The sequence below is a fragment of the Anopheles marshallii genome, chromosome 2 (assembly GCF_943734725.1).
Source record: "Anopheles marshallii chromosome 2, idAnoMarsDA_429_01, whole genome shotgun sequence".
NCBI lineage: Eukaryota > Metazoa > Arthropoda > Insecta > Diptera > Culicidae > Anopheles > Anopheles marshallii.
The window spans coordinates 64,555,146-64,627,234 of NC_071326.1; the positions used below are offsets into that span (position 1 = coordinate 64,555,146).

The following is a 72,089-nucleotide window of genomic DNA, read 5'->3' on the forward strand; positions in this document are numbered from 1 at the left end:
TGGTCCATACCAACAGCATTACCAAGGGATTGAACACCTCCATCGGTTGATGGTCAATGGTGCGCGAATGCGGGAGTGTCAGAAGACTGAGTGGCATTGAAGCGAACGCCAACAGAACAGTAGGAAAGCATCTTTGAACTTGGCGGATCATGGCCATGATGAAATATTATGATTAATGATGGATTATTTTCGCGCGCGCGCGTGCACGCGATTTAATATTAAGTGAAGCCACGACACTGTACCGACGTGTATCTCCGCACTAGACACGTTTTACCACAGGTTAAGGGGTAGGAAAGGTTCTAGTTAGAGAGCCTTCCATTCTTGGGAGGATGTTGAACTCTGGGACACTGATATGTTTCCATTTGAAAGTGCACTACTGAAAACAAATAATGCAAATTTCAATTAACAGAAATCTTATCTAAATCAATGTAAATCATTCTCGCTGCTTATAATTGTGTAGAGCCACAACCATTTGTCAATAAGGCACTTAATATACGGTTAATTAAACGGAGGCTGTACTTCGATACACTCCACTTAATTGAGAAACTTTTTTCAATAGAACAATGCTGCATAATTATATGGAATGCAAAAGACAAGAAAAAACAACATTCAACATCTCAGACTGCTCATCGCTAATCACCATGGATCATACAAGCGATCATGCATTAGTAATCACCGAATCGTACCACAATCGTACTAATTCCATTCATCTGCAATTCCATCTCTAATGAACCGTTTGTTCAAATTAAATCACACACCGGTATTAATAATGATGGACATTATTCTTAACCCGTCAGCCAAACGGGCAATTTTCGCCCCAAAACAGCATCGCTGCTCGGCCCTTTTCGTAAGGCACTGTGTCAAGGACACGCAGACGTGCATCATCGATAGCGCCGAAACGAAGCTAATCCATTCTTAGTCTCGTTTCGAGTATCTGGTGCACCCGGGCTCACTGATGCTGGAACCATCTCTCGCGCTGCCCCTTTTCCCTTAATGCCTCCTTCCCTCCTCGAACGCAGAGGGTTAGTTGCATTTCTAATGAACAATTTATTGTTACGACCCGACCCCCAATATTTCACAATTCTCGAGCTGCCCCCGGGGCATCCTCATCTCGGACTCCTTCAATCAGTGTCGAAGTTGGGGGTTTACCACGTGCGTCCACAGTTTGGGGATGCATGCTGTGAACGGCAGTTGGATGGCCTGGTGGTTGAGCAGCAGCAGCACAACAGCAGCTGCAGAACAAAAGTGAACGGTCGCTTTTGGTTGGGATGTCTTACAGAGCGTGTAGCACGTTGCCTGCCAAACACCACCCACTAATTTGTTATTGTGTGCTGCTCCTGCTCACATGGTTCGCGGGGGACAATTCATGGCGTAGTAACAATATATTTGCGTTCGTCTTGGTATTACCGTTTATCATTATTTCCAATAGGAGCAGCGTGTTTTGCATTTAATTGAGCTAACTTTCATCGCAATATCAATTACTGGTATAATTGATAATAACGCATAACGCATATCGACTCTTCAACTCCTTCAGAACTACTCAAAAATGCTATATTTTCCGAGGTTAAGGGTTACAAATATTTTTTAATCGCATCAATGTATAATTTTGCAACGAGGTTGTCAAAACAACATTCTCACTGGTTACCCTGTGATATATTACCATGCCGTACCAACGATGTTGGTATATTACCACGCCTAATTACAACGCGATTCTGTGCGACATCGGACACATCAACAACAATCCCATAACCCGATGGACCTAAGTTTAGTCTGTTTTTAGAACTAAACAAATCAACAACTCATTATTACAAAGTTCATTATTGAAAGTTTTATAAATTCAAAATTGGAAAACATGCAATAAAAGCATATCAAAACAGAAATTTTATATAACTTAAATATATTCACAGCCTGGCTACATAATTAAAAAGAATGTACTACACCAAAGCCACGACGGCTTTTGCAACTACAAATTATACAAAACTTTTCAGTGTCAGGAAAAATCTTAATGGTCTGAATCTGAATATTTAAAACGAACGAATGACTATGATTCTCCATCATGACGATTCTGGCAAGTTTGTTTTGGACATCTCTAAATCATGGACCATTTATGATACTCTGAATCTCTGAGAGAGTTTTTCTATGATTAATAAGACTCTTTTCCGAAGACTTACTTCGAAAGATCGTACATGATTTATTAACTAAAATGCTAATAAGTTTCTTACCAATTTGGTTTAGGATACAATTATCGTGTTTGTGCGTATTACAAGACTATTCTAGAGATAAGTTTTTGCATATCCCTTTAAATTCAGCTTGCCATATTATTTAATCGGAGAGAGTTATTTAAAAAATATCATTATTCCAAAAAAATTAATTATACATTATTATTTAAAATTATGATTCAAAAAAAATTAAAGCTGCGGTAATTAGCCTTTTTGAAGTAAACTTTCAATTCAACCACAACGTCTACTTTTGGTATGCATCTAGGCTGTTTTCCACAAGCCCAGTTTTATAAACAAAAACTCCAAAACTGTGAAATTATGTCGGGACTATTTTTTCTTGCATTTCCTGATATTAATTTTTTTTTTATTCCATCAGCTTTAACTTTACAAACAGTTTTCACAGAAAAAAACCCAAGTCGATCTGAAAAATGTGCCATTTATTTTAAAGAGTTTGTTTTTTCTTCTTTTCATATACTACATTGAAATTATCCTCAATCTAGCAAATTGAACCTCCTCATGATTATTTGTAGCACACGGTGGTCCGATGAGCTAAATAGATTTGATCCAGACCATCCACTTTCACGGTCACGGTCTTTGCGATGCAGTTTCGCAAGCCACAACCCAACCGTGATGGTTTGCTCCTTCCGCACGGCCAGGACCAGAGATGGACGGGCGCGTGCCTTCGTGAAAGGATCTTAAAGCGGACATGCCTCACACGTACCCCTGGAGACACCCCTGCTTCGATGATTTAACGTTTCAGTTCGGGATGAATCTTGCGCGGGTATAGTTGCGCTTAGGCAGTCCATCTTTTTTGCGTGGACGCACACTCGGTGACTAAGTAGAAACTCTTGTTATTCGATATCACTTGCTGCGGTTTCTCTGAACCGTAGTTGTGTGTTTTTTTTTTAATTCGAGCAGTTCCGGTTCGAGGGACCAAAACCGCGCAACTGTCGGCGCATGTCGGTTAGCGCTCGGGTCAGTTCACTCTGGGAAGCTGCTGCTACTGCTGCTGTATGAGATGCTTCTCTTTGATCAATCCGATATCGGAACGGTAGGTTTAAAATTATGATTCAAAAAAAATTAAAGCTGCGGTAATTAGCCTTTTTGAAGTAAACTTTCAATTCAACCACAACGTCTACTTTTGGTATGCATCTAGGCTGTTTTCCACAAGCCCAGTTTTATAAACAAAAACTCCAAAACTGTGAAATTATGTCGGGACTATTTTTTCTTGCATTTCCTGATATTAATTTTTTTTTTATTCCATCAGCTTTAACTTTACAAACAGTTTTCACAGAAAAAAACCCAAGTCGATCTGAAAAATGTGCCATTTATTTTAAAGAGTTTGTTTTTTCTTCTTTTCATATACTACATTGAAATTATCCTCAATCTAGCAAATTGAACCTCCTCATGATTATTTGTAGCACACGGTGGTCCGATGAGCTAAATAGATTTGATCCAGACCATCCACTTTCACGGTCACGGTCTTTGCGATGCAGTTTCGCAAGCCACAACCCAACCGCACCGAAAGTGCATCGCCTAATCGAGTGGAATAAATGTCAGCCACCGCAACGCAAACCACTCACAAAAAGCTCACCCTTCTTCATCTCTCTCACACACACCAGATACTTGCAGTTCCCCGCACCGCAAACCGCCCCCAACGCACGAACCCTGACGGCCGGGAATAATTAAGACAGCTTAATTAAAAGCAAAAATGTCGTTGACAATCATTGCAAATAAACATGAACAAAAAAATCTCCAACATTGTGAAACGTTCGCTGTCCGATCCCGGCGATCGTCGGAGCTACGTCGATCGGAATGTGGGCACAATGTTAAGCCATCGGAGCGGGAAGGAATCAATTAAGCCCTCGTATGACGTGCGGTTGTCAAAATTGAACAGTCACCACAACCCCAGGACCGGCGCCATTAGCTTAGGTCTCAGTGTCAAGGCTGCCGCCCGTCTGGTTTATGTCGTTCGACCACATCTTTTGTCCATCCGCACATCGCAGGTTATAAATCATAGCCAGCCAGTTCCAGGTCATACACTGTCAACCACGGCTTACTAAGTTGCGTCCCTTCTCCCAAACACGAGAGCGCGCGCGCACACACCCGCACACATGCACGAAGCTGGGGCGCACGAATTCAAAACGGGTATGAATTTCACTCGACATTCCCTGGGATTGTTAGCTATACGTGATGGTTTGCTCCTTCCGCACGGCCAGGACCAGAGATGGACGGGCGCGTGCCTTCGTGAAAGGATCTTAAAGCGGACATGCCTCACACGTACCCCTGGAGACACCCCTGCTTCGATGATTTAACGTTTCAGTTCGGGATGAATCTTGCGCGGGTATAGTTGCGCTTAGGCAGTCCATCTTTTTTGCGTGGACGCACACTCGGTGACTAAGTAGAAACTCTTGTTATTCGATATCACTTGCTGCGGTTTCTCTGAACCGTAGTTGTGTGTTTTTTTTTTAATTCGAGCAGTTCCGGTTCGAGGGACCAAAACCGCGCAACTGTCGGCGCATGTCGGTTAGCGCTCGGGTCAGTTCACTCTGGGAAGCTGCTGCTACTGCTGCTGTATGAGATGCTTCTCTTTGATCAATCCGATATCGGAACGGTAGGTTTATGTTTCCCCCTGCCCGATTCTGGAGGAAATTTATCATCACTCTCGTTCCCTCACGGATCCCGTTTGCTCCGTATGATATTCAGCTCCCGGGCCGAACGAGTTGATCTTTTCTGCTCAGTTTATAAGTTTGCACGATTTAATCAGCAACAGCAAAAAACGCATCGCGTCGAACATTCTAAGGAGATAAAGGGAAAAAACATCTAATCCTTTAGCTCTGTATAAATACACCACCCAGCGGTACAGCATTTACCACACGAAGAATCTGCTCCATCACCGCGGGGACAGATTCGATCTCGCATCGGATGGGCAACGGAAAGGCGATGGTGCGCATACTTGCTGCTTAACTGGACGCACAATTAACATTTTGCAGTGCACGTTTGCGTAATCAGCTGCCCGTTTCAACATACACGCGGTACGCCAACAGCGGGCCATTAATCCCGATCTTATGAATTCCTTTGGCTTATCGGCCATTCGGTCGCCAGCGGGGCATCTAGTGAAACGATCTTTATCTTTCATTAATGCCTGGAATGCTGATTCCGAACGATCTCGAGGTGCTATCATTGCTAAGCCAGAGAATGAATAACATTTCGGGTTTTAGACTAAAATCCCCTGATTAAATTTACCAGAAATTCTATTTGAGTTTTGAGATTTTTGTATCTTCTTTTCAGTACAAAAGACAATATTCTAACTCTTCTTTTGATTTTTATTGAAGTTTTACAGTTATGCATGACCCATTTTTCTAGCATCTTAAACAACATCTTCTTAAGGTCCTAAATTCGGATTAATGGTATTTGGAATAATTTCGATTATAACATGTCTCTGTACTCGTTCGATAGGAAAACTTCTTTTTTTACCGGCACAACAACCAGAGGTTTAGGCCTGCCATTTCTGACTATCTTTGACTTTATTTACTCATAGCAGGATAGTCAGTCCTATCGGAAGATTGGTTCCGCTACCAAATACACCAACAAATTAAATTAAATTCCAGAAATTAACCAAATACGCAAACTTTAAATTACCGGAATTACTGACAAGTCTCCCTAAGGTAGTATCTCTCAAAGATAGCAAGTTTGTCTAAGACGAACATTTTTGACGGTCCCTTCGTTTTCAATGCATTTTATGTCTCTCAAAGCTGCAAAATCTCCCTAACTACACAACCTCAAAGCTGCATGATGATGATGAAAAAACATGATGTTTGTACACCAATGTTTCTCTAAGGTAGTCTTGGAGGTTTACCAATGATCGTGATGGCTGCGTTTACAGAGTATGGTTTACCATATATAAATACAGAGTATTTTTAGCATATATAAATAGTTTACTCTCCCAGTTTCCCAGTTTGTTTCCCAAAGCTGCAATTATCTTTAAGATAGTGTTCCCTTCAGTTTACAGGTTAGAGAGACTTGGCTGGACTTGGAGAATTGTCGCGAAACAGAGACATCAGAGCGTAAGTTAAATAAATTTAACATGAAAATTATAAGCTGGAAAAATTTTAGTAACATTCTCAACGCTTCAAATTCTTGCCGGTATGTTATGAAGTGTTAACTGTACACAGTACTTGTCCTCATCACCAACATTTACCATTATTGTCTTGTTGAACCATTCGGCCCATCAACACACTGTTAACAAGTTTTCATTTATTGTTTCCAATGCAAATAACGTCTGCTGCGAATAGTAAAGTGGGTTCAGAATTTGCAACCACCATTGCAACTCCACGACGGAGTCCACGCTCCCATGCCACCGGACTATGCCACACGGTACACAGTCGGATTGAAATGGGTCATCAATTATGTAAGGACCATTACCGTCAGCGTTTGGTTCATGTCCTTACCGAGCCTGATGGGCGGTTAGAATGCACCTTCATACGTACATTTCCATGACAGCAATAACATGTGCCGGAATAAACAGGCACACATCGTACGCATTATGACGAGCGCACTACATGTCACCGTTTACCGTGAGCGCCCGACTACTGCTTAGACGTCTACAATCGACAATCGAAATTGCATTCCCTAGTCATCTCGGCGGACGGCGGAAGGTGTTTAACGTACCGATCAACTGCGCAACAGTAGCAAACGTGCATTCGGGCGGTCGAACTCCCGGAGAAAGAAACTCCTCCACAAAACGGTTGGGTGGGTAAGAACGTTTCCTGCAAACCCTCCATCACCCTTTTCCACCCGGCACGGAGAATTTTCATCGCCTCTACCGTTTAAACTGGCGGAATTTGCTTGACCCAGAACCTGAAGAGCCATTGGGATGATCGTCGATGCGGGTAGGCTTGGTTGGTCCAGGGAAGAAAATGATGCCATCTTTCACGTTGCGGAGAATCCCACCGATACACCGTTTATCGTCCATTATTATCGCATCATGCAGGATCGAATCAAAACACTAAACCTGCCACCCCGAACCTTCCCAACGCACACGCGGGTGAAGTACAAAGGTAAACATTTGCGATGCCAACTGGTGGCCGATCGATTGGCGAAGGTATGCACGCGTATCTAAGCAAGAGGTCACTTAGCGTGAGAAGTGAGAACTTCACCGGAGGAAACCACAGTGCGCTACGTATATATAAGCGAGTTCAACCTTAATATGGTATATAGAGATTTCGAGTTCTGTGGAGTAGCATTGTTCGATCAGTAATTCATCTAGAACTGGAATTTGTCCACATGAATAAAGAATTTTTCCCGATTTATGGAAATTTTGTAAGCGAAATATATTGTGCTCAACGCCTGTTCCAATCGTAAATTTACAAAACCATTAGTAGCGAGCCGCATAAACTTTAAATAGAATCATTATCGACATTAAAAAAAACTCCAGCAAGTGGAAAAGAATTTCGAATATACTTCAACACATTCCATTTCAACTTGAAACCCATCTTGAAATGGCTACCACAAAAACACATTCAATTTAATATAAAAATATATTCAATACTAGGTTAATACAAAAGCTTCGCCTTGTCATTTGTGTCTCAATTTTCGTCCCTTACATATACATAACATATTTATGCCTGTATTATTTCATCTTAAATCCATGGCTCATTTTAATTAGCCGAAAGTGTTAAGTTATGCTGATGGCTTTGGTAAACATTTCTAAAGTTGTTTATAATAAATTTTCCAGCGCTGTACAACGAGAGGAAACATACCTAAAACGGGCAACAGTTAAGAATGGTTCGATAGTAGATAGAAAGCTCGATCAGTCCCCTGACGGTGGAAGACGAGATTCGTGACGACTCCCGTGAATCGTGAGGTTAATAAGTTATACCGCAGCATCTCAACCGTTACTGCCGTGTGGCTCACCATCTGGCCGAGCTGCGCGATGGAATCATAAACAATGCATATTCGAGGAGCAAACTGGAAGCAGCATTTAAAAAAAAACAACACCACTCACAACCTTTGATCGAGTGGCCTAACCATCAGTGGTGTGCCGGTTGCTGCTAACGGGGCAGTCCTAACTAGTCGAGGTTGAGAAAAATCTGTAATTCGATGAAGCCCCAAGAAGACTTCACCACTAGATTTTATGAAGCGTACGAGCCGGAAGGGTAAAGAAGGGGATAAGGATAGGAGGACTGCACGCTTGCACGAGTGTATGTACATTTATGGTCATTCGAATTTGGCTTTGAATTTTTCCATCCTTAATTTGGCATGAAATTACTTTCCCAGTATGATTGTCGGCAGCTACCCCGACGGTTACCTGTAGGGCGCTCGAAAGCTACGCCGTCGGGAAGCGCAGAAACAAGGCATCCCCCTTTAAGGTTCATCCTTCTCGCACAAGCTCACACACACACCGTCAGCTCCATGCAGATTGAGTTGCACTTTTGGTGAAATTGTTTCGACTTTCTCGTGGGGCGAAATATATTCGACTGCGGTAAGTCCGCATCGCGACCGGCACTGGCACTGAGGGTTTTGGAAAGTGAAATGCGCACTTTATGAAGAAGCACCTACTGGGTGTGCAGAGTACCGGTCGATCCGCGGTCAGATTTCTGCCTGGGAACACCGGGCCCGACGATCCGTACCGCGGCATTGACTTATACACGCTTGGTGGCACGCAATGCTCTACTCCGGTGACCGCATTATAGGGATTTGCTGCGATGCATATCGCCACCGCACGAATGTGAATGCGGTAAAATCGTGAGATTCGGTGTGATTGCTGGGCAATTGTATATGGGCAGCAAATGCAGTAATGTGTACCGTGCCATCATTAAAGGACGGCTGGAATAAAAGTAGGCATCTGCATCGGGATGAGGGAGTTGTAAGATCAACATCATTTCTATTTATTTGAGCCAAATATCGTAAAACAATTTTTAAGGCACGGTTTTCGAAAGAAAAGTGAAGCATACGAAAACAAACTAAACATTGATCAAGTATAAATCGTATAACATTAAAAACAAAAAAAACACACAGCATCCTAAAAATATTTAAAAAAAACATAAAAACGTAACAAATATGCAAACCTGTGCAAACAAACGTAAGAAAATAGTTGCATATATGAATAAGCTTTTTAAAGTTAGTTTAAGCGAAGGTAAATAAAAGCAAAAACACACAAAACAAACTAAACAACAGTAATGAGTAACAAGATAAAAAAAGGAATAACAACACATGTTGTATAGCAACTATGATATGAAATTATAAAATGTAATATGAATTGAAGAATCCAACTAACAAGTAAATAAACCTTAAGAAAACCTATCCAGTTCAACCGTAATTTATGGTACAAATTTTAATTCCAACTACAGCAAGTCCTCGAGATAAGCTTCTAAATCGGACCGCTATAATCTCCTAAAGTTCCGTGTATATCGAATTTTTGCGTTTGTCCAGTCTTGGTTCAGTATCGTTTATGCTTAATAGTTTCAGAGTTGATTTTCTTCGCTGCTCTTTATATATTCAACATTTCAGGCGACTTTTGATAAAAATAAATTAACAAAAATTCAACATATTTTTTATATGAAAAATAAAAGTTATTTTGCTATTTTATCACCTACTTTCCTAATTTTATTCTCTATTCCCACTCAACTCAACTAAATTTTGTAAAAACCGCGTATCTCCGATTCCGCGTATTTCGGGAGTTGCCTGTATTTTATAACTTAAAATGATGTTGCTTTTCCCGGTTTAAAGAAAAATTTAAACCATACTACCAAAGATAATTATCTTTAACGTTGTAGTATCATTCGGTAAAATGTGAGATATTTCAAAATTTTTATTAAAATGCACATAACCATTAAGAGCTTCGCGGTCATTGCCGATCGTAAACATCAATCATGGAAAAATAAAATTTCTATTCCAGATCTTCTGGCATACAAGCAATGCGATTAGAATGTTTACCTGTGCGCATGAACGCAACGATCAGTTGAACCAATCTCGGATACGATAAAATTTATCGATCGTTATAAAAAAAACAAAAGCGATAGCGTGCGTACCTAGGCCGACAACAAACAGGAAGCTCAATCAGTGGTACTCCAGGATGTAACGTAGTGCCCTTACCTGCAAATAAATAAACAAAATGATTTGTAATCGCATTTCGTAACGGTTGAATTAGTAGCTGGAGATTGTAACAAGGACTAGCGAGAAAGACACTCCAAGTGCGTATTCCACAGGTTCGAACGCTTGAATTACTGTCGAGTGAAAGTGAAAGAAAAATCGAGCTTTTTCTGCTACAATATAAGCTACCCAAAAGGCGCACGAATTTTTGAAGCGTAAACAATTGTGCGAACAAATCGCAAAACAACAGCAAAAACAGAATGTTACCGTAGAGCGTGTTACTGGCGGAGACTGCCCCGCACATCATCTTATCGTACCCGGTCGGGTACACCAGCAACCACACGGCAATTAGCGATAAATTTATTTGGATTTTCACGCCCATAATTCATAATTTACGACATAATAACAGTGCTCTTAAGTGGGCAACTACTACGGGCACGGTCGGTGTCATTTGTGGTGCGCGCTCGCGAATTCAACTCCCACCTGGTGTAGCGCCGCCTTGACCTTTCGCTCGTTCCTTTTTTCTTGCAAGCAGGGAAAGAAAAAAAAACCGAGACCATCCAATGTCTTTCTATTGACAATGTGCCCTTCACCCGAAGGGAGACGGTTTTTCCGTAGGCTTTTCCAGCAGCATAACGACCAAATAAAAACCAATATCCCTGCCGACTGGCGCTAAATGGACTGCGACGAGGTTGGTACGGTGAGTTCTAGATGGGAACATGTGTCTCCCATAAATTGTCCACCACAGCGCGTTGCAAACGATCAACGGGCACGGCCTCAATTTCTCAATTCCCCAATCACTACATAAATCGCGACCTGCCAATTGGACACACTTTACGATTTTTATTCGCTTTTTTCTCCCAAGCGTGGCCAACTTCGCCATCGCCTTGTTCTAAAACAATTCTATCGCTACCATCGTGCTTGGTGACACTGTGCGCGTTCGGCACCGGGCAGCAACATTGTCGCATGTCCCGTGAGGATTAATTTTAAACACAATCTAGGTCCGCGTGCACATCGGCAAAAGGTATTTATACGTGTGTGTGTGTGTGTGTGTGTGGGTTTGTGCACGACGAGCTTTTAAGTGCAAAATAAAACCGTCCCTATTGCGAGCAGCGAAAACCTTCAATGTTCTGTGTGTATCGTGCGCTCGGACGGACGAACTCTCTATTGGTTCTGTGTACTCTGCCACGCCGTTAGCGTTTTCTAACGCAGCACCGAGCATTTTCCGCCATTGTGGAGGTGATGTTCTTTTCAAAGTCCGTTCTCCACCGGGTCAATAACAAACATGTCAGAGCTCACGCAGCGTATGATAAATCCCGTGCTGTATCTCCCGCGGACGGAAGAACAAATAATAGCGATCGGGCATCGGGATTGAAGCGCCACAAGCTTCGCAGTGCTCTGGCGCACGGCCAAAAATGGCTTATTGGAACTGATTTCGATTTGAACCGTTTAAAGTTGGATAAAAATGGTACACATCAAAAAAGAAGTATCATCAAGCAATCCTAGCTGGTGGACCGGTATTTATTCAACTACTTACCGTGACGATCTAAATGACCTGCTGTTCAAATGTCAAGTGTGATTTTTCAAGAACGAACCAGAAGGGTGGAATTTTCTTTGGAGTTTGTTAATAAATTGGATGCTCAAAACAACTTATGTTATATGCATGAATTAAGCGCCAAAAAACCTTGTTGTAAGTTAGCTAGTAGTAAATTTGGGATGAAATAGAATTAAAATAGTCGATTTGTACGATTGAAATTGTGATTTGTAACTTATATTATATCATATTACATTTAATTTAAATTTAAAAAAATAAATTTGAAATTTAAACTTATATAACTTATAATAAGGCTAAAAACGGAAGAGGATTGTGATTGCAACTTGTAGAACGGGTTTAAAAACACAAATAACAGGAAAGGGAGAAAATAAGATGAACAAACGGAAGATCAAAACAAATATTGATTTTACAGCACTTGTATTAACACTCCTTACAAAACCATGAAATAAATCAAATGAAATGAAAGGCGATTCAGAAAATGTTCGTCCTAGTTAGGATTTCACAATGGCCATGTTCTGGCCATATTGATATTCATGTTAGAAAATTTGGATTGTAATCGAGAATCGTGTTGTTAATTTTAATATTTTCGTACAATCATTTTCAGAGAACAAAATAATAAAAAAAACATTGAATATAGAAATAACAATAAAATAAACCATTCCAGTGCGAATGACCAACGGTCATCCTAAACAAAATCCAGAAGCCTATTCTAAACTGAATATAATCGAAGTTATGAATTAAACAAATATGTGGCATGATAATGATGATTAGCATTAGGCAATACAAAGTTGAGGTTAAAATAACATTTAAATATACTCACAAAAATTAAGCAAGGAAAAAAGAGATTCAATGAAATCAAACTAGTGTTCGTAATGAATTAATCCAAGCCAAACCCAAATGGTATTTGAAATCCAATGCATTGATCAATAACATGATACAACGGATGTACATTAAACATGTAATAATATCTGGTTCCATCGTATTGATCAAAAAGAAATGATTGACGAGAAAAGTCGAATAAAACGCCGATTTGAAACATATTCATAAACCTTATTAATCTGATTCATTCGTGTTCCAGATGAAACAAATTCAAAGGCCAATCGAACCATAGACACATTTTGTTTTACTTGTAACTTATTTAATAATTCACAATTCCATAATAACTACGTGAATATATCTGTTGTGATGTTGGGCCGATCGTCACAAACCAAAACCACACAATCGATATTAACTTCCTTTTCAATGTTTTCCTTTTTTGTTGTGTGTAAACCCTTGGCAAAAATTGATGAATAGGCTGCAAAATTCCACACCCTGCTCAAATGTAATGTTTAATCAATCGGAAATACCGAACTGAATTATTTCTATCGCCATGATGCTGTTAGTATGCGACAGCAGCCATGTATCATCAACATATTATTACCAAACATCGCACATAGTAAATTTGCCCTGGAGTTGAAAATGTTGCTCAGCTTTGTCCCATACACTAATGCCTAGCCACGTTGACCGGTACCGAGCGTTGATGATATCATTTAAATGGCACATTAGTTTCACATGACACCTGCGGCGGTCTGATAACAGTACGATGATGGATCGAACGCCGGTAGCACCCAACATACGTACATCCGCCCAGGGCTGGGCAGTGCAAAACATATCGGCCTGTCATAGCCTGTGACCGGTGCCACCAGCAATGCCTTTGCTGGAAATTACAGAAATTATTCCCATTTCCTGAACTGATGTGCACACTCATGCACTAGCCACACTGTCTGGTCATGTCGTGGGCCAAGCCAAGGTGCCAAAACTGTCATCATGATCGATTGGACCGATCTGTTAGGTGTAACTGCTGATGCCAAACAATAACTATGGGTGGGAGCGAGGAACGGGCAATGGAAACGATCAAAGTTCCTGGTGTAAATTATTAAACGCTAGTTGCATTGCATGAAATTGTTGAAATGAAAGAGAAGCAGTTATAGAATATGCTTTCCGAAGCGAAAATTTACTACTGGAGAATTAATATCATATTGCAGAGTTAAGCGAGTGCGGAAATTGGATTTGTTAAATTTTGTTTGCAGATTTCAAATTATTGCAAAAATACACTACATTTTATTTTATAAAAAATAAATAAAAAATGCCTTATCCCGAATGCCATCGGTCACAATTTTATCACATTATCATTATAAATTATATATCAACGCTTAATCCAGCAGAAAAAAACCCAATAGATGATGAGAGCGGCGCCGGTCTTCACACGACAGGAGTGGTCCAAAATCTCATCTGGAGCAATCCTCCGTAGCAAGGACTATCCGGCTATGTGTTAACATATCTAGTAAGCCAGAAACGGCAGGCATGACCTAGAAGGTTGATGCGCCTAGAAGAGAGGGAGAGCTTTCTTTGCATAACTGACCCACATTTTGTACAATGCATAATTTAATATCATAATATTATTACAATTATTTAACGAATAGTATTGATTGAAATAATATTTCTAAAGCTTAATTTAAAATAATGTTTATGGCTTTTGCTGGGTCACCCATTTCAAGTGAAAATTCAATATGCACAGAAAAGGGAAAGCAGGAAAATATTCATAAAAATTCATATTCATTCATAAATTCATTCAAAATTCATAAACTTCATTGATAAGGTATGTTTAATCACCCCGAAGGATCTATTCATTTTTGTTATTTTTTATCGCTTCAAACATCCAGTAAACAGTTATGAATTGAATTCCAACTTTACAGCTTACATTAGGTAATTTATTTTGTAATATCAATATTCATGTAATAGAAAATAATAGAAAATGAGTAATAAATGAGAGTAAATAATTAAAGTTATATAAAATAAGTGCAAATAGAGTGACCTTTCTTGTAGTAAATATCTTTAAATTAATTACAGACCACGCGATGCCTTATAATACTCTACAACAGCAAATACAGTTCACCTTAGCTTTTAAACCCATTTTTTTCTATTTACCATCTGTACCGTTGCGCTTCCCTCAGGCGCCATTCGCCACGAGCTGCAGCACTATTAATAATTTCAATTAAAAACGGATCTCATATAAATCATTTCGCTCGCGCTGTCTGATGCCGCTACAGTTCCACCGGTAAGGCCAAACACCCGCTTGATGAGCCTTCCGCGTATTAATGGCAAACGGTGACAAGCAACAAGCATAGCAAAAAGAGGAAGAGGAATAAATTCACACAAACACAGACATGCCGACCATTCCAATGCTTGAGGACAGAACAAATCTTACGCGGGTAAGAAATGCCTTCCTTAAATGCGTTCTTGAGTTTTATGCCTTCATCTCCCACGTTCAATCATTTAGCTGCTGTCTTATCTATCCGCTGCTATTTTATGTTCTGTTGCCTTTGCCTTAGCAACATTCTGCTCCAGCAATGGTACAGGCCTGGTGTATCTGGCATCAGAAACGCTAGCTTCGTTAAACAACTAGTAGAAATGGAAACACCCTCGAAGGAATATACTGCAAAACGGATGCCCTTAACAGGAAGCTAGCTGCCAAGGAACCGGACTGTTCACCGAAAATATTCTCACCGAGAAAACTATTGGCACATTAAGCTGACCGTTTGCTTGCACCATTTTTTTTTTATACCTCGCATATTGCCAGCTAACACATGCTCGTAATCTTGAGCTGTGATTTTCCTAAGGATGGTTCTCTCCGAGCTTGATTTGTATCTGCAAAACGATGCAATTAAAATGTAATAAAAGTGCATTTTTGCACACACTCACACGAGTGCGTTCCTGTTTCTCACCAACTTCGTTTGCAAGCGTGAAAGCGTCCCTGGGAAAACCACCTACCATTTCTATTGCCCACTCCCTTTGCCGGTACAGTGATGATTATGTGTTGAAATGGTCTACGCGCGCTTTAATTTTTTATTGCCCACGGATCTCTCGCTATTGCGCTGCCTGCAATCCTGCCCTCCATCCTTCCTGCATGATAGCAGTAATCGAACATCATGTTATCACATCGCACCACAAAAGCGGTGGCCATTCCCTGCCCTGTAAATTGATTCTTAATGCAATCGAGTGAAGCGTGATAAAATTGTTCTACACAATGTTTCGGCATCGCTTCGTCTGCAATTTTAACGACTGCCCGACGTACTCGGCGGGCCCGCAGCCGGATTGCTGTCAAATTAGTAGGAAAACAATTATCGCTCACCGGCGCAACTGGATTACGGCACGGATTTATCAGTTTATGAGAGTGTCATTCAATTTATTGAATTCTCGTTTAATTATTCAAATTAAATCTTCCCATCGCGCATACAGCGAGCAATGGATGTGATGCGATAGGATTGCAGTTAATGGACTAGCGAGCAATTAACTGCACAATGTCTACTGTCACAGGATGTCACAGGATCTACTGTTTTGAGCTCATAATTCATGCATTAGCTCGTATTTTGTAGCCGTAAACCTCAGCTAATCAAATTTCCTTCCTACGACATAGGATTTTGTCATACAAATGCTATGAATTACTGTTTCAATGTTTCATTCTCTTTCTTTCACTTGTTGTATCTTGAAGACTGTACACGCTGTACAGAATATTATTCAAGCTACTAGATGTTACGATTATTAGGGCGCGATGTTACATCTATAGATTATTGGGGGTATAAATTTATAGATTTAGATAGTAAATTAGACTTCTGTTCTCAATATCAATCAATTACCTACTTGAAAAATGTTAGGTTTCGTTAAACGTCACTCAACTATTATAACTGACCTTTATCTTTCGTTTGTCTGGTCTCTACTTTGGTAGTACTCCGTTGTCGTTGATGTTGGTGTGTGCTTACACTTTTATAAAAATCAGAAATTTAGAATTTGTCCAAAGGAAATACACACGCTTGATCCTAAAAACACGCTTTGGTGCGATCCGATCCCATGAACATTTGCGCATAAATATACTACCCATGACACTACGACATTATGCTCTGTACGTGCTAGACATAATTTGATAATACATGTATAGATAAGTTAAATAAAAGAAGCTTAAAAATACACAAAAGCTTAAGATTTCCTCTAAGCATGAAACCCAAACCGCTAAGAGATGCTCTGAGATGCACTCTCCACTGTGGGCCTGGTTCTTTCCGTAGATATGGACAATTATTGTCAGTAGACCATCGAAGTCCTCCAAATAGCGCTTGAGTGTGTTAAATGAAAAACATAAAATATTTTTATAATACTATAAAGTTTCGATGTGATCCTTTCTATGATGAAATGTTAATGTGTTTCATTGAAGTACATTGTTACATATAATATATATAAGAAATTCTAAGAAAAAAACGAATTCTCAACCGAACAATGCTAGAATTGGTGGGCAAAATATGATATTAGACAAACATTTAGTAGATTGATAAAACAGAATTACATTGATATACTTTACATTTACATACAATTTTATTAATATGCTAATTTAGTACAGTTTAGAATGTCTTTTCTCTTTCAAAGTTAAAATAATAGACATTATCGAAAATATGTCATTTTTTAAATGATCCTATGTATCCTACACGAAAACATAAAAGTACTTAATTAATTAATTTGTTACTTATTTCACATTTACTTAGTATTTCTTGAGTAATTAAAATATACGACTTATTGGTGACATTCAATCAATTTATCGATAGCAAATTTTATAATAATTATACAAACTGATGTTCTTCAATAAAAATGGTAAATATTCACAAAAACTGTTAGATGTAAGCAACAATCTCTTCTGCATAGAAGGAGCCACATTTTTCGTAGATATTTGAACAAAAATTCCTCCAAAAACCAACATTCAATAATGCTTAAGCTAAACATCTCGTTTGAACGTCGCACGAAAAAAAAAACATTACATTTTTTGTGACATTTTCAAAACCTGATTTTTCGCACACAAACTAGAGGAGAAACTATCCGCTGGTCTTTGCTTTTCCCGGTACCATACTTCGCGCGACACACGGCGACATTCCACACACTGGTCCATCTAGCACGCCCCGCTAAATGCTAGCCGGGGCATTGTCAAAATCCACAAAAATGCTCATAAATTCCCGCCAACTGCATAGACGTAAAATTTTTGCACCTCCGGACCGTGGCGGTTTTGGCTACCGAGCGAGACAAAAACCGTACCACAGGCTATGGAAAGGAAATCGGGTATCCAACCGTACCGAACGAATCGCTTCTATCGCCTACCGTCAAACATCCGCATGTGGTTGGAGGATATAACTTTGGTCGGAGTGGAATTTTTATATCGCTCATTAACCTTAATGAAGAACATGTATAGCGGACCCGGGAGGCTCTAAAAAGAACGTTTCGCTGGTGAAGTTCATTTTTCCTAGCTTTCATTGGGTCAGAGAGAACTAAGGCAAGGAAGACATCCATCGGTGTGGAGTTCAACGGAGTAGCAGCTGCTGCAGCATGGTACGTAGAGATGCAGGTTGTTTATTGGTTGAAATGTGATGTGAAAAGTGCAACTGTGTGTCCGATCCGTTTGGGATGCGGTAGCAAATGGTGTTGTACCGCCGGGCAACCGGGGGCTCGTCTTCACTCACAAGTTTTGTTACGGTTTGGTTTGTTCTCCCAACGGACGTCCTAGCTACCTAGGAAGGAAACCAGATGACACGATAGTTACGATGTTTTCTTCTTAGTCCGAACACTGCATATCGGTACAAGGTGTTGTGCGACTTCGAACGTGACACCCCATCATGCCCTATACCTAAACCATCTTTCCACACTGGGGTTTGAGTTCGAGAAATGGACGATAGAAACGGAGGGCAGCAAAAAAAAATGGCAAAGAAAAATTGGACACAACATAGCATTTTGTTCTCTCCAGCAAACTCCAACGACGGAACGGCGACGTAAAACATTGTAAAAGGTGACCAACGACCATTGCTGCTCCCGCGCTTCACAAACTCTGCCCACCTCGTGGCGCTTCCATCCGGTGCCACCCGCGCCTGTTTAACTATTTATTTCACCTTTAAAAACTATTTACCACAGCTTTAAAACACCCCGCACCACCAGAGCAGCTCGCAAAGTTGGAATGAAGGAACTCTTAAGAAAAGCAACCACGACGACGCGAAGGAACATTCGTAATGTGGCCACACAGCCGTACGATGGCTTACTTTAACGGTCGCTTAACAGGTCTACGGTTATTGTTATTATCTTAACTGCGTTGCAAACGTTTTCGCGTTGCCCACGGTACAATGGCTCACAACATACCACACACCAACGCGGATCGCGATCCTTAATGGAGTTTCCGAATCCGATCGATATTAACACCTCGTTACGTTTGTGTCAGCACAGAAAAGGTTTCGATGCTCATTCGAGGAGTCTGCATGAAGGTGAAAAGTTTGCGTCAAATAAAGCTACTTTAATTAATTGCTTGCAATTATTTTACATGCAAATCGTTAACCGAAGACACAAAATTGTTTTGTGAATTGGGGTGACCGGTAAGAAAAGTTGGCGTTTGTTGAATAATTAGAACTTACATGTTTAATTGAGCGATACTGAAGTATTCAGTTTCTAAAGCTACGCTTTTATACTTTAGTTATTTTTTTCATGTGTATGCGACCAAAAGCCAAAAATGTGGTTAATAAATTGTGTATCCTTCCAAGATGCCTCGGTTTTTACCTTTATAAACAAGCTCTTAAATGCTATGCTGCCAGTATAGTTGGGGGGAAAGAATGGTGCGTGGTTCAGACGTTCATCGATATTGCACACGCATTGCTGATATACCAAGAGTTCCGCTAATGTTTTCCATAGAGGGATGAACATTCTTCTTTTCTTTAAGAGAATCCAACCCAATTGTACAATAAGATGCCAGTAGAAATTGACGATGCGAGTAACTTATTCTAATTCAAACGTGGATGTCCCGTTTATTAAAAAAAAACTGTTATGTTAGCAATGTATGTCATTTGAATGTAGTTGTTTCATGCTATTATGTGTCAATTATTTATTACTTTGATGACTATTATTTATCATCACGATCATGCTGATAATGACCGGAATGATACTCTAAGCCAATTTTTTTATGCGTTTTGACGTTTTCAGACTTATTCGCTTTCAGCTCGCCATAAAAATGACAAACCAAGTTAAGCCTAGAAAAAGGATTGGTCAAAGGATCAAAGTTTCCTAATGATAGCCGATGACCAAAGCTCGACAAATGTCCATTAATGGTTTTTACTAGTTGGTCTGAACTAGGTTAGGCCATGTTTCCCGTGTTCAAAAATTGTAAACAAAATTGTTTAACAAAATCAACCGAAAAATTATTTTTTAATAGTCAGACTTATATATTGCTTCAAATGGATAGAGTTTAAAGTTAAATTTCTCAAACTGTATTCGATTTTTCTTAAATTGTAATTCCGCAAAAATCTTGTGTTATTCTTTGCGTCTAAATATTCTTTACGAAGCGATACATAATGATACAGCCCGTTACATGGATTATTTGATATGACAAATTTCAAACTTATTCTAACTTATGGTATGATTTCTAACTTATGGTATGATCTGCTCCAATGTCAACATAATAATGATATAAATTGTTTGCGAAATATTCAACTTCCTCAATCCTGTGTTGGGGTATGCGATGGGTTGAGTAACCATTTTATTATTTGAAGTTATATACATGTGTTATTAATTTTAAGGTAATCCAATAACACTATATGCTGCATACATCATGTTTGCAACTATATATCAAATACATAAAAAGCATAACTGTAACGTATTTAAAACTGTAGAGCGCGGTCACTTCAAGGGCGGTAGTGGCGCCGGACTTCACACGATAACACCGACCCAAAATCCCATTCGATCAGTGATTAATTAATTTGGGGATTTTGATTAATTCAAAATCCCATTCGATCAGTGATTAATTTATTGAAATAAAAATTAAGTGATTTAATTGTTATTTACAGTTAAGATAGCGATATTTTATATATAATTTTAATGATTTTTCACAAATTTTATGACATATGGATTGCAGTATCTCTGAACGATTTAAAAGTTTCTAATGTGAAAAGAAAGCTAGACAAAGCTTTCAACAAAGATAGAAATTCCAGCAAGGTGTGAAATATCATATTGCATATTTTCGGACATCCATTGTTTCGATATATTTAATTCCACGAGAGTCGATATCCCTGTTCATAGATGTACTAAAATTAGCCAACAGCTAAGAACGCAAATGTTCTACTATATTTTACATTTCCTTTTCTTATATACTTGACTAATTTTGCGTACAGCTTTACATGTTTCCCTCAATTGAAAACCATCTAGAAACGAATTCATCTTACATATTCCACCTGGAATACGCTACTGCTATTCTAAAGCTTGATAAACGTCCATCCCAACATACTCAAACCCAATTTACACATTAAAGTAAATAACTGGCACAATCTTGGTAGAAAGCAAATTAATAAATAGTTTAAAAATGGTTCAGAACCAAATTACTATAGTAACCTTTATCACAATAGATGAAATGGAATGGAATCACCAATAGAAAGCACATTCATTCATATGTTTCGCGACAAGCGAGCAGAACACGCTAGATGACCGTTTCATTCACATTTCATTGCCAATCATCTGAAAACCCATCTAGAGCGTTGCGCGCCAATATGCATCGAAACCCGCTGTAAAACGACAAGTAACGACATCTGCTTCGAAATGCAATTGCCTCGATAGACACGGGAAAGCAAAAAAACAATACATTTCCTGCCAATAAAACGCTGCAACTGTAGCGCAGGGAATGCCATTGCACACTCCTGCGATGCATCTCGGCACCCACGGTTTCGATGAAATCGTGCTACCAGGAATGGTGCGCATTTATGGTGCCAACCACTCAAGCACATATTCCTACCCTTCACAGCTACTCTTAGCTCTTAGTGCACGTGCTATGTACGTATGTACGTATTTAACGAAAAAGAATTGAAAATTGTTTCCATTCTCGAAAGTATCAAGTAGAAATCAATTTACGGTCTATGTTTCGAAGTGAAGCTCGCAACGTTCTGGGTGCTTGTGTGGTTCCGGGTGTATTTAGTGTTATGCAAAAAAACGAATTCAAAACTAAAAGACTCTAATGCATCTGCACTTCATGGTTCAAAATCAAACATTATAATCTGCAGGTCTATGATACGCTAGACTCAATGAAAATTCCGGCTTGAGTGCGTTAGCGAAGGATTTGGTAAGCATAAACAAGCACACTTCGGGTGTGTTTCTTCATTTCAGAGCAAGCCCAATCCTTAGAAACTTCAAACGAAAGACTGCCACATATTGAAATGATCTTGAAGTGAAAAGCAACTTCCAGTAAGAGCTTCTAATACCTGTTAAGCGACAAACGTTCTTAAACGAACCGTGGGCTGGTACAAAAGTCGTTATAAAGTGAAACATCTGTACTTCCCGGTGCAAACTACTTCGCATCAGACAAACGAGTCTTCTCTTAGAATAGAAAGCAATCTAGTGAAGAATTAGAATATGCACACGACGAATAGAAATTTAACGATCAAGTGCATACTCTTACCGGTTTGCACTGATGCTGCCACCAGCAAGGTGTGAATTTCGTTAAACCATACTTCCGAAACTTCACGAACACAAAAAACATGCTGCCAAGAATTCAAACTTCTGCCAGCAAAATGCAAAACGGCACACAACACACACCCACACACAACTGTGCGAGCAAAACAAAGCGAAATGGGGAACTTTTCCAAATGCATCGTTTAAGATGCAATTTGCTCCTGTGCACAACCGGACTCCCCGATTTCCGTCGTGCCGGCGGGGAGACGGTTAAGCTGAGCACCTTTCGCCGTGCCAAAGTACGGTTATTAATGGGGCTGCTGGGATGCTGTTGGCATGCGATGTCACAAAGCGGTTTTGCTGTTGCAAACAAACCCGTGCACGTGTACTTGCGGATTTTTGGTATCCGAAAATATGCTCCCAGGCGTTTCCGCGTTCCCCATGTCACACGGTGCGCAGCACGGTGAAGTGTATGCATTTTTCATGCTAAGTGGGTACACACGTTGCCATCTGCCACGGAACACTTGCCATGGCTCGCAAGACAAAGCTGCATGCATTTCGGAGAAATTTTGGCCGGAGACACATTTTGCACCGTAGATGGGTTGAAAGTTGCCGTTGTTCATCACGGTACAAAGTCTAGCAGATACCACCATTTTACGGGTGGTACATACATTCCACACTCACACGCTGTATGGTTTTCGAGGACAATGTTTCACTGTTCGAAACTTAATTAAAAAAATGTGTTGTACTTAATACGTTTAAAACATAAGAATACAACAGCACATGTGCAGATAAGTTTGAGTAAATTTTAATCTTGTGAACTAAGTTAGGAATTTGTATGACAAAAAGCGTAAGGACAACAGTTAAGAGACAATTCAGCAAACTAAAGATCCAAAACGAATAGCATACTCGTTATCGATTGACTTCATTTGTTTTAATTGTCAAGTAAGCGTATAATATAATTCCGCCATCATAAGCAAATTTATTAAATTTGATTAGTCTGTGCATCTTGTTAGCCTCAATTAGACCAATGATCAAACAACTTAAAGTCATAATTAAGAGACCTGCTGTATTGATTTGTTTTTATTTTTTATCTAAGTATTATCTATAGTATTATCAATAGTATAGTATCTATCTATAGTATAGTATTATCTAAGTATTATTATGTGAAAACTTTTTAAATATTATAACATCATCTTATTATAAAGTTTTTTATAAAAAAAAACTATAAATGCATGATGTAAAATTAAATGTAACGTAACAGTACATATGAACTTGTTTTTTTTTGGTAGCAGCTTATTCTTTCTGTTGCGTATATGTTAATTAATTGGTAATAATCAATATGTATTGATTGTTGATTTTGTAGATGATGCCTTGTTCTAATTTTATCACAGTCACATTCTTCTTCTTCACTGTTATATATACTTTTTTCTTCATTTTTTCTCGAGAGCTGCACTACCCTGTATGACTGAGAAATATCAACAATTTCAATCTTATTCATAGGAGGCGCCCTCTTTCGTTAAATCCATCGAAGTTCAGCTCCTGTTGAAGCGCTAAGTTGTGTCTTTGTTTGAAACGTTAACTACTACGGAATATTTGTAATACGTCTAACACATCATTGATTATTCTTCATTGTTGCTTTGATATGTTTGCATCTAAAAGATATTTTCCCGCCAATTATTTCTTAGCCGAGAATACCTTTTCAGATTAGATAAGATACATGGTCTTTATTGCAATAGACCAAACACCGTGCCGCCAGGCTATGGGACCACCACACCCATTGAAAAATCGCAGTATCTTATACTGTACTCGACAAAATATCGTAATTAGGCAAGACAGAACCTATCCATTTTTATTGATGAATGAGATTTTATCTCATTGCTTTATTGTCGTTTCTCGATGAAATGGAAGACTGACTAAAGCTTTAAATATTGGAAAGAGATTCAGATACAGCACCAAGTAAACAAGAAGTATTTACTTTAATCACAATGGTAGTGAACAGTACAGCCATACCACAAAGAATTAACAGCCATAGACAACTGTGTAAACGATGTCTTTAAATAATTTTAACATGTTCTTCTGAATCTGTCTGTTCTGTCTAAAACCACGAACATCGTGAACGATCACTACCATAACATAACGTTCAATTTTTAGATCACTGACATATGCAAGGACCATCAGTAGATTTAAGGATTAAAATAGACCCGTAGGATACACTACCAAAAAAAAAAGAAAACCACATCTACCCAACCTAAACCACAAACAGCTCACATTTCCATCAAACGAAAAGCCCTTTTCCATGTTCATCAAAGTGCTTCCATATCGCGGCGTAATCTTTCAAACCCGTGAGCACTGCACTACATATCGATGGCGTAACGTTTCGCGTCAGTGCCGGATGAACTTTTATGCCACCCTCACGGTAACCGCAAAACTCCTCCCCCTAGACCGAGTGGGGTGAAAATTCCAACACGGAAACAAGCACTTTTGCTTCCGACTTTATTTTTCGCGAATGTGTCTTGCCAGTGAAATCGGATTGTACTTTTGTCGGAACCCCCTCAAAACTTTACCCCGGGATGAAGATTTACCCCGTTGGGAAAGAAACTTTTGACGTACGAGCAGTGCTCATCCTGGCGGGCTGATGCGATCTAGCACGAATGCTTGTATCCATATCTTGAGGCTGTCTCTTTCTCGTCACAAGATCCAACACTTCAAATTCAATTCCCGACCAAGTAACGTTTGAGAGCTGATCGTACGTGACGGACGCGGGCAAGAAACTTTATGCCTGCCATGTCAAACTACTCTCCGGCACTGGTGCCATCCATCCATCGGTGGGCAAATATCTCAAAAAAAAAAAACACACACACTGATCCCACTGGCTACATCTTTCTCCGATTCACGGCCAGCAATGGGGGTTTGTTTGGTTGGAAAACAGAGCGAAAACTTTTGCACGCCAAAGCACCAGAGCCTTATTGTTTACATTTCCATCTCCTCATCTGTCCGGAAGGCAATGCTCGATTTTGATTCCCGGAAGCATACCCAGATGCTTCTGGCCAGGGTAGCAAAATAAAAGTGCCGACATTCCGTGCGCTATGGCACGAAGGTACTCTGGTAAATGTTGCGGTTTCAAACATACAAGACAATAAAAAAAAGCACACACACACACCGACACAACCGAACAGAGAAAAAGACACTTCAACTTCTTTGCCACACGCGCGAACTAGTGCAGGCTCCCCGGGAGAAAACTGTGCGGAACAATAAAGGATTCTATCGTGAATGGGAAGTTTCTTGGCGTGCCAAGAGCTCACTGGGATCAGCCCAAACGCTTCGCTGATCAATTTACTTTCCGTAGTAAGTTTTGATTTATCAACTTCCAGAGTTGCCGGAGTTGGTGGAAGCCCGATTCACCCGTTGGCAGTCGTGACTTCGGGAACTGATCCATTCTTCCAGCTTATGCACGACTTCCACAAGGCAAACGAAAGTGGCTTAAACCATTCGCAAACGGGGGTTCTTTTTCCTAGTGCAACACCTCTGTCGTTGCACCAAACCCCAAAGTTAAACAAATACTTTAATACCAAAACCCATCCCTTAACCTTGGGTACAGCGCTGTGAGTGGTGGAATCATGAACTACCGGAATGAAAAACAAAGGGAGAGTTTTAAGGTCACTGAAAACCGCAAAAAAAAATAAAACACACTTCGCTAGTATCTGAAAACAGAAGGTTTTGTGAAATGCAATAAAAAACGGAGTGAAACACAAACTCTTCAAAGTACTACTTTAACAATGCGGTACCATGCATCCTAGGAAGTTACGTTCCATGTTATTGAACCGCAATGGAACCACCCTTATAAGGGCTCATTCAATTATTACGTAACGCTGATAGGAGCTGGGAGGGGGTTAGTACCAGTGTTACGACTTGTTACATAGGGGGGAGGATGCGTTTAACTTTTTGTTACGTAAAATACAATAAGATGAATCTTTGATTCCCGCCCCATAGTTTATGTTTCAAAAATTAACTTATTTAAGAGATTTTTATACAAAATCCATGTCATCTATCTACTTTTGGACGTTTAAAGTTCAAGATTCTTCATGAGAATCTTCTGATTTTCTGATGATTTTCTCAAGGAATTTCAGTTTTCTTCATACGTCAGTTCAATATTCAATATCATATAATGCTCGGACGATCATTCTCGGAACAATGATCAATTTTCGATAGCTAGGACGTGCAGCATCATGATCGGTGCTGGTATCGCCGTGTTTGTAGTCAGCACTAATTTTAATGGTACTTAGTTCTTCGATGCTTATCAATTCATTTTATTTGTTCCCATCAAATGTTATTTTTTTATTGACTTTATAAATTGCTAATGTTCCTTTGAGTGTTTAATGACACAAATGGAGTCGCTAAAACTACATTATCAACCAATCACCATTGTTTTAGAACCTTCATCGAAAAACAATCGTTTCACTGTAGCGTGAGGAGTAGAGTTGTTTTGTTGTACTGGATCAAAGCAGTACACCATTTTATTTGAATCACGGTAACCTTATAGGGTTATGTAAAGCTTTTGGATATCTAGTTGTTGATTTAACATTGAATTATGTTCGAAGTAAGTTCAATAAATAGATGACAATTTTAGATTCGACTACTACAACAATTAGCACAAGGGGCAAAGGGTTAAGAAAATTTCAAGATTTTTTTTATAAACGTGGATGGGGGGGTCGACGAAATGTTACGTAATTAATAGAAGGGGGTTGCGTGCAGTTTTACCATTTGTTACAATAGGAGGGAGAGGGGGTCGAAAATTGTCAATTTTTGCGTTACGTAATAATTGAATGACCCCGAAGGCGGTATTATTTCTCCTTACTCGTTCGATTGGCACCAACAAACGGAAAGTTACCCAGCTATTGTAACTATGTCGGAAAATTCAATCAAATTCACCATATGAGGGGATTGTTTGTGGTATTTCAAAACCACGAAATTAAGAAACTTTTTAATTGAAATTCGCTTGCTGGAAGGTGCATCGAGGTTCGGGGCGCCTTTAATAAGGATAATAAAGTTACAAGCAGGATTTCAATTCCACAACAATTCCACTAGCGCTCTTGTGATATGATGTTCCTTATACTGATAATTTGCAATGATGTTCATTATTTATATAGTTTTAAAGCTCTCAGAAATGGAAAGAGCATTTGGAGTACATCAGTTTCAAAATTGCGTTTTAATTTCAATTGTATTTTAATAGGCTTGGTTTAACAGTTGCTCCACCGATGACCGTACGAATAAAAAACAGTTATCGAACGGACAGATGGCTAAGGGTAATAACAACGCCCGATCACAAACAAATCATATTCTGCTACATATAAACCGCCGCCCAAGGAGCGTTTAAAATATCGCCCATCTATTTTCACAGGTAGTGACAAAACGGTACGAATTTAATAAGAAATTTTAACGGAACCATCATGCATTTTTACACCATTTGTAAGATATCGTTCTAAATTAAGGTTAAGGTTTGCAGGAAATAAAATTTATGAATAGCTTCAACAGTTAGCACAGTCCTAGCCTAACCATCACCCGCTGATTTATATCGATGTTGAAAAATATTCGTAAGAAACTCTTCAACGAAAATTATCCCGATACGCCATTGCAAAATTATTCTCTAGAAATGATCACTGATAATAATCGTTAGAATCTAGAAAAATCGCCAAACATTAGAAGAACGACGAATAATGGTCCAGGCAACATTTATTGCAAGCTTATTGCTAGGGACAATTGATGCGCCAAAGCTACTTGACAAAATCAGTTTCTAAATCCCTCGCTTGATATCTCGACAACACAGAATGCAACACGAGACCAGGCACACAATACGTTACGGTGCGAGCGTACCTATGAGCATAATGCCGCGACGCTTCAACGAGTTTGTCGACTTCAACGGGTTCATCAAAAATAAAATCGTATGATGTACAAGGACCTTTTGCATTACACGCACGTTAGGTTTGAATTTGGAATAATCGATAAAAGCTTCAAAGAATTGAATCGAAAATATCTACTTCTAATAAATTCTGAAACAAAATTAGATTATTAATCAATTTATAAATCATAATTTTTACTTCTACTAAAAACTTAACACATCACATATTGAGGGTTAGTCACAACGGTTGTGAACTTCAATGATATTTACTAACATTGTTTTCGTATATATCCCCTTTAAATCTGTGTTTTTAAACAAGTTTCTATTATTATTTTTTTCTTTTAGATTGAACTTTTTTGTTTGCTAAATCGAGTGCCAATAAAGAGATTTTTATTATGTTCTCCGTGAAAAAAAGAAACAATAAAAATAATGCTAGAGTGGTGGAAAATTAACATCAAAGAATGTTTATCGATGAGTCTTTCTCTCTGTCGCAGCTTGTTTCACAGTTTCTATAGCGTTGCATTGCAGCATGTAGGGAGTACGTCATAGAAAAATCGTATCGTGTACAAGGACCTTCTGAATTACAGGCAGTCCCCGAGTTACGCTATTATAGCGGACCACTATAACTCGGGAAAATCCGCGTTAGTTCAATCCGGGAATAAATCGTTTATACTTCAAAGTTAGGTAGTTGACTTCCTTTTCTGCACTTAATTTATTCAGCAAACTCGGTTACTTTTTGATAGAATACATCTAAATAAACTTAAAACAAATGTTTTATATGACAAAGGAAGCTATTTTAGACCAATTTTAAACCTTTTTGCTTAGATTTTGTGCTATAAACTAATTCAGATTTCAAATTTCCAACAACCGCGTATCTTCGAATCCGCGTATAAGAGGATTCGCGTATCTCGGCGCCTCCCAATCCTAGGAACCCCCTTCGAATCCCAGGAACAGTATCGCAGCTATCTGCTTCATGGCTTTTCGAATGAGCAACGTGAGATATGTTGATTAAAAATTATTTACCGATTTACATCTGTCTCATAGGTCCCATGACATATCAGACCTATTAAGACCACGTAGCAATGTAACTATAGTTCATGATACAGTTTAATGCTTTTATTTTAACTACACTTTAAACCCACAAATATCAAAATGCATAACTGATGTATCGCACTCATAATACAAACTACAGAACATATTTCCTATTCTACGAACCACACGTTTCAACAACCAAATCATATTCGGTGCAACACTATAACAAAAGATCGTACCATCCATCATTCGCTCACCGTATTTGTTTGAACCAAAAAAAAAACCCTCAAACGATTTATGCAAATTGCTTAACACATTAAGAATACCACAGCACACTACCTACAACTAGTAGCGCCGGAACATCTTTAACATCGCCTTCCGGAAGCAGTGCAGTGCTGCGGTCGTGCGGGATAGGAGAAGAGAAACACAACACCACTTTTATTCGCTGGCCTGCTGGCTCAACAACCGCATCTGCGCGAAGGCGTGAAGACGTGAAGAAAATTGAAAAATATAAATCTCTTTATGTTTATTTTTCATAACGAGATGCTGATTAAACTACAAAACGTTCGCAAGCGCGACCGCTGCGGAGCGGCGGCACAGGTAAAGGCCGGGAAACAATGCAAAAGCTACGCGCGATTCGGTGCACGGAAAATGCTACCTCGTGCTGAAGCGCAATGTCGGCAAACGCTTCAAAGGATCACCACACCATCGTCACCCAGGGTTTGTTGGTTCGGGTTTTGCTTGGATCGCGCTCTCGAAGGACATGGTGATGGTGGTGTGCCGGTGCTGCACATTGAGGCCCGCTCCAAATGGCACGTTTTGTGCAGCCATTGTTGCTGTATGTTTGGATGAAAGATTTTATGATTTAATATCTCTAGGAAGAAGGTTCCTCCCGCATCGGGGAGCGCGCATCACAGAAAGTGAAATGGCAAAGCATCATCATGGAAATGAATGTAAGATTCATTCTGTTCCTGCAGCTTGTCACGATAAAGCGATATCGGGGGATAGTTTGGCAGTCCTTGCCCGAGACGCGGTGCTTCATGTGTTTTAGCAACATTCTTCGAGCGTTCAAAAGATTGCTATTCAAATATACTACCCCTTTAATGGTGCTCTTATTTCCGCTCGGAACCGTACCCGTTCCGGCAAAGGTCAAAGCAAAACGAATACTACATTCCAAACGTTACGATGCACTACCCGCACCATCGATGGAATGCGTCAATGAGATTTTCCCGTTGGAGAAATGTCAGTTTCACTTTCGTTTACTACACCAAACGATCGTGATTGTCGTTCGCCCATCATTATCCCGGAACCGCACCATGGCGACACACTTGAGGGTGCGGGGTGTGGACATGTGCCCCGCTGTCCATCGCGGTTCGGGGTAATATGTACCGGGCGATTGATCAGTTAATTCGCTCATCGCGATGCTTTCTCCCGGGTGTGCGATGTAGAAGTGACACTGAAAATGGCAAACCATTTTAACATGCTTCCAAAAACCACGGTCGAGAGCGAAATCGATTGCGCCTTTATGCGCCTCCACACCCTGCAGGGTTGGCTACTAATTTCTGCAAAACCACCACCCGTGATACATGGTGTGTTTGTGTGTGTGCAAAGAAGTGTGCGAAATGGATAGAACCTAAATGCATTCGCTCACAACCGGCGGTCGATCTTGGTTTTTGCTCGTGTTTGGTAAAACCCCGTGCCGTGTCAAAGTCGAAACCCGGCCTGGATGGAGGGTTAAATTTGTTCGACGTTATCGACAGCTTCGCCCGAAAGAGATTGACAGCCGACGACACCGCGGCACCGTACACCATTGAAGTGGCGGATAAAAAGGGCACCGCAGGACCGTTGTGCGGCAGGCGACAAGCCGTACAGACATCACCACCACGGCACTCAGGGAGGACAAGTTGACAAACGATCTCAGTCACCTTCCCCGGGCTGTCGCCGGGTTCTGCTAAACTGGAAACCAAATTAAACCACCAATCTTCCCGCTTCACTCAACGCTGCCATTGACCTTTGGTAGAGTGCAAAATTATAAAAAGTTCCTGTACGTTCGTTCTTCTCTATCGTTGGTAGATTTTTCGTGTGAACTTTCGGGGGAAAAAAGGTACTTTATGCTCTTGCATACAGCACCGGTCTACCGGTAGAAGATTTCCCTACGAATTGGTAATAAATCATGCGGTGAAAAGTTCCGCATTACCCGGCGCGAACTTTTCGTGTTCAACCGACCAACGCGGTTGGGAGTTCTATGAAAGAATATGAATGTTTTACTTAATCGTGAAGATTATGGATCGACTAAAACACGCTGGTAAATGATAAATTTACCGCTGCGCTCCCAAAGTTATGCAATATATTGTACAATTCATCTGCAGTCATCATAAAAGTCTGCGATGAAACGTTATTGCATACTTTCAGGCGTAATGAACACACAAGGCCTTCAATTTGTTGAATATCCATGCCTTTTCAATTTAAAAACATTATTCATATTCAACAATTTGGTTAATATTGCTTTATGACAAAAAGTAATCCGTAAAAAATCGAATTCATAAATTCTTCAAAATTAAGCAATTGATGACTCTCCAACAGTTGATACATTTTTTTTTAATTTTTACATATTTAAAGTACAATCAGTTAAGAAATTTTCACGGGTACTTTAATCGGAATATGAACCTCTGAAATTTAATCTGAATCTTACAAGACAAATATCATCAGTTCAGTTGAATTTGTCTTTGTAATTGAAAAATGGCAGTAGTTGTGTTATTTCGTTTTTATCGCAGAAGAAACCTTTACAGAAAATCGTTAAATGCTGAACATGCTATACAGTTTCATAAATCTTCTGTAATTTAAAAATATTTAGAGAATGTTTAATCTCCAGATGTTCTGGAATCGTCTGAATGTAGATGCATAGCCATTGATTTGATCAAAATATACTTTTAGATTAATGAATCTGATTCACAAATAATTCACCCTAAACTAATCAAAACCCTGCAATAAACAGCAGTAAGCTTTAACCTAATTGAATCTATGATAAATAATATAACCAACTTCCATTGTTTCAAATCCAATAAATAAAAAAAAACATATTCGAAATAGCTACGACAAAATCTCTTCAAAATAAGCTAAACTGACGTATGATATTAATCCAACACGGGGCCGAACACTTTTTCACCAAAGGAGAAATTACTGCAAAATTCGTCCAACGTCCCATTCATCCGCTTCCCTAGAATTAGCTTTTTGCTGTCACCCAGCCGGGACGTAAGATCCGATTGCGTACTACGGTATAGGTGAAAGAAAGCGTCTAATTCCATTCCTGCTTCCACAGATTAATGCCCAATATTTGTACATCACCCGAGACAAATCTGACGGAAAACGTTTCCCTACGTGCTTCCCAAGCCGGTGTTTTAACCATCCAAAGAAGCAGGAAACCCGAGTTGCACTAATTGTCCCACATTTAGAACAAGACCGTTCGGGAAATACACTCATCCTTTTCCCGCTATGCTTTGCTTTATAAATCCGACACATTCAACACCTTCCACACTTCTGCTCCTCATCCTTTCTGTAAAGTATCAGAACTGCACACTCATTGTTGAGACGGAAAAGGGGTATAGTCAATGTGTGCGACCACATATACGAGACTTCTCACACGGGGGCACGCGAGCCACACCTTTCGGGGCTTTACCTTGACCCCTTATGTGCAACCCTTCTCGATAAAAGCTTCTCAAGCTGTACTAAACGGCAAACCTCGAGAGCGCCTAAACGCTTCAAACAAAGAGACACTACAGCCACCATCAGACACATCACAGCACCATATACCAGCGAGTTCGTGTCTAGCTCCCGTAAGTACCTTGCTTCAGCAGTAAAGAAGCTTTAACAAAAAATACCGAGCGAAATCTAGTGAGACAAACGGTGCAGCGAATAAAAGCCACCGTAAAAAGAAAAGTCTTTTCCATCATACCCTACTTTTTTTTTAGCCAGCCAGCCAGCTCCGGTTGCGAGTCATATTTATCAAATGTCAAAAACTTTAATTGCTGTTTCTCGAGCCATCGCGCCTAGGCTTCTCCCGTCCCCCGTACAAAAAAGCTCACCCTTATGCACCTTTCCCCTTTCGTGCCAACTCTCAGCCATAGAAAACAAAATTGGATCCGGATCTGCGGGAACGAGTGTGTGGCACACGATTTGACATTTGGCGTCCCCAATCCACCCGTTTCGGCGAGCAGGCTGGACCTACCCCGTATCTCCCGTGCCCAATCTCATTATACCACGCTGAAAGGAGCAAACTATAAAAGGAATCCGTCGCAGAGCATGGCGACAAACGCCTTCAGACCCTAATCATACGGTCCGGGTGGGGGCACACAACCGGCACACGCCCGGCCAGATAGACGACATGCTGATTTTGCGTGATCTCGCCTACTAAATCTGGACGACCTTCTCTCCCTGCCAACCATCTCGGATTTCCTGCTATTCGTGTTGCACCCGTTGCGCGTCATACGCCGGGACCTTTCTTTGCGTTCGTTCCACATCAAATGTGAAGAAAATATCGCGCGCATTAAATGTGCTGCACTCACACTTCGTCTACGTTTGCGCGGTGGTGGTGCTATTATCGCGCCCTTCCCAGCATTTCAGGTGTGTTGTATAGCTGTTTATCAGGCAATCCCTATTACCATCCGTCGGATATCTCGATAATGAAGTCGTTTGTTTGCGACCGAAAGAAATTTCAATCCCCGGGAACCCCCGCTGATGGTGCATCTTTTCGAGCCCTCAATGTTGGTGGTGATGTTTTGCATCGCGAACCTTCATATCCTGGTATTGCGGCGCGTAGCGTAATCAATCCGTATCGTACACTGATAATGGAGCTCATGTTGTTCCTTTTTTCCTGAACGCCGACCTTCCCATCGACCTTGACAATCGAAACCTCCACATTATGCCGCCCGTGCCCCGGTTTGAACAGTTACAATGCGTCATCTGCACTCGGACCGACACGCACGCGTAATGGAAGCCAGACCGGCCAGGCGAAGTGCAAACGACATTACATCGTTTAAATTAATTGCCCCCCTCTGCACACGTTATCTTATCGCACCCTAACCGAGCGCGTTGTGTAAAGAAAAGCTTGCAAACAAATTCCACCCAAACCGGACAACACACCGATGGGTTGGAGTGTGAGTGTGGGTAACAGTATAACGCGCACCCATTGCGATGGTGGCGGCGGTGCATCATCAACGATGCCCGTTCTGCTTCCTACTACTTCTAATATACACTTTCAAAAAGAGAACACACAGCACATACCTTGTTCTGTTGGATGTTTTTCGACTGGTATCTCCTCAACAGCTACATACTCCCTACCAACATCAGCATCATCATCGTGTTCCTGTTCATCCGTGACAGGTACGAGGCCAGTTTCCTCTACCGTACCGTCCGGTACAGGGATATCACTCGGTACGGTCGATTCTTCATCGCCGTTCACCACCATCAGGTTGTCACCCGCACGGTGGTCATCAGTGGCCGCCGATTCTGAGTTCTGCACGGTCCCGACCGACAACAGCACATCCTCCACAACAGCTTCATCACTCACAGCGCGCTCAATGCCAACAATGATTCGCTCATGAATCTGTTGTATCTGCTCCGAACTGTCCTCGACGTCGAGCGGTTCGACTTGCGCTTTGACCAGCTCCTCAAAGTCACTCTCAACGGTATCGCCTACGACGATGTCTACGTCACCACAGATCGCATCGATATTGCTATCCGCGTCCACTTCCCGATCGTTCACGACCGTTGTCGTTTGATTCGCGTTTGCTAGCTCACTACCGTCCTCCGCACCCGTTTCGTTCACCGCACTTTCACCGTGTGCCGCTTCCATCGCCGCGTTATGCTCGATCGTTACCGGAATGTCACTGACTTCCCGCTCCTGCCGAAGATCGTCTGCCGTGGTCGTGCTATCGTTGCCTATGCCACCGTTAACGTGCGGCACCACATTACCGTCCTGGCAGGTAATGTTCGACTCTGTCTCCACGCTAACTTGCATCACATCTGCCTTATCAGTCGAGCTAAGTGTGTTGTTTACCTTTTCATCCGGCTCTGCCGTCTGGTGTTGGATTCTGGCCTCGTGCTTCTTCAACGATCGCTCAATCGCAATATTGTCCACCTCCAACGAATCATCCGAATCTATCGCATCGCGATCCTCCTCCTCATCTTGTTCCATCGGCGATACCTGATCACGCTCATCTTCAACATCGTTCATCTCATACTCCTTCTGCGAGATCTCCGAATCTACCACGATACGCTTCACCTCACTCATCGGTTCGATACGATGCCCAGCACCCGCTGTGATGACTATTTTCGTCGACGGTACGGAGGTATGTGGCAGTTTCGGCGATTCGTCATCGATCGGCTTCTTTCGTTCCCGCTGCTGGTTGTTGTTTGTGTCGTTGATAACAGTTTCTTCCGCCGTGTTGATAATAACTATCGGCCTAAATGAAGGGTGGAGAAACAAAAAAAAACGGGAACAATTATTATCACACCCCGATATTTTGGCGATATCTGACAATCAGCAGCATGTTTTATTGCAGCAGGTAGGGTAGGTAAATGATAAAACTTATTCCAGCAATATACTCACGAAATGCGCCTATCGCGTATGCAATATGGCGTTTTCATAGTAGAGCGCCTTGATGAACCGAATGTATGCAATATGGTATACACGAAAGCTTCCGCTCAACAGAAAAGCTTCAAAAAGCTTTTGAGCACAGTGGTTACACTTTGGACATATTTAAGCGTTTTTTGCTGGTCAAAAATATTATCTTTAAATCTATGTTCTTTTCATCAAACTTAATGCCTTGTTCCGCATGATTTGTCTGAATGATTACAGTAAAAACAAATGCAAATAAAATACCTACACACATCGAACTTACCCGTTATGTTGATGTTCCAGAGAGGAAAACTCTTCCTCCACTTCACCGATCGGTGGCAATAGATTGGACGTCCAGGGGAAGTTAAAGTACGCCTCGGACGGACCACCGGACACAATCTCCGGTGGACCCAGCTTTTCACCATCCTCATCACTATAGCCACCGTCACCACTGAGAAACTGTTCCGGTGTGGTTGCCTCGCGCGACAGCGAGCTGCTCCGATCGTCCTCATCCTCCGACCGACCGTACAGCTTCTCCTCGTCCTCATCGCTCGAGCTGCTCTCGATGTACGTATGGTCCTCGCTGGACAAAATTTTAATACACTTCCTAACGACCGACTCGGACGGTGGCAGCTCGTACCGGCCTCCACCAACCAACCCATCGCCGCTCGCTTCCGAACCGTGCATGGCTTCACCCCCGACGGATCCTTCGAATCTTACGGGCGATGCTGGCGGTGCAATAGCTTCAATGTCTTCCAGCGCTTGCAACGGTACCGATACTTTCGGATGAAAATCGATCAACCGCGGAAGATCTGTGGTTGTTGGCTGTTTTGCATCCGCTGACGCTTTCTCTTCGGTGGATGAAATTTCTTCCTCCTTGCTATTCTCGGTCAGTGCACACTCGTGAATCACTTCGGTCGCTTCTTGTAGCCAGCTTTGAATCGTGTTGAACTCAGACCCGAGCGGTGTTGAGCCAGCTGTCGATGGAGGTGATGTCTGTGCCGTCAGCGAGCCGGTTAATGGCTGCTGCACACCACTGTTCTGTACGGGTTTTGCCGGCTTCAACCTTGGCGGTGGTACTACGATCGGAATTGGGACAGGTATCGGTGCCCGCTTCTTCGGTTCCACCAACGCACCCTGTCGGGGTAAGGGCCGTGGTGGAACCGTTGCTTTTAGTTCGACATTTTCATACACCCCACTCGGGTCCACCTGCTGCAGTGGCGGTGTCGATTCCGTGGTGCTCTGCCGACGGCTTGCTGCCGACCTGCTCAGTACCATGTTTTCGTACGGCTGCACCGTCTGTATGGTGACGTTTTCGTACGGTCCGTACGGTACGGTTACGTTCTCGTAGTTGCGATTTTCATCCACCTTCATAATGGTGACATTTTCGTACTCGCCCGCAACAGGTGCGCCCGTGGAGACGGCCGTGGGACGAGGCTTTTCCGCCGCCGGTACTTCCAGTTGGACCACGTTCGATGTGGCAGCGATCGGTGCCGCAGGAGGCGGTGGTTTGAAGGTGAACAGGTTGGTCGTTTCGAACTTGCTCTCGAGATTGAACTCTTGCTCGAGCAGTGTGAAAGGCTTCAGTGCCTTGGCCAGCTCCGCACTCTGCCCGATACCGGCCGGTCCACCGTGCGACGGGATCGTATAGTCTTCGGACGAAAGGCTTGAACAGATCGAGAACTTATCCACCACGGTCGAGATGGTGCTGGCCGTGTCATCTGATTCGGAAATTAAATCACTAATGTCGTCCGTAAAGAGATTGCTGTATGTTTCCGCATCCGGTGGAGGTACGAACGATTCCGCCGTGGTCACCATCGACATTGTTCCCTGCTTAGACGGTGGTCCCACATCCGGTGCGTTCGGTACATTTTGTTGTTCTGTCGCCACCTGCTTACGTTTATTTAACTTCCGTGGAGGAACGGGCGGTGGCGGGGGTGGTGCACCTTTTCGTTCTGGAAGTTCGCCACCTCCTGCTTCTCCTGCTCCATCTCCAGTGATGCTACTCGTACCCGGAACACCAGCTCCTGTCTCACCGTAAAAATTCTGTACCTTTCCTTCTCCGTTGCGTACCAACAGTTTGATGGCAACATTACTATCTTTCAGACACTTCACACACTCAATGCGTGTCATCCGGCTGACGTTAACACCGTCAATCTCGAGGATCTCGTTGCCCTCGCGCAGATGCCCCCAGCTAGCCTGTACCCGCGAAGCAGGACTGTTTTCAGCACACGACTGTATGAACAGTCGCTGTATTTTCTCGTTGCTCTTTGTGCCACCCTGGAACTTCAGTCCGAACCCGAGCCGCTCGCCGGGTAACCGGTACACTAGCACCACTTCCAGTGCGTTCTGTCGTCCGCCCATTCGGCTACCGCCGTCCCCACCGTGGTTGATGGACAGCACCGTCACGAACTGTGAGTCGTCCGGCTCGTCACCGTGTGACACCTGCTCGTCCGTTCCGTTGACGGGTTTTGCAAGTCCAACCATATTGCTAAGCTCCACCGCACGGTCAGCGCCTGTTCCGCTGCTAGCGACAATCACGACCGGCTCCATCGATGGTGGTACGATCGGCGATAGCAGTTGATCATCTACCGACACTACGGTTACATACTTTTCCATCTTTCACTCTCACTTTCAGCTGCCAGCTCGGTTCGTCGTTACTGATGTTAGTTTCGTTTCGCCTCACTTGCCAACCAGGGCAAACGAAGGCCACCAAACGTCTTGGTTGCTAGATATCTTATTCGCTAGAGACGCACGCAAGAAAATGGCAAATGGATCGATCGAACCACCGCGCACAGCGTCCAGAAGTTCAACCCCGTTACACCCAACACAGCACGCAGCTTGCTACTGCACACCGCCTACTGTGGGAGTGCAAAGAAGTGTATTCGTCACCGGCCGGGCACTGTTACATGCTTCCGAGGTACGTTGTATTGGCTCGCAAGCATAATCCAGCAGAGTCCACCGCTAAGCTACCACTCGCTCCAATTCACTGCCAAATGTTGCGTGATCTTCTGGCGGATGATGGCGTCTGTGGATTAAAGAAAATAGAAACAAAAATCATTAAAACCAATCGTTAAGAGGGCATTTCATGAACGGTAGACAAGCTTCAATAGTTTTAGGATGATTTTGTTTCTTCTTTCACTCACATGCGCCTTCTTCTGTACTCATGTGCGCCTCTGATACATGGACGTTGTCCTAGACTGACGAAACCTGCTTAGCCGTGTTGGAGAAGAACATGCTCAGAAGTCTTTTTGCTTTTGAATCGATGTTGAAAAATAATATTTAGTAAAATTCCTCAAAAAAAAACTAATTTTTGCAGATGAACGTAGTTTTTTCAAGTGGCGGAATGCATACTTTTAGGGGTTTTATCTCATTATTCTTTCTCACCGGCCACACAAACCTCCAGCGGCTTGCCATGTACGGGAGATTTGCCAGGAAGGGATGTTTTTATTCTTCTTCTGTTCATATCATCGTTTGCCTCAAGGGCTATACTGTAAGCACGTCGAACTATCATAAAACTAATCCTTTGGCCTGGTCCTGTCGTGTGAAGACCGGCGCTGCAACATCAACTACACCGCCGGACCCGCTAATTATCTCATTTTTCGGGCAATAAAAATTGGCTCAAATCATTGCACATGGAACTAAGAAACAGTTTTTTTTCGCAACAGTTACTCACTCCAAACCGTTGGCTGCTGATAACGCCATTGGAATGATGTCTTGATACTTACATTTCTAAAATTACCAGACACACTCAAATCTTCAACTTAGCTAAAAAGCAACTTTTTTGCAACAACAATAGCAATGAAACATCGTACTTTGACCTTCATATAATCCAAAGCACGCAACTCTCTTCATTTTTCATCAAAACACAGTACCATACCAACATCAACGCAGTAACGAAAGTGAAATTTCCCAAAAAAAAAAACTAAATTTCGAACCATTTGCAAATGATCGTTCTCCGGCTGTATGGTAGTGGGTGATTGGGTTTATCATAATTATTGACTTCCATTTCCATGACCATGAACGATATATCGATTCTATCGCAATTCGACATCGGTACGATATCTCTCCCGAGGAGGCTGCATTTCCTTTCGGTTCCACCTCCAAAATCTTTCCCTTCTGTTTCTCTCTTTCCCGCTTCATCACCATTGCGGTGCGCAATTTAGCAACCGCTCGAACAATTCCGCCTATTACCGCTCATAAAGCCAGGCTATCTATCCCGCCAAGGCCTTTTCGAAGCGAAACCGATGCGCGTGCATCTGCCGCTTGCTAGCCGGCTAGCTAACAATTGCGTTCATTTCTTTCGAACGATACAAATTAGCCACATAGATAGTGGCTGATGATGATCGCACTGCCGGCAGCCGCAGAAAGGAAAGTAAATGCCAGGCGGCCACTCTTTCCAGACCGATCGGTTGGGTTGTTTGTTTGTTTCGTTCGTTAAAATCGAAATTAAATGATCGGTCTCCGGGCTGAACCGTGCGCTTTTTTTACGGATAGTGTCAATAAGAGTGATATTATCGTGGAGTTAATCTTCATAACTTCTTCAAAAAAATACTCTTCAGTATAACTACCGTTTAGAAGGACTTATATTAATCAATATAAGTTCAAGAATCTCACTGACGTCAAAAGTAATAATGCGATCACTTAGACACAGTGATGTGAATACCTATCTATACGGTATGTACGTTTGGGGCTCCTACCAAATTCTTCAAATATTATCTAATAGAAAATTGCAAATTTCAATGAAACAAAACTATACTACCAAACTATGGCACATCTGTGGAATCCTTGAGATATTTGCAATAATTGTTACGATACACTTTTTACTTGTATTGAGTGTCTTAGTGTCTTTATATAATTTTTCTTATCTTGTTTGTTTTATCACATTTACATCTACAAACTAAATTTGCAATCTTTAATTGCATAAATCCGTTAATTATAATTCTAAAAAATGTTAAATTTGAAACACAATAGCGAAATAAGAGTAGTCTCTTCCCATCAGGCTCAGTAAAAAAACATAATAGGTAAATAGTAAAACTGAAGGGATTTGGGATTGTAAACTTTTTTAGAAAATGCATATTTTATATTTGCCATAAAAAATTAACTTAACTGGACGGTTTGTGTAAAAATACTCTTATACACTAATAAAATTTCCGCTATAACGAGTTTCTTTTGTTGGCACTTACCTAACATCTAATGAAAAAATCCCGATATTTCAAAGAAATTTTCCGTAACTTCGGTTATTTTCCTTCAATATTTTTTTAAGGTGGAATTGAAAATACCCTATTTAGTATGCGTCTGTTTCCGCATAAAGCGTAAGTAATACAAAACTACTAACTCGTAGGTCGATGATCCACACGTGTGAACCAAGGACAAATGTTTGTTGGCAAAAACAACATAAGCTACTCAAGCATAAACTGTTCATAAAACGCAAAACAAAACAACAAATAAAGTCATAATAAAATCAATGCACAATTTCCAAACCCTTTTTTTTTGTCCGACACACGCACCCCCGATTGACGGTTGAAAGAAACACCCCCCGATGCCATTTTTAAAGGCGTTCAATGTCCGTTCAAAAATGTCCTCATTATCGATGAATCGATTCGTGGCAGGTCTAATCTTGCAAATTGACGATTGCATCGAACCACGAATCAACAGTCATACTCCGATACATATCTATCGCCCAGTCGCAGCATGATCGTTCGCTAATAAATTTTTCCAACTCTTCAAATTACCTTTCTAATGACAACTTTACAATCCACTGACATCGGATGATGACGATTTGCGGCGCCGGTTCGCATACACCGGGGGTGAGGAATTATTTTCACTTTTACTTTAATAAGTAAGCTTTACTACTGTCTGGCTGCTTACATTCCGTTAGCCTTCTGCGGGCGCAGTGATTTCTATCTTCTTTTTTAGCGTCCAAAAACAAAAAGAAAAACGATTAGATCATATCCGATCCGGTTGCTTCGGCAAGATGAACCAGCCAGAAACAAAACAAGCGTCCCTCATTATCTTCGGTGCCGCATCTACGTGCTGCAGCACCGCACGTTGGCGAAGATAATTGTTGCAGCATAAATTACACGACGTTCCGCTGGTTCCTCCACCTGGACTGATCGATAAGTAGTGGCAGACTGGATGGAAGAGCCAGGTACTAATCATGTTTTCCCCCTACATCTTTGTGTTGCCTATCTTCACCACAGTTCGAATCGTGGTGCAAAACAGTTTAATGTAAAGGCCGATTTTCAGGTGTGGATTGGTACCCGTATCCGAAACAGCAGCAGGTGAGCAGGTGAAACAGCATGCAGGAAAATTGCGAAAAATGCCAACCCCTCGTTTAGAGCCGCCCCGAAAGATGGCGTCAATGAGGTGCACAAACGGCACACGGTCTCTCTGCTGGTGCACAAGTGGTAGCGTTTTGGTGGCGCTCCGCTCATTTAACTCGTCCATCGCATGAGGTAATCTTTCGAGCGCACTTCCGATGAGGAGTGTTTAATTTTTCACCCATCTCATCGCACGCGGCCATAGCGCAACACATGCCGAAAACTGATCTAATTCGTCCACTTTGAAACAAAGGCAGATGAACCAAAGCGAGGGGAACCAAAATTAAGCACAACGCGCTAAAGCTCTTGTGTTACGAAATGCGTTTTAACACATAGCGCAGTAACTGTTGCCGGTTAAATGTGCGAATGGTACGAGGGAGTCAATCTCATGTGGACCATGAAGCGAACTATGTTGAATGAAGTCAGCTGAAGCGGATGCTTGCATAGTTTCCGCATCGGACTCCAACATAATTTTAAAATACTTCAATTTAAATGGAAAATATCCCTTCGACGTAGGCGGGGGGTTGGTCTATTATTGGTGCACGATGGGACATTTCAACAACTATATAACATACAACACGTATCACAAACAAAAAACGTTTGATTTTAGTTAAAACATAAAAAAGTTGTTAAAATCATATTTTATGGATGAATATGTGATGCCAAAATACGAATATTACAAAAAACAACAATGAATTAATTTCATTTTCACTTTGTTCTTGCTTGTTGCTTATTCAATTCACGATTTTAATTTTAGATTTGAAAGCACACAATTCCGCAGAGATAAAACAAATAATTTAAATACTTAACATCAAGCGCGGATTATCTTCTTTCCTCTCTCTTTGTTTTAACAGCCACTATAAACATGCTCAACAAAGCACGATCAAAAGCGCCATCAGTGGGTGACTTAACGATGGGTGAAACCCCTCCACCTCACCAAATCCATCCCGAGACATGTGTCAACGTGCGCCACAGTTTTGCATATGTATATTTAAGCTTTTACCTGTCGGGAGGAACGCAAAGCTCCCAAACAACATACATCACCAACAACAACAAATCACCGATTTGGCAAAAATGAAATAAAAAAAAAACCTGTTCCTAACCGGTGTATTTATTTGGTTTTTGACCTCTTATCTTATTCTCACTGTTGTATATCAATTATGCAGCTAGTTCACGATCAACTTCGCAAAAAAGAAGCAACCGTACAAAAGATTGAGAAAGGTTCGACATACCTACAAGGGGGGGGTTTGGGCCGCGAATATTCATCACAATATTTTTCACTTAAAAGAGCGAAAGTTTTCGGAATATTCATATGCAACTTTCGATTTCCAGTGTCCTTTGCTAAACCCGATTTAAGCTTCAGATGAAAACACGCGCCATTAAAATAAAAGCAATATATTGCCACCCAGTTTACTTAAAATTTGTATCATGTCTATTTCGGAGTAAACTCATAATAAACAATCTCTTACACGTCCCACCAAACACAGAGTTCGCGCCTTTGGTACTACAACCACTTCTTTATTCTGCATTCTTAACGGTTCAACAGAACGATTTTCTTAAGCGCCGCCGCCTTCCAACCCATTTTCCCGGTTTTTCTGGCGGACGCATCAACGCCATCACTCCATCTCAATTTGTGCCAACAACGCCTCCTCAGTCCATGTGGACCACCTAAAAGAGTTTTACGGGCTGGGTCGTCCGGTGTCATTTTCGTGACGTGACCGGCCTACCAGAGCCTAGCGAGTCTAATTCGCTCTACGACAGTAAGTTCGCCGTACAGCTCATAGTGCTCGTCATTGTAGCGACTCCTCCAATGCCCTTCTACATAAGGGGGCCATACATCCTTCTGAGCATCTTCTTCTCGAACGCGGCTAAGTCGGGTTTCGACAGTTTTTGACAATGTCCGTGTCTCAGAGATGTATGTGGATACTGAAACTGTATAAGTTCTGTATAGTCTCAGCTTTGTTCGTCGCCACAGGTCTTTATATTAGAGAAGTTTCCTCACACTGTAGAAAGGTCGTTTGGCCACCGTATCTGAGCATCAATGCTGTGGTCCGTGCTGGCCTTTGACCCAAGATTGGTAACATTTTGGACGACCTCAAAGAGCTGTTATAGCCGTACAGTATGTAAACCAGCGCATGTGTTCTATATGCACGTCACCCCCGCGTAAAGGTAGGATTTATTAGCACAGCCGCTGGTAATCATCCGCTTCTTTGGAGAAACATAAACCAATGATGCCTATGCCATCAGCGTATTTGAAGAGTAGACAAGCCTGCCCATCTCCATCATGCGCAAACCCTTGGTGGTAGCATAGGGCTCTGAAAGTTTTATAATTATTATGTAATTCTAATTATTTCACACATCCTGCTACAAATCTAACATCGCCTTGTGGTATCAACTTAAAAACTGATCCAAAAATTAAGGCATTCGAAACCGACGTGCTGTGTGTCCTAGGCCCTTATTGTTCCTAAATGAGTACTCGTAACTCGTGAGTTAAGCCAATGTATGAATATTCTATTACCGTATATTACCGTATGTATTACTCTATTATTTTAGCGTTAGAGCGACCTGGCCGTATCGACTTATGTTATCACGTAGCCTGATAGTCAGGCCTTGCTACGGAGGGTTGACCCGGACCTCTATTCTTCAGATATAATTGATTTTATTTGTTCATAACATTTAATTTTACTTCAGAATACGTACAAGTACAGACTAAAACAGGTTTTTTCCAATAAAATTTGATTGATTTAGCGGCTCTGTGGTAAGAGTAAGATCAATTCAATAATCTTTGTTTTGTAGTAAGAATAAAACTACCATGGATGGCAGATACATTTGAAATAGCTAAAAAAAAAAAGATTTATTGTAACTTCAAGCTGTATATGTACGCATTATACTAATTCATGTACCATTTCTTTGCTTGTTCATATTAGGTTACAAAAACGGACTTTAATATTCATATTAAATAGTTTTATCCGACAAAGAAATGCCACTGTTGAGCTTTTTGCGAATTTATAACCACAGATCTCAGATTGTCTATCAATCAACCCCTTCCTTACGAATCAATCGTTTAATCTCTTACAATCTCCTGCAGCGAACAGTAGCTTAAGCTACTAAAAGCTAAAAGCATTGCAGCCGATTTGCGAAAGATCCGCTGGGCGTGCAATTTTGTACCATTTTGTATCTGGTTGCCAAAAGTTCAACGGGTCAATGTTACAAAAGGCAAAAGCACGAAAATTCATCCAACCAACCAAATGTTGGCAATCGTGGGCATCAGTCAGCGCTCGTCGCTAGTCCGGTCACCCGCCAGTTACACACTCACCCCAGGGTAAGCATCAATTTTTCCGCAGCACAATTTCGGCAGCTGCATCATCTCCACCATCATCATACTCCCGGGGGAGGATGTGCCCACTGATGGGAGGGGGCAGCTAAAATCACTCGCCAGGTTCAAATGATTTTCATAACAGCGACAAAACAAACGGGCCCCACAACGTGTGTGGATTTATCTGAACAAAAACCCCCGTCAAATAAAACCGCGTGCCATACCACCACCTGGTTAACTGTGGCCGAACGGGCGCTGTTGTAACCGAAAGCTTTGGTTTTATTGTGTGTTATTTTTCGTTTTTAATTTTTATACAGGTGGTGGCTTTTAATTGGGGGTAAAAACCAAAAAAAAACAAGTCCAAATTTCGAGGCTGAGGGGATTGATCGGCGTTGTTGAATGTGATACGGTTCGGTGCATCCCATGATGAAAAGTGAAGTTCCATTTTTGGGGCCACAGAGAGAAAAGAGAGAGAGAGAAAGGGAATGATTGGGTATGGGGAATTAATGTGCATGTGTGTGAGGCTGTGCGTATTACATTCGTTACGCAATATGGAGAAAATTGCGTGGGAAAACGGTGCAAATGTATAAAGCACGGGGGTGATTTTGCCACCCTTCAGCCTGGTTATCAGCTATTGCGCTGATTAATTAATAACTACATCATTACACAAACTGCACATTGGATACAATCATATAAAACAAAACTGTTTAAAACACATCTTTCGAATAGCATACAAATCAATCACTCCTTTTTCATGCAAAACAAACTATTTTTTACATGCATAAGTAAAAAAAACAACATTCGCGCCAAGGAAAACCAACAATTCTTTCACGATCATCGATCATCGTCTGCGGCTTATGTGGTTTCACGCCTTTTTTTTCTTTCTTTCGTACTAAACATGCAGCCAGACATGGGCATAATGTGCTATAATTGAAAAAGCTGTCTAGGTTATGGTTAAAATAATGCGCCTTTTGTGGCCATTGCTGACATTGACTGTGGTTTCACTAACACACGCCGCTATGGAACGAAAAACAGATCATCTTCGCCCGGTAAAGCCGACCGTACTCCACGGCGAGCTGTGATGATCCTCGCTGAGGCAATAGCTTTGACGTGAAATTTAATCAAATTATTATTCGAAATTGATTCTTAATTCAAGGAAACCGGAACATGGTCTGGCAGTTTTATGCGCTACGAAACAACACAACACTTCCTTCCTGCATGCCAATGGAAACGTTTCCATACGTTTCCTTTCATCAATGCTGCGGAGAGAGGTTCGCAATACTAGTTGCTTTCGCATACGCGGCCATAAAACAGTGCATCATAAAAAGCAATCGATGTCATTTTTTCATCAAACCATTTATCAAGATTTTTGAACCGAAAAGAAAACCACCAACAATGGAGTGCACACACACATACGAAAACGAAAAGTGCTGGTGGTTTGGAGGTTTCGGTTGCTTCACTGGATCGCGGTCTGACATTTCCGAGGGTTGGGGAGGTGATTGTGCGGATTTGTCTGCGGTTTGCACGGTCGCCGTACGGGATGTCACGGTGCACGCAGAAAAGGTCAAACGAACGATTTATTGAATATACAGTGATAAATTTTACGATCTTTGGGTAAGCGTGCGAATTGCTGCTATTTTGCCACAGCGGAAAGATTGCGCCAGTTTTTTCTCGTATGGTTACTTCACTGGCGGGCAAACAAATAAAGAGTAACAGAAGAGGTCGAACAGCAAAACCACTTCCGACGAGAGGTATATATTAAAAGGAAAGTTGAAAATCAAACAATCGAACAAAAATTGATGATACTGAATTGTACATTGAAGCACATAATGAAGCGTTAGTAAACGATTTTTGGCAATGTTGCTTTTACTTGTGTTTTTTTTCGCTTCTGTTGTGTGCTTGTTTAGCACTTTAGATCATATTTTGATACTAATGCTATGCACGCTCGTTGTTGGTTTCGAGTGCTAAAAATGCTTCCTGGTGACCTTTATGTACCCGTTGCAATAGACAATACTTTCTCTGTGCGCGTAGAGTGATGTGAGATGATGATGTTTTTGCTCGAAAATCATTTCTCGTTTGTTTTGGCAATTTTCAATATTATTTTGGAATTTACTATTTCTTTGCAAATACATGTAATATTCTTAACATATTATTAATATTGCCTGAATCCTTTTCCTTTTTCTAATTTATATTTGTTTGTCTCTTTTCTGTGTTTGTTTGTATTTTCTAGCTGGGATTGGAATACCGGAACTGTTTGGATAAGATCTTAACCAGACCGACATACATTCACAAAACAGATCAATACGAGAAATGCCGATATACGAAGACACAATATATTTGACAAATTATAATGAATGTCTTTTAAAATGTTGAACAATAATTAATATCTGCAATTAAATCTTTAGTTACACGGAATAAGGTTAACAATTATCGACACCCAGCATTGTACGTGAATTAAATAAGATAAAACGTTTATTGCGTCTATATATCTGTAAATAACTAAAGAAGATATGTGCAAGAACTTGAAATAGTTAAATAACTTGAAGTTATGTAAGTATATTAAAATTATTACCTAGTCTATACTAGGTAGTTAAAGTTATCTTTTCTCGACCAGTCATTTTGTCATCCTAGCCGGAAGATCGATCAACTAACGACTATTTCTGGCTTACTAGACTTGATTTTCCAAATTCCTTCCGGACCAATTTCCCGTTCGCTATACTGTGACAATTCAGCTACGGGTAAATACAGTCAAAGAAAACCTGAAATGGCAGGCCTAGTCCTCATGAGGCTGTTGTGCCAAAGAAGAAGAAGAACTCTTAATTTTACCACGTAGCCCACTAGTCAGTCTTATGTACAGAGAATTGGTCCGGATGGGATTTTTTACCGATCTTGTTGTGTGAAGATCGGCGCCACTACCAATACACCAACGACCATACAGCACCTTACCTACACTTTTCCCATCCTTAGAAAAAAAATAAATAATTCAACTGGGACATTATAGTGCGACAAATCTTCTAAAATATAACACAAAATACGTGCATTTACAAGCTCCAAATGACAATACCTAAGGATTAGTTAGGTATTACTTTGAAAAATAAAATTAACTCGACATGTTTTTAAAAGCTATCCAGCAGAGATATATATTTCTATTTTGTATTACTTATTGAAGAAATTATGAAATAAATTTACTTCGAAGATATAATGTTTACTTCTAACAAGAAATATTATATTGCTGTACTGGAGCTTATGTCAACACAAAAATTGGAAAATACAAATATTTGTAATATATCAATTCAGGGAGCTTGAAATTATGAACTATTCTCGGAAAACGGCCGTATTAACTAATGTTAACATTATTCATGTAAGCAACAAAATATTAACATGTAAAACTAGCGATCCAAACCAAATAAAAATAAATAATGCTGCTACTGTTCCGCAAATAAACCCTAACCAGCAACATTATCCAGTCTTGTTTTGAATCTTCTTTAACCACTGTTTTCAATGTCTTGTTTATCAGTAAGAGGTAGCAATTTATAATCTTCTCCAGCAACATGTTGTAACAATTTGTATCATCTTCAGAACTCTTCCATAACCCTACGATTGCAGCCACAACATGTAAGCCGGCATAACAAAACATAGTCGATCCATCCATCTTTGTGGCCCAGGCTCCATTTCTTCCTTCACCTCCTATTCCATCAACGTTCTATTTAACTTATGCTTTATCCATCCGAAAGAAAACGGTCATGCAAACACGCATAATTGCATATCGGGAGCGGTAAATATTAATTTACAATGAGCGAATGAGTGTTAATTCAAACGAACTCGGGGTACCATGCACTCACGCATGTGGTTGCATTTTTTTTTTTGGTCCTCGTTCCACGTAGGCATACGGGCTCCGAGCCTCGAGAGTCAGTCAACCATCGTCTTGGGGGGCTAGTGTGGCTCGTATGTGGCGCATCCATGTGCCATAATGCCACTCGGTGTGAAGACGCTATTTGCGTGTGGAGTAAGGCGCCACCTTTAGCGCAAGTCAGCTGCCACCGTCTTGTTGACGATGATGTGGCGACCGCACGCCACGACGAAGAGAAAATATGTAAATGGAGAGCCGTTTTCTTTTTGTGAACCGCACGTGGAAGATTGTACTGTTCTACGACATTATAGTGATCGGGTGCCAATAGAAAAATAAAAAAACCAACCGGATATTGAGTTTACTTCCTTATTTGTTTTTCTGCTCTTTAGGTCGGCTCATTAATAAAGAACTTAGTTTTTCGTGCAAAAGGTCTTTTTATTAATAATCAAATTCACCAAGAAGTGACATTTAAAAAATAATTTATTTTTAGTCATTAGTTTAGTTTATGTCATAAGTCATTAGTCATTCGGTTGATTAATTTCTTTAGAAAATGCTTCAAATTCAAAACTTAATTTAAATGGATTGCAAACATTGATCTAAATACTACAACAAAGTCAAACTAAACTTAAACATGCAAACGTCAAAATCAACCTTTTTTCGCCATGCTTCTCCAAACTCATATGCTGGCAATGATGGACGAGAAAGTTTCGCCCGGAATGCAACATAGGAATCGCAGTTGAAAGAAAAAAAAATACCCACAAAACCTTTTCAACGATCGTCTACCGTTCGGCTCGAACGCCACAGCATCCGCTTCGTGCCATTAAACTATTTAAATTATGAAATTAAAATGTAACTCACACCAACCAATTGAGATAACAAACCACTGGCACCGGGGAGTAACAGATAGAGGGAAGCAAAAGCATTTTTCTCCAGCAACTGTTGTAAACATTGCAGAGAAAAAAAAATGGCAGCTTTGAGCGCCACAACAAGCTACCAGATACAGCGCGCAGAAGTTGACCGACGGAAGGTTAAAAGCTTCGCTTATGTTGGCTTCCATTTTTTTTTCCACCTTCATCCTACACAATATATTGCTTTCTTCTTTTCATCCACCTTCCCACGGGTGCATTGCATTGGCTGCGGGTGAGGAGAGCAGAAGAAAAAAAGTAAAACTATCCAAACTATTGCAGACAGAAATGGAAAACCAGGCGCCTCCGGTTCGTGGCGAATGGGAAACAGCAGGGCGCATGGGGAGTGGAAGAAGCCCGAAAGTAAAACTTTGCACTTTTGCAGTTCAACGCTGACTCCGTCTGCTAAATCTATAGACAAATCCATCGTTCAACGCAACATTAAACCGAGCGCGGACACATCTCATAGCGAAGCCGGCCGAATGGCGGGAAGAAAGTTTCCCAGCAAAATGATCACGACGACCACGCGCATAGTGGGCAGTTATAAAATGACGCACTGGTAAAATCCACCCCGCGGTGGAATGTGAAACCTTAAAAAATCCATTCGAAGAGATTATCGTTTTTTTTCTCTCTTCCACGACCGGGCCATCGCCGGTTCCGTGCCAAAGTCTTCAATAAGATATCAAACAACAAACTCCAATAGTCGTTTGGAGCCACTCAGTGATCATCTCATCGACGCCTCCTAACACAAGCCCAAGACACCACCCATCCCGATTGCTGTTGGGAATTCCATAAAAAAAAACAATGGAAAGACACTCCACTAATACCGTTGCCAACTTTATCCACTGATGATGCCCCGCTATTATTAGTGCCGTACAGAATCCGGCTTGATCACGTGTGCACCAGGAGATAATCGTCCATTTCGATATGAAATAAACCGTTAAAGTATAGCGTGTGATGCTTTCGATCGGTTGCTGCACGAGGTTTGATAGACTACTGCCAAACACGCATCAGTACCGGGGGTATTTCCACCTGTTTGAAGTTGTCCATATGACTACCTCGAGTGCTAACTGCGCCAAGCGTAAATCGGAATGCCACTTGGGTGCCGTGATTTTCGGTGCGAATACCGTTAAGAGTTAAGTACTGCCGCGGTCGATCGATTCGATACTAAGAATGAATATCTGCACTCCACGGGAGCGGTAGCGATCTCCCGTGAAGATTAGGAGCATAGAAAGCACGCAAACGCCACAGCTGTATCTGGTGTGAGTTATATTGCAAAAAAAAAACACCTTAAATGCACCCAGCAGTCCATCCGCTAACAAGTAAACAAGGAAATGAGGTTGAATTGATAATAAATTCCATTGACACACTTCTCCAATAGGCGGCAAACATACAATTGTTTGATGTGGTTAGCAGTAATAAGGAATATATTACAATTTATAATGATTGAAAGTCTAACTATTTTTTTTAAGCAATTACAGCCAATTCATTGCAAAGTTAAATAAGTGGAAACACCGTTGGAGTTGTAATCTCTCATTCGTCGATAATAAAATCTAGTCATAGTTCGTAATATCTTTTCAAACGTGTTAAAAAAGTGAATTACAGACACCTTTTAAAATCTAAGCAAACAAAATAACGCACAAGACGTTCTTCTTCTTCTTTAACAGCCCAACAACCTCAAGGAGGTCTAGGCCTGCCAATTCTGGCTTTCTGTGAGTTTATTTACCCTTAGCTGTAGAGTCAGTACTCCGTACGGTGGATTGGTACGAATGGGGTTTTGTTCCGGTCCGTTCGTGTGAAGACCGGCGCCGCTACCATCATGCCACCGGGCCGCCCCAAAAAAGGCCATAGAAGTGGTTAAAATTTAACAAAAATGAAATCAGTTACGTCCGATTGAACACAAAATTAAATAAAATTCGAATAGTAAATTGCATTTTAAATTAAGAAATATCCACGAGCTATGATATATTCAACTATGAAGAACCTCTCCAATGTAAAATATTCACCAATCCGTACATCTCATAGGTACAACATCTTAATTCAGATGGCAGGAAACTGGCAAAATTGGAAGCTAAGACATTATTTTCATTTGGTCATCTTCAGAAGTCGAGATAGCTATCTCGGATATAAAATTAAATATTTCCCTTGCAAATTTTTTGCTCTTTCTTTATTTTTTTTTTTCAATTTTGAACAACTCTTCATAATCAACATACATGTTCTAATGCTTGTGTTATATCTTTTAATAACAAAATTTACACTACAAATCACAATATATACGACCAATATTAACCGACGAAGCGCTGAAAAAACGTTCTGTGCTAAAATACATTATTATACATTATTTTCTTACACCGTTGAAAACTATCTAGGTACTTTAATCGAAGAAATATTAATTTAAAAAAATATATTAAAAGCGTAGTTTTGTGTATGAAATTTCATATTCTGGGATGTAATAGGGTAAAAGCTCCCCATATAAACCCTCAGAGGAAACTTCAACCCCTCTACAGAACTTACTATTTTTCAAGCAATCTTGCCCCTAGAACTTGCAGCTAGAAACACGCTGCAACTGCCACCACCACGCTTTTAACCCAACCACCGCTTCCATAAATTTTCCTTGACATACAACCATTACACCCATGCCGTACGCGTGCTGTCCCAGAACGGAATATGTTTTGTGGCGCCCCGAAATGGCACCCGGGACAGGCGACTCACCCAGATCGACATTTTCCGCCCGTTGAAGATCATTTTTCTGTCACCTTTTCAAGGTGACACACGGTTGAGGTAAAGGATTTTGTGTTTTTTTTTTGCCAAACCGCCCATTAACGGTTCCCCCCGGACACGTACCTTGCCGCCGTTGACGGTGGTCTATTTTGTACGCGCCAGAGTGGGTATGCTAAGAAGTCAAGGCTACTTGAGAGAGCGTCCGATCAAACGCAGCGGCGTCAACCAGAACAGTTTGGCTGTTATGCTATTTGCAACGGCACCAGCCCTGTTTCTTCGGTCGTGGTCGTGAAGCACCATAAATGGTGTGTTTTCGGTTGTGTAGGTCACAGGGAATACAAAGCCAGACAACTGCTCACTTACTAATGGTGGGTATTGAAAATTACATTTTTGATACCTTTCAGCATTCGATTATGTCATCAAAATGCTTTTTTGTTGGACTGTGTAGCTAACTATAGCTAATTTAGTGTTTAAGGTTTGAAGACACGAAATTTACTCCATGCAACAAAACCAAATTTTCACCAGAGGCTCTAAATAACCTTTAAAAAATGTGGACATATATCGATGACCCGATATGGATGTTATTTCTGGTTTTTGTCCAAATTGAACTATAATGTGCCGAGGTAGATCTTCAATTCATCGCACTTTCTGGATCTTGTTAAAAAAAAAATCTTATTTATTATTGTGTACAAAGCTTTTTGAACCCAGCAAAACCATTGCAAATGTTTGAAAGCTTTTAACTGATTTAAGCTTTCTAAAATTCAGAATGCCTAAACAGAATGCCAACTTTGCTACTTTAATTCAAAAATATTGTAATACGCAAACAATGTGTAAAGGAATTACATTTCAACGGATTCTATACTAATTAAATTGGAGATTAAACAATACAGGGCAAACGTTGTACAGTATTTCAGAACAAAATCGGAAGAAATTGTTAAAAAAAGGAATGGAAAATTTGAATTTTTATCTAACTGATCTTTCGAGTTCTGAGGAAGACCAAATGAAAATAATGTTCTAGTCCCCCGTATCCATAATTTATAGAAGGACTACTAAGGCTCATGCCATATGGATTACAATTTGTTATCCCTTGGGATGTAATGGTTTAAATGCGATATGTTCTTTAAAACCCGCTAAATATCCTTTGGAGATTAGAGAACAACCAACTTCTGAGATGGTGTGAATTCTTTAGTTTCAAATGTTCGTTTTCCAATTAGTTTTAGTTTTAAAACTAAATACAGTTATCGAGAAAACATTTGGAAATTTTTAATCTAATCAATGCTTCTTCTTCTTCTTGATTATCGACACAACAACCTCAAGAGGTTTAGACCTGCCATTTCTGGCTTACTGTGACTTTATTTATACGTTGCCGGATAGTCAGTCCTGCGTACGGGTGGTTGGTACGGACGGTATTTTGGACTGATCCTGTCGTGTGTAGACCGGCGCCGCTACCAATACACCCCTGTCTGCGCCCTCTAATCAATGCTGTAATAATATAACTAATTTCTTATTTGGATAATTATGATACATATATGTTCTTTATTTGCCAATCGTTAGCCACACTACCACAATTATCGTCATAGCTAAGCAAATGCAAATTTAATTAATGAACAGTTTTATCGAACGGAACGGGATAAGTGAACTGTTAAATAAATACACACAAACACGCACTCATCAAATCATCAATTACAACTCCCGCCCGTCAATGCATTCAGCTGAGCTGGAAAACGATATCGCTATCAATTCTGCTTCATTTTCATCTCGATCTCCCTTCACCTGCCAAGATAAAAGAGAGTGGCCGAGCCAACATTCCGCGTGATTGATCGCGCTTTTGCAATATCTAATTGCATGATCGGACGGATAGGGAGGAAAAAAAAGAACGACCGCTCATACACATATCGATTAAGCGCAACTGAAGTGATCTCCGAAAGTGAAGCCATCCCGATGTCAGATCGATTGCGTTGTCACAGTTCAAGCGGTAGCCATTCTCGCAAGAAAAGTTGTCCAATGCAGAGAAAGGAAAAATGTTTATCACCTGGCGCCATTGACAGACCGGGACTCGACGTGAGATGCATGTATGATTGCATTAAGTTAACCACCAACAATGGGACACCGTGCTGCCATACATGCCGGAAAAGGTAAACGCACCGTTCAGTGCTAGCCCACCCCACACTGCTAACGCATAAAGTATATGCTACACTTTTCACTTTTCACTGCGCTGGCTTACACCCGCGACACTACAGGAGAAGGAAAAAAAACACTCCCTTCGAACGCGGAAGGCGAAAGCACTAATCAACTAAAGAATGATTGCGCTGTGTAGCGATCGCTGGTAGGAATTTGTCGCAGGCCAATAGAGTAAGCCCGTCTCCCCGGTCCGATATGCATTTCCGCCGCTGAACGGTGCACGTGTGTGCGGCACGCCAAAACCATCAAGGATGCCAGCTTTTCCCCGTCGCATAGCGCCACATCATACGCCGGAACATGGATGGAAACCGGATCCCCGATGAAAAGTGAACGTGCTGACATAAAACAAGAAAAAAAGGTAAGAAAACGCTCCGCAACATCGCGAAACAGAATCCAAAAGAAGCGAACAAAAAAAAAGCAATCCACATGATAAACTAATTTCCATTTCTTCTCGTACGCCATTCAAAACCTGTGAAACGCTGAAAAGAGTGAAACTAAATTTACCATTTCGCTGCCGGGCTAGCGCCCGCTCCAACGGGCAAGCAACAACACTGCACCACCGTACACACTTGCTGCATGAATTGCATGGGTGCAATGATGTTTGCTCGCTTTACTTTATCTTCCTGCCACGGGCAATGTTTAGATGCCTTTTTGTATATTGTTGTACCCGGTGTTTTTTCCACTGCCGCAAACGACAACGAAAACATGCACACATCGACAGATAACAACACACATTATGCTTGCATACCGAGCAAAAAGCTTCACTCGCGATTCAAACTCTTCCCAACCACCCTTGTTTGTTTTGTTGGGGAAAGGGAAGCGCAACGAAAGGGAGCTTTAATTAAAAGCTATGTTTTAATGATTTTATACCGCATCATTAGCATCCTCAGCATGCTGACCTGCGATGACCTTGATATGAGGGGCATGCCAAGCGACAATCCGATGTCACGGAGATCCGAATGAACCCATCCGCAAAAAAAGCATCTCCCTTGAACGGTTTTTTTTACTACCCAAACAAAGAAAAAAGCGACAAAAAAAGCACTTGTTCGTACTTGATGCAGTCGCCGGGTGGGCAAGTTGGCTGATCTTGTGGGTCGCCCCGTCGTCGCCGCACGCGGATTAATTGCTCGAGGGGAAATTAAATGAACGCTGTCGCCATAATTCATTCGTGTGTACGCGAATCCATCGCAAACCGCCCACTTTTTTGAGGCGTACCAACCCAATCCGCGTTATCCAAGCGGTTCGGTATTTGTGATCTGACGATCGGCACGAACAGGAAGAAAGTGAAGAAGAAAGTGCGTCATAAAAGTACCAGCCAACAGTAAAGGGAAAATATTCTTTGAGTGTGTTAGTGTGTGTGTGTGTGGGAAAAATGATGTTACGCGAAGTTTAATGTTTATTTGGAAAAATTATTGGCATCGACTATTGACATGAAATTACTACAAATTGATGAAGAACAAACACATCACCATTATTAATTACTGATGATGCTGTTAATGTAATGTAATGCTGGTAATGTTTTCACCATTTCTAGATTCTAATCAAATTGTTGTGGAATAATTAAAGGTAAAAACGGAATATTTTCTCATTTCTCAAACATTTGCAAGATGAAAACTTTTCTGGCTTATTAGGCTTAATTTTACCATGTAACCGGACAGTGAGTCCTTGCTACGAGGGATTGGTTCGGTGAAAACCGGGGCCACTACCAATAGACCGGTTGCTCCCTTTTACAATATCAATATTAGGCTTTACCATGATAATACGGCAAATGCCGTCATTATGGAGTAAATAAATAAATAAATAATTTAAGATTTACCAATATTAATTTTATTTTAAATAAGATCCAGATTGCTAGAGGTGGGAAGCATCTTACATCTATCTTTACATTTTCCACTTCCATATGAAAAGAATCCAGAATTGGCTCTAACTTTGTCACTTAAACTCGAAAACCCTCTAAATGAAAAAAAATCATAACTTTAAGTCACTTTATGTTTTACGAGTTTTACGGACAAAAAAATTAATAGGATTTGATACTCATAAGTATGTAGCAATCGAAACGAATCCAAAAATAGCTTACTTCAACTCGAAAATCCTGCAATGGCCAATTCATCATTTTGAAGATATTATTGTATTTATTCAAAAGAGTTTGTCCAATGGCTAAAAGTAAAAATTAGTCTGATCAAATGACGGATATGGTGGTATCTGGATTCCTCCCAAGCTAAAAAAAGGGGTTTTTAAGTTTTTCACAAGGAGAAATCGATTGTTTTGACAAAGCTTTCAAGCAAATTCATACATTTTTAAAACAATTTGACATTGCGTATGAATCAGATGATAAAGTTTTGCCTACTCTAGTTTGAATGGAAAGACAACATGGAAAAAATCCAGACATAGATCTAACTTTTTGCCATTAAACTTCAAAATTGTGTAAAACCTGAGTATTTAAAATAGTAATGAATAGATAAAATTTAAGTGAAATAAATTGAGTTAACAAAAGCTATTACAGTGTTTTACACTAGATAGCAAGGCATATGAAAAATACAATTTACAGAATCACGGCAATCGATAGTACAAGCCTAAAGATTGACAGTGAAACACTAAAAAAAACATTACAATTCAGTAAATGCCAAATCGCCCAGACTGTTTACGTATACGCGGGTTCAAGAGTTGAGTAGTAAAATACAATATTTGTAAACAAAAGGTGTACAGAAAAGGTCTATATTATTCGTTTGTGTGATTTATAGAGCTGGGTTTAACAAATCATTACTATTGTAAAACCCTGTTTTCTTTGAATAATTGATTAAAACGCCATAAAAAAAAAAATTTTAAGTAGCAGAAGCCTACATTAGCTCAGAGAACGATTTGTTTTCAATGGTCTCGAAAAAAAAACACAATATAAGCTGTTGTTTGCGAAAGAAACTATTTTTTATGAAAAAAAAACTTTGTACTCCTATTAAAACAACATAAAATCTGTTGGCTAACGTTTTCCGTTTAAACAATGAACGTCAACAATCAGTCTCTGCGTACCGTTCCACCGAAATGGCGCGTTACGTAAACAGTGGTGCTTCCAACAAAAAAACGGGAAACCGATTAGATTAGTAACCGCAAATAATCAATAACCGGCGTTGCATCATAACTGTGGCAAAATAAGGCAACGAGAGATCGTTAAACAGAGAAACCCAACCGCGCGCCATAGTTCAGTTCATTCATCTTCACCCCAAAGGAAGAGATGCTACTGCTTCGAATTGCCGGTGCAGCAGCAGGCACCGCGTTTTCCTGTTTGCCAGTCAACGATAATCGATTTCTTTCGGTGCATTCGCCTATAAAGCGTTGATTCGTGAGGGCAAACAATTGCCAGCCTCGTCGACGACAGGGAAACGGGGTGTGCGTGCACGGTTTGGGACATCATGTGCAAGGGCCAAAATGCACCGTTACCGGGGCCATCGCATTTTATGGTGCCTTGGTTGGCACGACAATAAACAAGCCGAACGGCGATCGTTACACCATTTTAAGCAAAGCGATCGAGAGGATGTGGTGAGACTGCAACACTTTCTCAGGCTTATTCGAACGCTGTCGCTTCGGGCAGGCTTTGTTTACTTATAAGAACTTTGTTTAGCAATTTGGCCGTTCTTGTTGAACAAAAAAGAACTTTGCCAAACATATTTTCAAAACAGCTATAATTTTTTTTTTTTTAGTGATATGTATGAATTTATCAAAGTATAAAATTCTAAAGCTTTTTCTCGGGTCAAAGAAAACGAAAAAAAAACCCTTTTACATTTTTACAAACAATTTGCATATAATCAACGACATTATGATAAAATTCACCTCCCGAAAACAAGAAGAACGATCTCATCTTCAGCACAAACCACCCGTTTGATGATTGCTTCCACCATTCTGCACGTTACGACGTACCTTTAGTGAATACAAAAACAAAAACAAGGCAGCTACCTCAGCACCGAAAAGAAAAACTGCGTCTTTGCTTCTTCTTAATTTGCTCCCGACACGCAAATGGAATGCGAAATTTTACCTAATGACAGAACCCTTTCATTTTGGGGCTGGGAAAAGAATCGCCCCTATTCTGCTGCGAACGCGGTAAGGCTCGTACGAGAAAAATTACCCCCAAACCCCCCGCAACACGACGCCCCTGGCGGGTGGCATTAAGAAGGGAGGAAGGCAAGCAGTGGCCACCATCATCGTGTGTGAAGGGCTGATGTGAGCGTGCACATACGCTGGGACGGAACTGAAGGAACGCCACGCAGAACGATCTTGTTGGTATGCTCTATATCGCGTGATGTTGCAGACGGTGAGATGCAGGTTGGTGTGCAATTTCGACAAATTGTGCATCTACTTGTCAACGATAATAAGCGGTTAAGGCAGAAGGACGCCGGGGAGCTTTATGGCAAAAGCGTTATCAACGCAAATTGTACGGCTGAGGGTAGCAGCCGCATATAGTTTGGCGAGGTTAAGGTTTCTACTAACTTGGAGGTTCTTATCAGGCGGTACAGGGAACAAAATTCACTTTATTTATTCACCATTGAAGATCAACTAAAAATATGTAACACACACAGTGATTGTCTTTAAAATGCGACTACGCGCGACACTATATTTTGTTATTCGTTCTAATCGAATTCTTATTTTCGAAAGCCATTTTATAGGCAAACAATGTAGTAATCGAAGTGGTATTGAAACTATATGGCAATAATTTGATGTTTTTGTAGTTTCCAAATAGATTTTTCGTCTTGTATGCAACCTAGCCGAAGCCACAAATAGAGTAAAATAATATCAAGTGCACTGTATTTTAATTTATTTGAACAGGACATAAACTTTAACAATGCATCTCTGATATGTATTTACGTCTATTTAATGAACTTTATATTGAAAACAGTATGCTGGCTAAAAGAAAAGGTCAGCGTATACCTCTAGAAAATAAAATATAAAACCGTTCTAATAGTAAATTTTCTATGATTTTTATTTATATTTCGTTAGAACGGCCAGGCCGTATCGACATTAGGCATTAGGTAAAGACTGACCGGTACCAGTTTTCATCCGGAACATCACATAGTACGTAAGACAGAGGATTAATGTCACGGATATCCGGATAAAACAGGTCATGTTTCCTGAAGTTCTATTACATACAGAATTAGAAAAAGAAAAACTACAATATAAATTTATTTGAAGTGTATAAATAAGGACAGATATTATATGGCAATCAGAAGCGTTATGGCTGCATAAGGAAAACTGCATGTTTATAAAAATCTAACTTAGTTGTTTGCATTTTCTCGAAGCTTGCAGAATTAGCTGATAAAAGCAATATACTGAAAAATGAAGCATGTTTTGTTATGTTCAGTGAATTGGTACTCAGAAAATTTCGATACGCAATGTGTTTCAAAATTCTGAAAAACTATTGATGTTTCTAATTTTCATCAGGTTGTGTTAAAACAATTAGTACTTTCCAATTGTTTCTACTTTCAAGTTCATTTTTTTGTGTTTTGCGGCCAAAATACTGACAACTTTTCAATCAAGAATCGCAGTAAAAATCATGAGAAGCGCCAGATTTTGTCGTAAATTAAAATAATCTAAGTCTATCTCGCAAAACACTGGGTGGTAGTGCCATTTGCAAAAAATATTTTGTATTAAATTAGTTTTGGACAATCAATTAAAATTTTCCGGAGCTTCGTAGTGTATATCTTCCCTTAAATGAAAATCAACTAAACAGTTTCAAATCATTACTGACTCACTGTTCACTATTTACATTGCAATAAATCAGTGCTTCCCAATCTTTTGAATACCGCGGACGTATGTTCAACATATCGACCCTCTTTGACTTGCCAGAATTTTCTATTAAAAAATTATAAAATTATTTCACTGTTTGGTGCAACCTACTGAAACCGAGTACTTAAACAGAACTATTGGGTAGTCTTTGCGAAAATCAAAATATATTAACCGGGAGAGATCTAAACTTTGTGCCAAACAGTGTTCCAAACTCAAATCAAACTTTAGTTTGAGCAACAAAACATAGTAACAGAATGATGAACTCTGTAGAATAAATCCGCTTAATAAACGCGCTTGGCTTGGAGCTAGAAATGGCATTGGTCCGCAGACCAACAGGTTGAACAGCGCTGCACTAAATCGGCATACCGTCCCAAAATTAATAATATGTATTACAATTTTATTGCTAATATGGTTAAAAAAGACGTAATTTTTAATCAATTGTAATGTAGAGGATTACAAAGCGTTTTGTCTGTATTTACCTTTTTAACCCTTTTAAACCTGTCTGTCGTTTTACTGTCGTTTGAAAACTGTTCACTAAAAACAGACCATCGCTTTCGGTCTGATCCGAAGCGTGCATGCAATTTACGTACCACTAAAAAGCGACATGCAAAACTAGAGCCCGATCGGTGAAAATCGAACCGATGAATGAGCCCACCACCTTGTCATCATCGTCACACACACACGCACAGCGGCACCGGTGACTACATGAAGCCCCCCAAAACGATTTTGACCACTTCCCGATCAGGTAGAGAAGAAGCGGCAAAAAAAAACACACGCCCGTATCGCATTCCCGGCAGCCACAGTACCAACAAAATCATACCTTGTAACACACGGGGCACACAGCTCACCGAGCGTAGAAAGTCGGCGTGCCGAATATGGTGTCTTGACGCGTTGGCTGTGGTCTTTCGGTACACGGTCTACCGGTGCGCCAAACATAAAATCCCGCACCGCATAAGGCCGACATAGCCACCCTATGCTTCCATCGCCAGCATTTCTTCCTTCCATCTTCACTCCTGGGTCTCCTTTTCTTCGCGTTGGTTCGTGTGCTAGAACAGGTTTTTCACGAGTGGTTGCTGGCCTGGACCCACTTCTGGCAATGAAGCATCAGGTGGCATCCACTGTCTGTTCGTGTGCGTGACGATGTATTAGCCACATCGTCGAGAAAGAGGTAAGAGAAAGAAAGAACCTCCACAGCAAAGGAAAGGAAAATGAGGTCAACCGATACGGCGCGTTGCCACTGGAGAACGTTTGCCACCTTCATCGCAACCGATCGCGAACATCCGACAGAGGACGCATTTAATTTAACGATCCAATTTTCCTCTGTCTAAAAAGCCATCCGATGATAACCTCCACCGCTGGAAGTGATCCAGAATAGCAGCAGAAATTATTGTGATCGATGGAGTGGGCCAGCACATAGAAACGGGAGGGAGGGAGGGAGGGGGGGGGGGGGGAATGTCTCTCAACAGGATGGTTCGACATGCCCGACATTCCACACACATACAACCGCCACGGTGTTAGGGAACCGATTGCAATTTCTGCAGGAATCAACCGTCACAAACGCACACAAAATAGAGACTCCATCCGTCATTCGACCAATGGAGCTGGTGCCGCCATTTTCACCACGGCTCCAACAAACCAACCTGCCACAAGTGGTTTCGGAACCTTCGAACCTCGCTCTCCCTTTTCCTCTCAACCATTCAACCGGATCGGTCAGTGCGGGATAATAAACTGGACCCTTTTTCCACCGATCTCATCTTTCGCTCCTTTGCTGCGGAGCCGTTTGCAGCCTTTTCATTTCTTTTCGATACCCCACTACCGATGCTTCTATTTATGGTTTAGCATTGCTTTCTCCTAGCGCAACCGGCTTGATATTGTGTGCTGCAACCGCATTCATATTTGGCATCAGTGTGGCACTTCCTAGTTCCGCGCTACGTCCGAAAGGGTTTCCATCTGTCATGCTGTGCTTCTCCGTGCGCTGGCTGAAAATTAGCAATTGAAGATAAGTGCAAAAAAAACAGCAACGCATTATGCAATCCCATCGTAACAACAGGAGCCATCGGGATGGACGGCGTAAAGTGTACCTCGTCCATCACACTCCGCACTCGAGCTGAAATTTAATCCACTTCCACACAATGTACGCTACGGTGCACCGCTTCCGGTCACCTTCGCTACATCAGTTTTGGATCCCCCTCGCACAAAAGGTTCTTCCTCGATACTCACCGGCGGTGATATGTTCGGTGAAGTGGAGCAACGCAACCAGAATTAATCTCGAGCTAGACACAATTACCTAGTTTCTTGCTGGGAGTCCGCCAACTAGCCATTTCTTGCCACCGAAACACGCAGGTAGGTGTTCTGGGCCCTATTTCCTTTAATCCCAACTAAATCTGACAGACCAACCGTGATCTGGTGCGCAATCCCACAGGTCTTTTTGTATGTTGGAACAATTCAACCTACTCTTGGAGAATGGGTGTACCGGGGGTGGTGGTCGTCCAATTAGTTAGCACAGCTAACGTGACTAAACGAGAACGCCTGCTAACTTATGAGCTACGGTTGGCTGCATTTTATAGGATATTTCATTTTAAAAAAAACAACATCTGAGGTTTGAGTTCCTAGCAAAAACCGTACACATTGTTCGAGGTGCGAACTCCCAATAAAGAGTCGAAAAAGAGAATGAAATATGTGAGATTCGAAAACCGAACCGAGCTGCGCTGCAGTAAATAAAGCAGCCTGTGAATTGTAAAGTAAGTCAAAAAATAAAACAAATCTGCGAATATTACTCGGGAGCAACAAAATTATACAAAAATCAAACTATATAGTAAAATAGTGTGGAGCGGCTGGGTAATTATAACGGCGCCGGTCTTCACACGACAGGACCGGTCCAAAATCCCATTCGGACTAATCCTCCGTATCAAGGACTCTCTAACCGGCTACATGCTAACATTAAGTCTAGGCAGCCAGAAGGCATCACCTAGAAGGTTGATACGCCAAGAAGAGAAAGCAAAACAGAGAGAGAGAGAGAGATAGAGAGAGAGAGAGAGAGAGAGAGAGAAAGAGAGAGAGAGTAGAATAGTGAAAATAGTGTTAAGATAAAAGTTTTTTTGTTTTTCTTCTTCTCTTATTCGGTACTAAACGTACATCAAATTCTTCCAGGCTTCCGGCCAGATGGGTGCGGATAAAATATAAACCTCGGCCCTCGGTATATCAGTCCCAACGTTCAGACAGGGATGCACGAAGATTTAATATGTAATACTACTATTCCCCTAGTTTGGAGAACCCGGTGGCATCTAGCTACGGGTAAATAAAGTCACAGAAAGCCAGAAATGGCAGACCTAGACCTCTTGAGGTCGATAAACAAGAAGTTTACACGCAGGAGTTTAACGGAAAGACCTAGTGGTATAGTGTTAACAAAGCCAGGTTCTCACAAGACAGGATCGACTCCATTCGGACCGAAAGCCATTCAAAAGTCAGTCAGAAAAGTATAACGTAGAATGTCAAGAAGATCATCACCAATGCAAAGTTAGCAACGTTCTATGTTTACATTCTTGTTTGAATTGAGACTTTCCAGTGAAATAATATTGCGATTCTTGGTACATCTCAGTTGTCAAAGTTGAGGATTATAGTTTGTATAAATTTGGAAGTTGTAAGCATTTATTAAAGGAAAAGTTGCAAGGTAACTAATTTTCTGGTTTGAAGAACATGCTCTGATATCCTGATCTTTCAATCTTCTCCTCTTTGTTTTTAAATTACTTCGCTAAGCAATCCCGAAAAACCCAAATTAACATAGAATTCATATTATATCGATGGCTATATATAACTTTATACAGAATTGTATTAAAGTAGTCGGGATGATTATTAAAATGTAACTTAATTTAAACAAAAGATCTTCGACCAAGAACAACCAAGCAGTCTTTCACTGTTTAGATTCACATTCCATTAAGATTGCAATAGAATTGAGCAATATGGGCTAGCCGTTCTTCTTGAATAAAATAAAAATACTGTAGTTTGCATCTAATATCGTACGGTGTCCCTCAGCAAGACCGCATAGAGACATGGCATAGACATGGTGAGACATGGAAAACATGCAGTAGTAGATCGACAGTCAAAGCACTTGTCATCATGAAATCGCATACCTAAGTGACAGGACACCAGTGACAGGACTCTGCTCAATACGCATCTCCCAAAGTATTTATCTCGAAATGAATATTCAATCAAATTAGCATTCATATAGAACAATCGTAAAACACACAGCGTTTGTGTGGTGCTCCACATGGACAATGCATAATCGAGAAGATCGCTCTGCGGATTGTGCAAATCCGATTATCCTAACACGAGCCTGACATCATCACGTTCGAAAAACGCGAAACAACACCACACTTCAGCTGTCAATCTGGTGCACATATTTCGGCGAGTGACTGTTGCTTCACGTGCAAGATCGTGTACGTTTTGTATTATTGTGTGTCGTAATGTTTCGCAATGGAGTTGAAGATCGAACAAAAAAAAAACACCAAACACACAACACAAGTATGCGGTACAGAGAGCTGAGTAATCCCGATCGCGACACTGAACTGAAACGATTCCAAACTGCGCGTCGCACGTTGAGTTTTATCGTTCACCACACGCCAGACACTGTAAAAAACCCGAGACTATAAGCCGCAAGAATATTTGTAACTCTCGAAACAATCCCGGTCACGAGCACGGCGATAAACAAATAAGTTTGCTAATATTGTGCCTTGTTTCGGGACGCTTTTTTTTTCTTTCGGTTGCACTTTTGCAGCTCTCCCCGTTTTGCTTTCGTGCTTGCGCAGCAATAATCCGTCAAAAGAGGGAGTTTGATTATTTTTTTTCCAGGCCGTTACTGCACTCGAGCAATAATCGTGATCCGTGATCCAAAACGCGGACGCCAAGTGGTACACACAATTGAAATTCGATCATCGTACCGGAGGAAAACCAGGCAGCTGTGTAGCTGTAATTCCACCTCGCGATCGCGCACAGCACAGGGGGAATTCGCGAAAGCCGAGTCCTTCAACGACCGAGTTGTGTATCGAATTTCTTAAAGCGCCACAACACCAAGCATTACACCCCCGCTGGACACAACCCGACAGTGAGCGGTTGAGGTGCGTTCAAGAACGGCATGTACCCTACTATAGGAAGACAAATCCCTGTGAAAAAAAAAAACAAAAATAAACAGCCCTACATACCGACACACCTTGGTGTTCCGGGATGCGAAATAACAAGCAGAACGACGTTGCACCGTGCAAATGCATCGTAACGGAATCATTTTAAAAGAAGCATGCGACGTGCGCGTTCTGGTTTTTGGACAAGGGATGGGAATTAACATTCTTACCTCACACAGGTGCGAAAGCGGTACAGGCCGGTCGCCCATCGTCACATCACCGCTAGTGTGACCCCCACCCTGTCACCCCTTCCCACATATTCGCCCGCCATCCCCTTCAACAATTGCGATGAGTCAACTCAGGTGCCGGGCGAAATGACGCCAGCAGAAAGGTTAAGTGCTCCGTGTGTTTCGTGGTTCGAAGAGAAGCTAAGCAGAAGGCGGGTGTGTGTGATGTACGAGGATGTAGATTGCAAAAAAGCTGTACAAACTACTGGGACTGCAAAGTGAGGGTCAAGGAGTTGAAATTACAGTTCCAGCATGGTGCAAAAAAGAGATTAATATTATGCATTTTATGGCGAATGACAGCATGCTTTGCAGTTTGCAAGTCGTTACAATTTAACTACTATACCCAAGGTTGCTTGATATTTGCTTGATAAGATCTATCAATTATTTTGGTATTAATTCTAAAACATATAATAACAATCTTCGTTTGTAGTAGGTGAAAAGTATTGTGAAGTTTAAGTCAAGTTCAAGCTCAATTATAGCATGATTGATTTAACACATTGGCTCCATATTTCATGTATTTCAAGCTGCTATAATCATCCTATATTTAAAAACCAAGTTTATATCTGTGGAACAAAATCCACACGATTGATACAATGAAACAGTATGTGACATAACTATATGGTTACTGCTTTTTCGACAAAAAAAAAACAATGTTCAATTAAGGGAACAAACTCATGACAAGGGTGTATCATGCTTTTTTATGATAGAATGTTACATAAAAGAAACATTGCAGCATTCATGGCAGAAATCACCAGACATCATCATAAAATATGTTTCAAAACACACCTTCACATTTTTCGTATAAAAAAAAGATTTTTTTGGAAGTGGTTACTTCTTGACAAGGTAAAAACGATGTAATCAATCAACAAAACATTGTAGTAGTATTGCCTCGTTATTTTGCAGAACATCATTTAATAGAATTTAAGACCGTTATTAATAAGATCGTATACACATGTGCATCGTCAAGTATGTGTCACTAGGTCAATCTGACGTCAGGTCAGGTAATTCTGATACATTGATGTCAGTTTTTACTAAAGGAGTGGGTTTTTATCGTTAAAGGGAGTCAAGTGTATTCGTATTGTACATATTGTTTACACATGATTTACCGTAAATTCTGTAAATCGATATCATAAAGCCTAAACCCTAAAACCTAGACAAGCATCCTTAAGCAGCTAGGAAGGATATTGAGGAGGGGAGGAGATTTTCTTAATCGCGGTTTGAAAGTGCATTCGAACTTATTAATCACAATGGGTAGAACTTTTCGACTTTATATTGATATAACACATATTAGTAGTTATGGTTACGGAGTGTATTATTATATCACACGCTGTATAATTATTTCTTTAAAAACATGCAACTAATGAAATCATTGATAGTTGTATAAAATGTTAGTTTCACATTACCACGTTATAATAAGGAGAACAGACTATGTCACTGGTAAATTTTGTAATGATCACTATCACGCCAGAATGATAATTGGGCAGATCATACCATAAGTTAGAAAGCTTTCTGCCTGCATCTGTCAAATAATTCAGGAATCGGGCTGAACCATTCTGTACAGATTCGTAAGAGATATAACATTTTGTCATAAAGAATGACAGAAGGGGATCATTTGTGCAGAACTACAATTTGAGAAAAATCGATTAAAGTTATGAAATTAAACTTTAAATTCAATTAACGTCAAACAATATATAAATTTGATTATTAAAATAATACTTTTTTAATATATTTTCATCAACATATTTTATTTACATTTTTGGGACACAGGACACATGGCCTAACATGTTCAGACCAGCAAGCAAAATCCTGTGTTTTGACATTTGTCGAGCTTTGGTCAGCTGTTAACATTAAGTAACCTATGTAATCTTTTTTTCCTAGACTTAACTTAGCTAGGCTCTTCCTAGGCTTAGGCTTAACTTGGCTTGTCATTCGAGCTGTTAGCGGATAAGCCTGGAAACGTCAAAACGCATACAAAAAAAAAACTGGCTTAGAGTATGATTCCGGCCAATGTTGGAATTATAATGTTGTCGATCTCATCTTGTTCATACCACTTGTCTTATTGTACTGCGAATCTACTGATATACTCGTTTTCTAACCTGGTAATCAGCCAAGATTGAGTTGGCTCAACTTGTGTTTTGATTTGCATGTATTTGTATGTTTTGCAACTTTTTAGCACTTCTTTAAGATACTTTACCATAGAATCAATTGGAAGAAAATTTCCACCTGTTCAGCTTATGGAACCAGGCGAACATTGCGAAACAATTAACGCATACCAACGAAGAAATGCACCCACCGTTTCGGGCCCAGGACAGCAAACCAAAAGAAGACACAAAGGCCGAGAGATAAAATAAACACCAACAATTATCAGTCATTCGCGAGCCAACCGCACTAATACGGCGGCGGCACTGGGACGGGCTCTCTCGGGTGCCAATTATTAGAAGAAGCACCCATTGGGCGCAATTGATGAACATTTCCCGGGGCTGAATTCTCAATTCCGCGTTCCGCGTGACATAAAGCGCTTCTACGCAAACGGAACGTACGCAATTAACCTTCGTTTGTACGCGTAAGTAGCCTCCGCGCCGTATGCAGTTTACGGCGGGTTTTAAAAAAACAAACAAACCTTCCTTTTCCCTGGACGCTGTCGCCGAGCAATCCGTATCCTCACGCGGGCTAAGCGAGGTTGGGAAGTTGGCGTTGGCGTGAAAGGTGAAAGCACTCCCGAACGCACTCTGTCATCTCACGGTGTTTGTGTGCTTACGGCCAGGTGAAAGATGTCACCGGACAGTGAGATTTTTCGTGTCCGTTACTGTTATTTTGTGTGTCTTTTACCCCGGTGGTTGGCTTTTCGTAATCGTTCTGCTTAACTGATGTGCCTCTCGCTGTCCCGAACCGGTCGTTACGGTGAGGCAAATGGTTTAGCATGTTGGGCAGTGAATTCTTGGAATCTATCAAAGCGAAATTACGACCATTCGAAGAAATGACAAAGCTTGGAATACGCATCATGGTTAAAGATTGCCCTCCAAGAAAGGTGTATAATGGTAGGCAAATTGAGCAAAACACGGTCTTCGACCATAACATGAAACCATACCAAATAAAAATAAATAGGTTAATGATTGCAGTAAACACAGCAGCAAAGTTGTGCAATTAGAGGTAATTTTGTACGAGGTTTTGCTTAATTTATGAACAGAATAGAATGATTTGCTTTATAAAAAGTTAAGCCTAACGATGCGGAACTTCTAACGAATTACGTCTACTAACTAATCTTCTTAACTTTATCCACTTAAACAAAACTACTTTAATTAAACTTGTAGAAATTTCTCACTCTCTCAGTTTTTGTATAAATTTACCAGCAAAAAAAAACATTTTAAACAATCTGCATCCCTGTGAGCTCAAGTAGCGAAAATGTAAACCACTTCTTACCTTTCTATCGCACACAAATTGCACAACCGGAAATCGACTTTCTTCCAGGATTCCGCAACCACATTTATTCCTTTCCGTCTCCAAACGTCTCCACACGCGCACACACACACAGACACCAAACGACTGCACCGATAATTACGCCTTCGAGCGGCGTTGAAAATGCGAAAAATATATTCACTAACTGCCACCGCGATCTTTGCGCACGATCTTTCACCAAAGCAAATCCGTTTCTGCGCTATCCGAATTCGGCGACACAACGGCAGCCAAATAAAAGCCACGCGAGGCGCTTGGGAGAGCTTGATTATTTTGGGCTAATTTTCGGCGTTTTTTGTGGCCTCCTTCACGTCACCTGCACACACAAGCACACGCACTTCTCCGTACACTTTCCTTGCTTCTGCTACACACCTCCAACACGGCTAATGATCTTCAGCACTTTCTTCCCTATGCACACTACTATTTTGCAACAATCTTCTTTATTTTCTCGCTTTTTGTATTATTGTTTTAAACACTTGCTGTTTATAGCTAAAATGAAATGGAAATGATAGATTGTAACAAACGATTGCAATACTTATTCTTAGTTGAAGTAAATAATAGCCTTATCGCGTTATCGCGCGTCTCGCTTGACAGGTGCAGGGTATGTGAGATTGAATAGTTTTATTGATGCTTGGCCTATAATATTCAATACAATGATGATAAAGGTAACAATAAAACGAGTTTTTACGTTCACACACCGAATGCTTTCGCCAAGTAATACTAAATGATCTCACTTTTGCTTTATGGTTGAGCTGAAAACGCGCTAGCATGCAATGCGGATTAAGCAATTGCGTGTATTGATAAACATTTTTCCTTTGTAAATGAATTGCACTTTTCTATTTTTCAATAAAAACGTGATGGAATTTGAAATACGTACAAGAAATCAGGTACATTTTGATCAAGTGTTTCATACAATCAACTGCAACCGAAACAAGCAAAAGAGATCACTGCTTCTTTTTGGGGAACACTGCAAACAATCTTTGCTATAATAGCAATTCACTATACACTAATACTGCAATCAACGCTTGTCCTTCTGCTGCAAAACAACTAACTTTTTCACGAGTTTTGTTTAACAAACAGCCTCGGAGCCAGCGTCATCCTCGGAAAACACTGCAATGCTATGCGATGCATTTAGTTTGAAAGAGATACGATGCATTTTTATCACCAACTGCGCTGCATATACACACCACGAACGTTGTATCACAAAACCGCGTGCCACTTTGGCCCCCGGGGTCCAAACACCGGGACGCTACACGCAGCAGCGACGGATCGAGCAAACGAACGAAACGAATCACGCGCAAACTGCGCACTACGAAGGCACACCGTTTTCCGCGAACTAACAAAAGCTACTGACTGGGTCTGGCGTGGAAAAGGTTGCCCTCTCGCGATCATGGCTGCACGTCAAAACATCGGCACCACTAGCACCAAGCACGCACACACACTCACGCAGCCCGGCCGAATGAGAAGAGTGGCTCCAAAGCTGTGGCTCCCCAGCACCGGTACGATCGGTGCGAGATGATCACAAACGATTTTGGTAGATTAACCAAAACGCGATGCACTATGGGCCGCCAGTGGAATTGGAGTTTAAGTTAAAAAAATAAAAGCATATGAAAAATGAAAATCAGTGGTTAAAATTCATGACATACTAAGAAAGCAACCTAATATCAGTTGTGATTTTTTCAAGATGTGAAATAAAAAAGTGGATTAAGGTTTCATAAATATTTTCAAGTTCAACAATATTGAAGCAAATTGCATAAAAGGTTAACTACCTAATTATTTCTAAGATATTTCATCGTCATTGAGATTTTGCTAAATTAAAAAATTGGTTTATGGTTATACTTTCTGATGCTTTATGTTTTCTGGTAGCCTAAAGTGTTTAGCACAATGACATTTTATTTATTTATTTTTTCGAATGGTTGATTCTAATCGCTAAATATCTCATTATGACAATACTATTTCTGACATTTACATATTTCCACGTAAACATGTAAACAAACGATGCAAATTTCGTAGGCTGCCGAAGGAAAGTTGTAAACAAATTATAAGCATTTTTAATTTTTTCTTATAACTGAAACCATGATCTCTGGTGCGATTATAACAATGCAATAACATAAAAGAATGCGATTTGCATGAAATCCACCCAGTTTGCATGAAATAAACTTATATTTAGCCAAACAACAAAACATATTGTTAGGGTTCATTCAATTATTACGTAACGCTGTTAGGGGGGGAGGGGGTTCCTTCAAACGTTACGGTTTGTTACATAGGGGGAG

General features: G+C 40.8%; 1 protein-coding gene across 1 annotated transcript; it reads right to left on the reverse strand.

Moving 5' to 3' along the window:
- Positions 1–29,626: 29,626 nt before the first annotated feature.
- LOC128718402 (uncharacterized) lies at positions 29,627–38,516 on the reverse strand. Its single transcript, XM_053812029.1, has 5 exons — positions 37,934–38,516; positions 36,945–37,873; positions 36,181–36,893; positions 34,562–35,742; positions 29,627–29,676 (listed from the first exon to the last, which is right to left on the reverse strand). The coding sequence occupies exons 1-5, from the start codon at positions 38,514–38,516 to the stop codon at positions 29,627–29,629; spliced, it is 3,456 nt and encodes a 1,151-aa protein (XP_053668004.1).
- Positions 38,517–72,089: the final 33,573 nt, after the last annotated feature.

Excerpts from the sequence above, each read along its gene's own strand:
- LOC128718402 (XM_053812029.1), bottom strand. The coding sequence starts at position 38,516 with ATGGAAAAGTATGTAACCGTAGTGTCGGTAGATGATCAACTGCTATCG. Across the intron at positions 37,874-37,933 it reads AAAGGTACAGAATTTTTACG|CAGGAGGTGGCGAACTTCCA; the intron begins GTGAGACAGGAG and ends GAGCAGGAGAAG. Across the intron at positions 29,677-34,561 it reads AAAACATCCAACAGAACAAG|CACTGCACTGCTTCCGGAAG; the intron begins GTATGTGCTGTG and ends GCACGACCGCAG.